Source organism: Lissotriton helveticus, chromosome 6 (genome assembly GCF_964261635.1).
Source record: "Lissotriton helveticus chromosome 6, aLisHel1.1, whole genome shotgun sequence".
Lineage (NCBI taxonomy): Eukaryota > Metazoa > Chordata > Amphibia > Caudata > Salamandridae > Lissotriton > Lissotriton helveticus.
In genome coordinates, this window is record NC_136067.1 from 71,548,851 (window position 1) to 71,620,939 (window position 72,089).

Genomic DNA, 72,089 nt, shown 5'->3' on the forward strand with positions numbered 1-72,089 from the left:
CTGGCACTCTCGGGGCAGACAGGAGGCATAGTTGACCCTGGGTGGGCGAAATGCGGTATTGAGGACAGAGACCCTTTCGATGGGTAGCTCGCTCAAGGGTCTCGAGGTGCCTTAAAACTTTGAAGCAGACGCCCGGTCTTCTCTGTCAGCTTGGTTTGAAAGAATCTCAGGCTTTGAGCCTTCACATCCGAATCTCACGGGCCAAATCGGAGGAAGTGGGCAGGAATACTGGAATTTGGGGTGAAATGCGGGGGACAAGTTACAGGAATGAGACCGTGGACTCCTGAGCGCCCCTCGAGGTCGCTGTGCTTTTTCACGCGCACACCCTCACCCCATCACTGCGCCCAGCAGAGCCTCACCGGGCCCGTGTACCTATTAATGAAGAGGCAGGTCAGGCAGGACCCCGGCCGGGGCTCCCTCGTGCGCACCGCACAGCAGTAACTAGCGCACCATTTAATTATAATGAGAGCAAGGCTCAGGCCCAGGCGTTCGTGCCGTGTGCAGTGCCAGTGTGCAGTGCACCATTTAATTTATTAAGAGGCGGGCGTGTTTTAGTTCTTCTTCTTGATGAAGTGAGGGGGCCCGAGGGGCCCCCGGAGCACGAGGCACCCTCCGCAACGCGGGGGCTGCGGGGGCCTGTGTTACGCCCCTGTGCACATTACATTGTCTTATGCTGCTGTGCTTCACTGTCATTTTTCAATTTTCCTTCCTTATTTAGATACATCATCACAAATTCCTTATTCCTCACTTGTCATTATTAATTACTCAATTTTTCTCTGCCATATGCATCTGATAGAGCGCGCGAGGTCACCCAGCCAATGATTTCGCCGTTTCCGGCTTCAGGGCCCATATACTTTCAATTCCCACTATTCATTGACCAGGCGACTTTCACGGGCTGCTACCAATTGTGTGTGTTCCCTACTGTTATTACTTAGTGTACCCGACTTACCCTCCACCGACACGGGTACCTATGACTTCAATGGATCAGGGGCCTAGCTGTAAAAGGAAAGGCAGCAAATGCAATTTCAAAATGACATTCAATACTGTTGTGAATGACCACGGACAACTGGAAGTTTTAAAATGTTTATCTAAAGTTCGTTTCTGAAAGCATGAGATTTACAAGAATAAGGCAATCGATAATCAAGATAATGAAAAGTACATAACTATAGAGAAATAAAGTCAGGGTAATCATTAAAATGCAATTATGAGATGCAAAGGAAATATACTATGCATTCAAGGCAGGAATTCTTTAGAAAATCTAAGTAAGGTCGTTCTAGACCATATCAGAAAATGACAAACTGCAATGCAAATTATGATTTCTAAAAGATAGGGTAACATGAGAACATATCAAGAAAAATTATGCAAATGACTTTACGTTTCAATAGTTTGCGGCAAAAGCATGGAAAAATCAATGTATGCAAGATGTCTTTTATTAAAGCAAAAAGACTGAAATATAGAAAGGTACAAGTTTTAAGGAACTTAGAACAGTATTTACCTAGACTGGTGTGGAAACCAAACCCTGGCCACGGGTCAGTTAAGGACAGGAAACCCTCAAGGAAGGATACCCCTCAAAGGACAGCAGGTGCAGAATGGACACCCCGGACAGGACAGGATACCCTCAGATTAGGAATCAGGACAGGACCTCAGGATAGGACAGCAAACCCTCAGGACAGGACCGCTCAGGACAGGACCACACCCGCAGTTTGGAAGCAACGCCTGCGTTCCACCCTCTCTGCAGCTATCGATCAAGACCCCGATTGGGTCAGCGAACTCCCAGCAAAGTGCTTCGCCAGCACTTTAAGGTTCAGTAAAACCTTAGTCTATGGTCAATTTTGGACAGAGTGCTCCGCAGCTCTCTGTATCTTCAGTCACCTATTGATTGCGTTGGGTCAGTGACAGGTCAGCTAAACCAGACAAGTCGGACAATTCCCTAGGTGAACCCAGGGTAGATATACTCTTTTGGGTCAGTGTACCACCCCCCAAATGTTGCAAAGTGTCAGAATCCCCAATTTCGATTGGTCCTAAGGTAGGCTTTGGGTAACACACCAATCATAACAGTCTATTTAGATGCTACATTTACATATTTGGGTACCGCCTAGCGAGATTGGGGTTCCCATGAGAAATTGTGCAGAAATATGAGTGACAATTTACATTGTTGCCGAGCTAGGACAATTGTCTCTGTTTTCCTGGGTTTTTCAGGTCAGTTCTCAGGAGCATCTTGCCCATCACTGCCAGCTGGCTAAGTTCCATCAGCCAAAGTCGTCAGGTCCCTGGAAAAGTCATCATGCGCAGAAGGGACCTCCAAGATGGCTCATCGGTACAAACAGACCCCCATTCCCCGCGGTACATGAAAAGTAAGCGAAAACAAATTAATACATAGAAATAACGTTATGAAAACACATCATTTGGGTTTGAACTTTCAATTTATCACTACAAAATATACTTATGCAGTCTAAATGTTAGCTACATATAACATACACAAGAGCAGTGGCACGAGCAGTACCACGTTGTAGGCAAAGCTATGAATTACGCATGCGCATAAATTTCCCTCCAACTCTGCAGATACGTCAGGACACGTGAGTGTGGCTAACGCATGCGCAGTAACTAAATACCAGCGGCGGCCATATTTTACGGACACGGATTAAAATGATTAGGAATACACATAGGCAAGCTTCTTAATCCTTATTCAAACTAAATATAAACGTTAGTAAGACGTACACTTATTACCTTGTTACACATAAACGAGGTTCATGACTTCGGCAAGGTCGCAAAATATGCGAAGCTTTGCTTCATCAATCCCCTCTTTGATGATATTTACTATCATCACAAAATAAATGGAACCAGATGCCAACTTTTCTTTCACACTTTATACAGTTCTATTTCTTCTAGCAATCGCTCCAGCTTTTCTTGTTCAGTTTTGGTAGGGTGAGAATTCTTCACCTTTTTATAGATTTGATTATTCATCTCTTCTAATTCGAGCTCATCCACACTCCGTTTCACTCCTCTTGTATTTACCTCTCTCGCATTCACCTCATACTTCTTTGTGTGCTTGCGGCATTTGCAACAGACAAATTTGAAAAATAGGATGAGACCTATAATTCCAATTGGCATCAGTACTTTGAGCAATAAGCCTTTACCTATACTAGCGAACCAATGACCTACATTTGAGAGACCATCTACCAGTCTCTTCCAGGCACTATCAACCTCGAGTGGTCTGAGTTCCTTTGCCAAATTAGTAATGTTTCTTACATATCTTTTGAGCTGCACACTTTTGTCCGGAATATAAGTGCAACAATGTTGCGCCTTCAACATCCGGCAGACTCCGCCCTCTTTTGCTAATAAGGTGTCAAGAGCAAGTCTGTTCTGCAAAACCATTGATCTGATCGCAACCATTTCGGTATTGACCAGCAGAAATCCATGAGCTGTCTCAGTCGACAACACATCCACTATAGTGGACAATTTGCAAATTCGGTGAGTGTTCAGAACCACTCCCACTCCAGGTATCAGTGCACTGAAAATACTACCCATAATTTCACCTATACTTTCTCTTTTACTACGCACTAAGCCATTAGTATTTTCACTGCTTCCAGCAACTCCATTCACATGGTATATTTTCGGGAAGACAATGCCAAAATAGCAGCTTCCATACCAGTGATCCGGCAATTTGAAATAAGCCTTGTCCCCACAAATATAATAAATTCCAGGAAACACAGGCTCTGACCCATTTTTGAAACCCCAACCTCCAATTACCTTGTAATTATGTTCGCATTCACTGGAACCAATGAAAATGTTATTATAATAGCTAGTCTTCTCGCGGTGAAGACATAGCTTGCCTTTCTTTTCAAAATCCAGCAACAGAGCAGGACCCGCCCCACCAGTTGAGGTGCCTTCCATGTTCTCTGCCCACTTTGGCTTTTTCTGACTTTCGTCATTAGCCTTCTTTTGTATTTTAATTCTCCTTTACTCTGCCATGTTTAGGAACATCTTTTCCTGCTCATGCAAAGAACAAGTCAAGTTATCTCTGTGTGCGTCAGCTATGTCGATATTACCTATTGTTAGGAAGTAATCTCCCATGTATCGTATTGCGTCACTTTTGGTATGTACAGGATTCAAGTTCCCACGTATAGGAAGCTCAGAAAAGATCACGTCATTATTAGAGTAATAGTACTGTAACGGTCCTCTTTTGTAAAATAAACTAGCTAAAATGCTACAGGAAATTCCGTATGTCAGTGGCAAGTGATGGTATGTCACGCCTTCAGCTACAGAAGTAGGTAGCTTCATGCAGACATAGCAATCTTCAATTTCCATAGTCTCTACATAGTGTATTAACAAGTTTGCGAAAACATTTAAGCGTGTCCTGTTTTTGATTCTATGATAGTGTAGTTCTTCCTCATCTGATGCTTCTAAGTTCTGTTTTGTTTGTCTCAGTGCTCTCTCATGTCTAGCTACACTCTGTGTTGTCAGCTCTTCACTGTCAGTATTTACAATTTCAGTAGGGACAATATTAGTATCTTTGCTTACAGCAAAGGGAATGAAAATTGTTAGTCCTATCCACAGTAATATCAGGACAACTATACTACAGACACATACCTCGCAGCATGTTTTGCAACAGCTGCGACTGGGTCTACCATTCACGTTTGAATCAGACATTTTGGCTTCAGAAGAAGTTTCTCAACCCCTCTTTGTGTCTCTACACAAGTATCTTACTTTGTGCAAATTCACGGTGGCTCTTCTTCTTCTTCGTCAGAGTACTCAGGGACGGGCTCTCCGTCGCTCACGTCAGTGATATCGAGATCTTCAAGTTCTTCTAACACAAGTGTCCATTCAGGTGACTTGTACTTTTTGTTTTGTCTCTTTATCCGATCACTCCTTCTTTTGGAAGAGTCTTCTGGTTGTTCTGCTATACGAGCACTTCTCCTTTCTTCTGCACGTTTTTCTTCTACTGTTTTTATTCTCAATCTCAATTTCTTTATGTATTTAGGCTCAAGATGCTTTCTTTTCTTAAGTCTTTTGGTTGGTACTTGGACTTCGTTTTCTTCTCTTGCCCTCTTATTTTCATTAGCTTGTGGCAATTCTGCTTCAGTTTCTTCTTCTTCTATCTGACAAATTCCAGGGCTAGCATCTGTTTCTTCTGCCTGGGTACTAATCTGGCCTTGTTCAGGTATACTGTGTGTTTGCTCTTCAAGTGTCTCTGATTCTGTTTCCTGAACACGTTCTTCTAATTCTATCTGATCCTGTTCAAGCACTTCGATCTCTGGACTTTCTTCTGCTCGAACTATTACACTATGTCTAGTCTGTCCCTTCCCGATATCAGGTGTCAGTGGAGGAGTATCAATCACTTGTTCTGTATTCCTCTCTTGTTCAGGATCCTTCACTTGTTCAGTATCGGGCACTTGTTCAGTCTTATTCACTTGTTCTGTATCAATCACGTGCTCTGTCCCTGTCTGACCTTCTCCTTCCTCAGTTTTAATGTGAATCTCAACAGTCTGAGGTTCTTCGCCTGTGCCTTGCTTTTCCTCTCTAGTCCACTCTCTACCTTCCCAAAGTCGTTCACTTGTTCGGATGGGGTCTTCGGTGAGATCAATCAAGGGAATCCACTCTTCTGGCCATATGCTAGGCAGCTCGTCTTCAGCTACTTCTGGCTCAGCTTCTTGGACCCCTTCAGCAGGCTGGACTCTTGGTAGTTCGTCATCAACTTTCCTTGGGCCAACGTTTGCTGATTCTGCAGCTTGACTGGTACTGGGCTGTACGTTGTCAGCTACTTCTGGTCTGGCTCCTGCAGAGTCCTCTGTTGGACGCCCTTCTGCTTCAGGCACTTCGTCTGGTGGTACCTTCTGGGTGTGGCTGGCGTGTATCCAACGCGGAACCCCTGCACACTTGACTGCTGTGGTAGTAACCAGAATCACCTGATGTTTTTCTCCCCACCTTGGCTCCAGGCAGCTCTTCCGAGTATGCTTCTTTATTTTCACCCAGTCCCCCGGGACCAGTTTGTGGAGAGGAGTCGTTGGATTGAGGATGGCGTCTTCTCCGATCTGGCGAGAGATAGAACGCACTTGGTCACCCAATCTCTTGCAGTATTCAAGCACCAAATCATCAGTAATACTCAACAGTTTGCTTCCAGGCACCCATGCTTGTCTCATCACTCTTCCCATAATGATTTCATGGGGACTTAGGCCTGTTTTGCGATCAGGGATACTTCTGAGTCCCATCAGGACCAAGGGCAGGGCCTTCACCCAGGTCAATTTAGTTGCATCACACAGTTTGGCTAGTCTGTTTTTGATAGTTCCATTTATTTGTTCCACTACTCCAGAAGCCTCTGGACGGTAGGCACAGTGAAGCTTTTGGGAAATTCCAAAGGCCTTACAGAGTTCGTCGATCACTGCATTCTGAAAATGTGAGCCTTGATCTGATTCAATAGTGACTGGAACCCCGAACCTAGGTATCAGTTCTTTTAATAAACACTTAGCTACTGTTTTTGCGTCATTTTGGGGAGTAGGGAAAGCTTCCACCCATTTTGAAAATAAACAGACCATAACAAGGACATATCTTTTCCCTTCACAACGGGGCATGGTGATGAAATCAACCTGTATTCTTACAAAGGGACCCCCAGACCTCCCAATTTTCCCCAGTTCCACCACAGTCCTCTTCCCTGGGTTCATCCTTTGACATGACAGGCACCTCTGGCAGAGGGACTCTGCTACTTTCCTGAACTTTTTACTGTACCAAGTCTGTTGGAACACTAGAATCATGGCGTCCCTACCAATGTGTGATCCTTCATGTATCAACCTCGCCATTGTGCTAAGTAGGTGTCTAGGTAACACAGGCATACCAGTTGGACCTAAAATGACACCATCCACACGTCTTGGTCTACACCCATCGTCCTTCCACTTCTCTCTTTCTTGCCAAGGTGCCGCCTGCTGCCACTCTTTCACTTCATCCCATGTGGGCACTTCTTCAAACACCTGAAGTTGGCAGCTGGTTCCTGGCCCCCCTCGTTTTGGATTTACGATATACCGATCCCTTGCGCACCATTGGGCCACTCGATCAGCATAATCGTTTCCCAGTGATACCTTGTCCATGCTCTTCTTATGAGCAGCACATTTTACCACTGCCAGTTCCTTTGGTAACTGGATTGCCTCTAAAAGGTCTTGGACAACCTTTCCATTTCGAATAGGGGTACCTGATGAAGTCAGGAACTCCCTCTGTAGCCACAACTGGCCAAAGTCATGCACAACCCCATAACAGTACTGACTGTCAGTATACACCGTTATGCGTATGTTCTTCCCAATTTGGCAAGCTTTTATCATAGCAATCAATTCGGCTACTTGTGCAGACTTGATGTGATATAGATAACCTGCTTCCTCAATTTTCTCTAGGGACACTACTGCATAGGCAGCACTCAGGCCTCCTTGTTCATGCCTTAGACATGAACCATCTACAAATAGTTCTTTATCATGCACAGGCAATGGCGTTTCCTTTATGTCTGGGCGTGGCTTGGTATTGAATTCAGTTAGATCAATACAATCATGTTCATCATCCACCCCCCCTTCCATATCCTTTGGGTCGGGGAGTAAGGTGGCTGGGTTCAGAATACTGCACCTAACAATGTTTACATTTGCAGCACCCGCAAGAATCCTCTCATATTTAGTCAGCCGACTAGGGGTGAGATACTGAGTTTTGGTTCTGGTCAACAAAATTACCACTCCATGCGGAACATACACAGTTACCGGATGTCCCATGACAATTGACTCACTCTGCTCTAAACTGGCACAGGTAGCAGCTACTGCTTTCAGACAACCTGGTAATCCAGCAGCCACTGGATCTAAGGTGGCAGAGAAGTATGCCACAGGCCTTCTCGTTGTGCCATGTTCTTGAGTTAGGACTGACAATGCGCAATTATCGCGAGTGTCACAGAATAGGGCAAACTCTTTGGAATAGTCTGGCATCCCCAATGCAGGAGCAGTACACAGACAATCTCATAGTTTGGTGAAAGCTGTTAAGCTTTCATCATCCCACTCTACAATTTCGGGTGTTCCTCTCTTAGTCATTTTTATCAAGGGCCTGGCTAGGACTGCAAATCCCAGAATCCACTGCCTGCAGTATCCTATCACACCCAGGAACATTCTTATTTCTTTCTGAGTACGGGGCAACTGCATCTTTTGAATTATTCTCACTCTTTCCGATGTCACTTTTCTGACACCTTTTTCTATCTGGTGCCCCAGATATTTCACCGATTTTGCACAAAACTGTAACTTGTCAGGGGACACTTTATGTCCATTTTCACACAGGTGATTCAGTAGGGCAATGGTGTCAATCACACAATCCTTATGACTTTTAGACGCCACCAAGAGGTCGTCTATGTATTGCACTAAGACAGAGTTCCCAGGTAGGACTAAAGTTTCCAAACATTTTTTCAAGATCTGATTAAAGATAGAGGGGCTCTCTGTATACCCTTGAGGGACCCGGTTCCAGCAATACACGTGACCCTCGAAGGCAAATGAGAAAAGAAATTTGCTATCTTGATGCAAGGGAATGGAAAAGAATGCATGACACAAGTCTATCACGGTGAACCACTCAGCATTCCAGGGAATCTGATACAGAATCACTGCTGGATTCAGGACAATAGGGCAACAGGGAACTACTATTTTGTTGACTTTTCGTAGATCCTGTACTACTCTGTACTTGCCACTAGGCTTCTTAATGCCCATAATCGGAGAGTTACATGGGCTACTCATCACCTCCTGTATGATGTTTCCTTCTAACAATTTCTGTATTTCCACAGCAACACCAGCTTTCACTTCTGCATTCATCCTGTAGGGTTTAGTATTGGGGTATACTGCATTGTCCTTTATTGCTATGTGTATGGGGTCCACATTTTTCATTAACCCTACATCTTTCCCAGTAAAGTCCCATACCTCTGGCTTCACTGCTTCTTGGAGTTCTTTGGGCAAATCCTGCATAGTCATTCGTTTAATTTCCGAGTCAGGTCTGACTAACATTAATTTATAAATGCCGTCTTCATCTGGGGTCTGAATTTCCACACCCTTTGGTGTGCAAAAGATGGTACAGTTCATTTTGCACAGCAAATCACGTCCCAGCAAGTTCACTGGACTGGTGTCGCAAACGACAAATCTATGCATTTCCCTAAAATTTCCAATTGAGATCTCCATGGGCTTGGTAACAGGAGTACTAATCAATTGATTAGTTACACCCACTACTTGGATGGCTTCTCCCGAGAGGGGTAGGTTTGGAACGTCCACTGTTCTCACAGTAGAACGGGTAGCGCCAGTGTCCAACAGAAAGGTGACATCGTTTCCGTCAACCTTTCCTTCAATGTATGGTCCGGACTGGTCTACCGGCAAGGAGGCGCCAAGTACGCACTCCTCGTCCTCCCCTCTCAGGCCCCGTCAGTACTGGTCATCACAAAGGAAGGTATCATTTAGAAGATACTGCGAAGTTGCTGCATTTCTGTTCTCATTGCTTTCCCAGACTTCTATCTCATCTCCCTCTGCCTGTTTTCCCCTTTATACTTGCTTTGGTGCTCGGGGCACCTGAACTGTTTTTACCTGTGGTTGAGTCTTTCTTGGTCTCTCTTTCTGCGTCTGTGGAGTTAAATCAGGAGTTTTGGGGTTATCTTCGGGTAAGTAAGGACACTCGTTGCGCCAATGTCCAATTTCGCCGCACTGATGGCAGGGAAATTTCTTCATAGCCTCCTCCCTGCTCATTTTGGGCCGGGGCTTGCCTCCTCCCCCTCCCCCAGGGCCTTCGTTCTTTGTATTTTTGACTATGTTACTCAACTGCTTTTCCTGTTGCTCTGCGAGCTTCACCTGAGCCCACATCACTTTTTCCTTGAGAGCCTTTTTCTTTTCTGCCATCTCGTCCTCGCAGTACTTTGCGTACCGCAGGACCTCGTCTACCTTTTTGGAGTGCCAACAGATTTTGTTATCTTTTATCCACTGACAAATTTCTGGTCTTAAACCGTTTACAAACCTGTAAATGAAGTGCGTCATGTCCTTCATCTCGATGTTATCTATACCACTGTATGTTTTAAACACCTGCAACAGCCTTTCATAATAGGAGTGCACTGTCTCCTCTCTTTCCTGCGTTGTTCTATCTATCCTGGTCCAATCAGTTTCCTTAGTTGGCACCTTTAGTTTCAAGTGCTGAATTACTTGTTCATACTTTCTCATGACTTCCTTCGAAGGTTCCCCTGTTTCTTTATCTCTTGTATACTCCTCACTAGGCCAGGCTATGGCTATTTTACACTCGGTCCATAGATCGACTGGGACCACAATGTCGAAAAACCCATCCAGGTCTTTCCACAGGCATTTCTGCACCTTTATGAACCTTTCCACTTGCCGGTACCATTCAACCGGCTTCTCGCGCAGTTTCGGGAAATCGTTAGTAAAGGACACAATATCCTGTCTGGACCATGGAACGTGCACATACCTCCCACCTGGTACTTCCCGCATGGGGCATAATGTTTCGGGTTTGTCTACTTCTCTCAGAGGGAACTCAGGGGTAGCTTGTCTTGATCGGGCTTCATCTTTCTTACGTGCCCACCTCGTTTTCCACCTTTCCACGTCTCCCCATTTTTGCAAAACTGCAAGCAACTCTTTAATCTGCAACTTCCTCCCTGACACATTTAAGTTCTCTAAATCCTTATCTGAGAACTCAGCTCGGTATGGTTTCTGCAAGGGCTTTGATCTCGATATATCTATCCCCATACTAGCTGCAGTGTCGGTCAGTTTTTCGTGGAGCACCCTGGTACTTCGGGTAAGGCTTTTACACATGAACAGCAATTCTTCTTCAGAATAGGTGTTTAATCTGTCTAACCCCACATTTCCTGCCATCAATTCCTCTATTTCTACCCTCAGCTTGTAGAGGTCTAAAGGTTTCGTTTGCGGAGCCTGTTTTTCTAAATCACGACTCCAATTTTCAATCTCTTCTGGCGTTACCAAGGAAACACTCCTAGTCCCTGTTGCTGATTCTAATTTAATTTATTTCGCATCAAAAGGATTATGCCTCTTCTGCACTCCCTTTCCGGTCTGTTTGTTTGGTAGATCCAAGAACACCACTTCAGACTCACACTCACTGGACTGATCGTCTATCAGTAGGGGCTCTTGCCTCGGCGTGGCCATTATCGGGTTCATAAACGGAGGGTTCAGACCTCCTTGATTATTCCCGTACAACGGAACCACTGGTCCGATTGTTACCGGAATAGTCAAAGCTTCAGGACTGGTATTTAACTGGGAGATCTTCTGAATTATTTCTGTCCTCTGTCTAGCTAGGGCCTCTTGCTCCCTTTCATCTAGTACTCTTCCTAATGTCCGCTCAGGTATTATCTGTGGGGTCAGGTGAGGGGTAAGACTCGGGGCAGTAGGATGCGTCTCACTTGGACCCCCACCATAATTTGGTTTCGGGAACAAAGTTCCTGTGCCAAATGACCTACGCTCTTCCCCATATGGAGGCTGCAAAAAGGGTACTCCTGAACTTACTGGCTTTTCTTCGTTTTCATACAGAGGTCTGGGAAAAAATGTTCTTTCACGGGAATATTTTTCCTCTGAGCTCTCGGGCATTCTAGGATATATATTGCGTACCTCTGCGGGTCCGGGGTTCTCAAAATAGGGCAACACCTGGCCACCTCCCCCCCTACATAGGGATCTGTCTTCCTCCTTAATAGATGGACGCTGGGGATTCTCTCCTGCACTGGAAGGTCGGGCTCCCTCATTATAAGGGGGCGGACTTCTCGTAAAGATGTCATCTAACAATTCATCGTCTGACTCTCCAAGGGCTCCCCAATGCTTACATTTTTCTGTCTTTTTCCCTTCCCCCGAAGGGGTACATGCTGGCATCATGGGGAACAGACCCTCAACAATCATGCTCTGCCTCCACTGTTTCATCCTCTTATCCCTGGTCTCTTGTTTCAGCCTTTAATACCACTTGGTCAGACCTTTGTCCATTCGGGGTTTCTCTCTTTCAAAAGCCTCAATCTCCCATTCCTCTAATGCCTCATACTGCGTTAGTCTCGGTCTGGGATGTAATTCATTCATGCGGGTTCTCAAATTGAATAAAATCCTACCATTGAAGGTACCGTCTAACGGAAAAGCCAATACTCCGTCATCTTTTGTGTACCTTACCCAATTCTCCAACCACACACAGGTATTGTACCCTCGGTCAAACATCATGAATGAGGCAGGAGTATTCGGTGGCGGGATAGTAACGCCCTCTCTAGATTTAATCGGTTTGTCCGTTTTGAAGAAATTCTTTACCCTGCTTACAAGGGACATCTTTCTCTTAGCTCCGTACATAATATCGTATCTATTAGCTTTCCACTGATCCCTTTCAAACCCTTGGTTTCTTGGATCGGGTCTAGTCTCTGGACAATACGAGTGCCACATACGATTTCTACGCTTAATTCTGTTTACAAAATCACCTCCAATCAGAACGCGTCTTGTAATTCCGTGCAACCAATGAGGTGCGCGCGTTCAAATAATTTCGGCCAATGGGTGCGCGGCCCCTTCGTGAGACTGTTCTCACGCTCCGGCGCTTCCCCCCTCCTTTACAATTCCAGCCCCGCTACCCGCCCGCTGCTTCTACCAATCCCAGCGCGGCACGGAGTGACGTCAGAGGCGCTTCGCGACTGACTCCCTCCCTTCACAAGGTAACGGAAACTTTCTTTCCTTCTAAAGTGCTCAGTGCTTGGTTAATTTACAACAAATACACATTCGCCACAGTGCTCAAGTGTCTAGACAGAAAAGATTTCTTTTACTGCAAGTAAACTACTTCCATTTACTTTTCACGCGCTGCGGGCAGATCTCTTCCGCCTACCCTTCACTCTAGCATCGGTGAACCTGTTATTCCCCTAAACTCATCCACTTCTTTCCGGGATATATCCGAGTCTAAGGTTTCCCAGCGGACCCCTTTGCTTTCACCCAAGCTCCGATGAACCTGCTACTCTTCCGATGTGACCCTTACTAGGTTACGCCACTATGGGAATTTTGCCAATGAACCTCGTTACTGACATTTATTTACACATATATTCAGAAAAACCCTAGTTAGTGCTTCCCGGTTATCCTAACCTGCACCTAACTTTCCTTAAGCCTGTGACCTCAGGACAATGGATTCTATTCACCACTTGCCCTTTCAATTCCCCGGGGAGTTCGGACAACAAGAAACAATACGGTTTACAAATACATGGATTAATACATATAACAATATAAGAACAAGAATAATAATGAAAAAACAGTTCATTGATTTCAGCAGCGTATTCACAAGAGAGTGATCAGTCCCCTCGGAACAGCCGCTCTTATAGCAGCATTAATGTACTAGCAGCTTCCGACTCAACTAGTCTAACTAGTTCTACCTAACCTTTAGCTAGTCCCTAACCATCCTCTGATCTACCAGATAACTGATAGAGCGCGCGAGGTCACCCAGCCAATGATTTCGCCGTTTCCGGCTTCAGGGCCCATATACTTTCAATTCCCACTATTCATTGACCAGGCGACTTTCACGGGCTGCTACCAATTGTGTGTGTTCCCTACTGTTATTACTTAGTGTACCCGACTTACCCTCCATCGACACGGGTACCTATGACTTCAATGGATCAGGGGCCTAGCTGTAAAAGGAAAGGCAGCAAATGCAATTTCAAAATGACATTCAATACTGTTGTGAATGACCACGGACAACTGGAAGTTTTAAAATGTTTATCTAAAGTTCGTTTCTGAAAGCATGAGATTTACAAGAATAAGGCAATCGATAATCAAGATAATGAAAAGTACATAACTATAGAGAAATAAAGTCAGGGTAATCATTAAAATGCAATTATGAGATGCAAAGGAAATATACTATGCATTCAAGGCAGGAATTCTTTAGAAAATCTAAGTAAGGTCGTTCTAGACCATATCAGAAAATGACAAACTGCAATGCAAATTATGATTTCTAAAAGATAGGGTAACATGAGAACATATCAAGAAAAATTATGCAAATGACTTTACGTTTCAATAGTTTGCGGCAAAAGCATGGAAAAATCAATGTATGCAAGATGTCTTTTATTAAAGCAAAAAGACTGAAATATAGAAAGGTGCAAGTTTTAAGGAACTTAGAACAGTATTTACCTAGACTGGTGTGGAAACCAAACCCTGGCCACGGGTCAGTTAAGGACAGGAAACCCTCAAGGAAGGATACCCCTCAAAGGACAGCAGGTGCAGAATGGACACCCCGGACAGGACAGGATACCCTCAGATTAGGAATCAGGACAGGACCTCAGGATAGAACAGCAAACCCTCAGGACAGGACCGCTCAGGACAGGACCGGAACCCACAGTTCGGAAGCAACCCCTGCGCTCCACCCTCTCTGCAGCTATCGATCAAGACCCCGATTGGGTCGGCGAACTCCCAGCAAAGTGCTTCGCCAGCACCTTAAGGTTCAGTAAAACCTTAGTCTATGGTCAAATTCGGACAGAGTGCTCCGCAGCTCTCTGTATCTTCAGTCACCTATTGAGTGCGTTGGGTCAGTGACAGGTCAGCTAAAACCAGACAAGTCGGACAATTTCCCTAGGTGAACCCAGGGTAGATATACTCTTTTGGGACGGTGTACCACCCCCCAATGTTGCAAAGTGTCAGAATCCCTCAATTTGGATTGGTCCTAAGGTAGGATTTGGGTAACACACCAATCATAACATGCTATTTAGATGCTTCATTATCATATTTGGGTACCGCCTAGCAAGATTGGGGTTCCCATGAGAAATTGTGCAGAAATATGAGTGACAATTTACATTGTTGCCGAGCTAGGACAATTGTCTCTGTTTTCCTGGGTTTTTCAGGTCAGTTCTCAGGAGCATCTTGCCCATCACTGCCAGCTGGCTAAGTTTCATCAGCCAAAGTTGTCAGGTCCCTGGAAAAGTGATCATGCGCAGAAGGGACCTCCAAGATGGCTCATCGGTACAAACAGACCCCCATTCCCCGCGGTACATGAAAAGTAAGCGAAAACAAATTAATACATAGAAATAACGTTATGAAAACACATCATTTGGGTTTGAACTTTCAATTTATCACTACAAAATATACTTATGCAGTCTAAATGTTAGCTACATATAACATACACAAGAGCAGTGGCACGAGCAGTACCACGTTGTAGGCAAAGCTATGAATTACGCATGCGCATAAATTTCCGTCCAACTCTGCAGATACGTCAGGACACGTGAGTGTGGCTAACGCATGCGCAGTAACTAAATACCAGCGGCGGCCATATTTTACGGACACGGATTAAAATGATTAGGAATACACATAGGCAAGCTTCTTAATCCTTATTCAAACTAAATATAAACGTTAGTAAGACGTACACTTATTACCTTGTTACACATAAACGAGGTTCATGACTTCGGCAAGGTCGCAAAATATGCGAAGCTTTGCTTCATCACATCTAACCACACTTTTTTAATCTCTTTCAACACCGCTTACTTTTTATCTCTCGTTTTCATTCCTCACTCTTTCTACACTGCACATACTCACTCCTTGTGCCTCCTGACTCATTTCTCATTTCTTATCCCAAGTCCTCACTTCTCATGCCCAGTCCCTCTCCTTCTCCCTCATTCCTCACTTCTCATTAGTGAACTACAACGTGCAGGTCGCTGTCCCCCACTGAGGGGAGAGACAGATTCGATGATGGTTTAGCCCAGGCCTAGCCCTTTATCGTTATTCACACAGCATCTGTGAGAAAAGGGAACCATAGTTAAGCAGACATTGATGTTATGAGAATACGGGACATAAAATCAGCATAACAGCTCTAAGATTGCACAAGCAATACAACGATTGCCCCATTTTCCATTACATCACAACACTACAGAATGCACAGTGCCAGAAGGGCCCTATTCCTTATCCATCACCCATGCCCTCAACGGAGGGCATCCTGGAGTTCTTTAGCAAGCATACCTGAGTGGCAAATTCCCTTCTGTCTCACAGAGGGGTGGGCAATAACCGCAGTTCCATACCAACAGGCAGGGCAGAAAGGTCCAGGACCACCAACAGGTCAGCACCCCTCCTGCCTGCCCAGTGCCCACACAAATCAACAAACCCTCCATGGGACACTCAGCAAATCAGTCAAAATGTTTAGGTAGCCCCCTCTTTCTGCTGCCAGCAATTCCATCTTTCAGATTTGGGTCGATAGGTGTTTGCTCAGGTATGCTGGATGCTGGTGCAGGGTGGAGAGAATAAGAGGCCGAACCCACGCTTCTCATTGCTTCAAAGGCTCTCGTCCCTAGTGTCTCTCGATGACATCACAACCCTCCTTTTGTATTGAAAACCAATAAAGGGCTCCCCACCTTGGCTCCTGTCCCTAGAGCTACTAATGGCGCACCTCCGCTATTTGCTGGGGGGTGCCAGGCCACTCATCACTCATTTAACGCTCCCCATTCATCTTTTGAACTCCTAATCCTCACATCTTTTAAACTTCTTTTCCTGCCTTTCCTGTCACCTCTCTTCTAATTCCCTGGTTCACGCTCTTCACACATCACTCCTAATTCTCACTTCTCTATCGCATACACCTCCCAGCACTCTTCATTCTTCACTCCTTGGACCTCACTCTTCTCTCAGGCCTTATTTCCTCACTCTCATTCCACCCTCTTGGTCCCTCGTACTTCATTCCTCGTCACTTGATCTTCATTTCTCTTCCCCATTCTTCTTTTTCAGTCCCTATTCTTCCCAGCTCCTACATGTTTTCTCTTAATTCTCTTTCCCCAGAAAAGTGATGCACGGGTGGCACAAGCCCCTCAGTGGGCATCAAGGTTACAGGGGGTTGGGTCTGTGCTCCTGTCTCCATGGACTGTCTGGTGGCATCCATGCTTTCAATTCTGCAGCAGAAGCAGGGACTGCCAGCAGAGGTTTAGTGGGACCTTCAGGCTGAGAAGTGGGCGGCCTGCATCTCTACCCTCTGGAAAAATTGTCAACAACAAGGTCCAGCCAGATCTACGTTTAAAGGATTGAAGGCATCTCCGGTTCATATCCCAAATGTCATGTAGTTAGTGTCAGACCCTGTTTAGGGGACCACGGGCCAAGCAGGGGCCTGAACTGAGGAGGTTAAGGCCGTTTGCCTGTGGTGTCCTTGAGTCCATACTACTATGGGATGCAAACTGGGCCATGCACAACACCTTGGACACTTGACTCTCAGTGGTAGCGATGGCGAGCAGTCACAGACTTCTCAGGTAATGTGGGGGTGTTTGCGGTCCACACTCATCATACATTGGTATAATAAAGAATTGTTCATAGCAGTACTTGACTTTCAAAGAGAAAAGTAGGTGTATTACTAACCCAGGGCGTATCGGGCATAGGGGGGCTACCCAGAGGTCCACGGAGTTGCAAACAAACTCCACTCAGCTCCGCCGCCCGCCTCTAACCCTCTATTATAACAAGTAATTAAACATGACTAAAAAATAAATTTAAAACCTCTTACCTGTACTGCGACATCCCCGGCTGCCCTCCTCCTCTTCTTCCCCGTCTCGCTACCCCATGTGAAAACTGCGCTAGCGCGTGCATGTGCATTTCTTGCGAGACGCCGCAGTACAGGTATGTGGTTTTAAATTTATTTTTTAGTAATGTTTAATTACTTGTTATAATGGGGGTGGAGGCGAGGCTGGCCAACTCCACTCCACTGTGGAGTGTGCAGAGATTTGCCTTCTCTACGTTCTCCGCGGAACGCGAAGAAGGCAAATCTCTGCACACTCCGCATGCGGAGCGGAGGACTCCGCCTGGGGTTATTCATTACATCCGAGAACCAAATACCTAATTCAGACAAATTCAGGATTCGAGTTAGTGTTGTAGCACTAGAGTCTGTTGGCGCTTCTCCCTGCTGTGGCCCCAGTTTACCTCCTGTGACCAGGTGGATCGCCACTTTGGGCACGATATAACAAGAATTAGCTGAGAGGCAGATTTACCACCAACACTCTTATTTGGGGATATTGCAGCAGTATTTGTACAATTCCTCACCCAAAAAACAGATGTAAGGCTGCTGATCACTGAGACATGGCGGCTGCCCTCTATTCTGCTGGCTTCACTACTTCCCCGCTTCTGGGGCTGAGTTTGAGCCAGTTGATCCAGTCATGCTTTTCACATGGGCGCGTCTGCAGCTGCTCTGTGGTCAAAGGATTCTCAGGGGGGTGCTGGATCTACGCAGTCCCGGTTGTACCCAATGAAGCCTTTGCCCAGCTTTACAGGCTTGAAAGGTTGCAGCCAAGGCTAGGATGGATCCTTGGCAGCAGGTGTTGTGTTTGGTGTGCCTTGCTGGGTGGGTGGGTTGTCCAAGGTTCAACACAAAATCTCAGTTCATGCCATACTTGATCACTTGTGGAACCAAAGAAGGCTTTGGTCTTATTACTACCTGGCCTAGACCACTCTAACTTATTGAACAACAAAATGGCCAGATAGGTTCATTTAACAATCTTGCACCACACCTAGCCAAATAATCATAAGCGGGCAAAATTTTCATTTGATCGTTTTTACTTATTTACATATATTCTTTTCAAAACATTTCAATATATCCAAAACAGAACACTATTATCAAAAATTTACACCATCAATACAGAAGACATAAAACAGACAAAAAAATGAAAAACATTAATGTGGACACCAAATACAAAGGGGGGATGCCTCCAATTACTTCATATATGGGGCACCAGTCCTAATATCATATATACAAACAAGCGACTAATGGACCATTTACACAGGCCTGCTTGTTTACTGTGCTGAAAACTACTTTTGCCAGGGTCAAGTTGCAGGGGGGGATTTTTATCCTATACTTCATTCCCTGTAACACCCATTATGATTCTTGTTCCAGCACAGGGTCAACGCGTTTCGAACCCTGAAATTATTTGAGGGTTCTCCTCAGGACGTGGACTGGTGATGAACTTTTAGAACTAGTTTATGGTGGTTGTGCTTTCAAGTGTGCTCTCCAAGCTGCTCTCCAGACACTGCCTTTGTGAGTGATGCTCCTCACGGCAGGGAATGCTCCAGCCTGAAGCAGTGCACTTGGCCATACTGAAAGAGGGATCAGAGAAATACAACAGGCCAGACCTCACCCAATGCTTAATTTGAGCTGGTGGTTGCAAGTGGGGCACACCAGGACTCAATTTTGGGGACCAGCTTTTAGCTTTCCTCAACAGACTTTGACCCAGAGCAAGAGAGAGAAAAACTCATAAGGGGTAAAGAAAGAGGAAGAGAAAGAGAGAAAACAGTGAGAAAGGAAAAAGCAGAAATGAGAAAGAACCTGCAAAAGTGAGATAACGGTGCAGGGAGTGTCTGATGGTGGAGTAGAGAGGCATGAGTTGTAAGGAAGATTATGCAACCTTAGTATTTAGCACCTCAACAGCCAATAGTGCTGGACACGGTCACCTGCACCAATCTTTGGGCCCCAGCACTTATTCTTTTCCAAATTTAGCACTGGCCTCACCTTAGGGGCCTCTTTGACACTGAACAACAGAGACCGCAGTCTCACCCTCCACCCACACCATCTTCTAAATGGCAATGATTCAGGAAGACGAATCAACAGTAAATCTGAAGGATTTTGTCTCCTCTCTCCCCACGTCAGTGTCTAGGTTTTCCCCATCCAGCATCAGGAATGTCATTCTGGCACGTCTAATACGACTCCACGAGGGAAACTATGCTAAAGTACGATGGGGAGATCAAATGCAACAGACTCAATAAAGGTTGTAAGAGGGGTGAGGCAGGGCTGCGTTCTAGCTCCCACCTTATTTTCGCTATTTATAACTGGGGTGGTGAAACACCTAACGGAAGTCCACACAGATGCTCCCTTGTTGGGAAGTGTCAAAAATACTACTTTACTATTTGCGGATGATACGCTATTAGTCTTTAAAACCACGAGTGGCGTTCAACTGCCGTTAGATCGCTTCATGTCTTTCTGTGAGATGAGAGAATCGGAAGTCCACACCTCAAAAACAAAACTCCTGCTAATGAATCCCCACAAATCTTTCAAAGGGAAATTTACATTGGGGGGGAATTAATTGGAAAGGGTGGATTTCATTGTATATCTTGGTGTAACTCTCACAGAGAAAATTGCATGGAAACAACATATTTCGAAGCGAATCCTACAGCAGAGGAAGACTTCTGGGGCCTAAATTTTAGAACATAGGACATCACAAACTAGACCGATTGCAGCCCGCTTCAGATATATGACCAGAAGGTGGGTGGCTCGGCCCTGTATGGGGCTGAAATCTGGGAATTTGATAATCTGGAGGGCCTACTTCTTACTGAAAACAAATTCTTAAGATCACTCTGCTCCCTCCCCCACCTTTAAGGTTATATTTGGGTAGAACTACAATAGTGGATTAGGCGAGGCTTTGCCCGCTTCTCTTTTGGCTCTGCATTAAAAAACACTGAGCTTCTCCACTACCGATTGCTATTGAAGAGGTTCAAAAGCTGGATCGTTTCAGAAAGATTGGCTGGTTTTATAACATCAAAACCTTGCTTTTGGAATTAGGTCTGGGAAACCTTTGGGAAGTAACAGATTCTAGCTTATTGCCTAGCAGAGAGTGGATTAAGTCTTATTACTGGAAATTGGTGGCACAGAGAATTGTCACATATGCAATAGGAGGTCGCCTCACAATAACATTTATGGAGTTTAAGGTGCTTAGTGTGTATGAAGCTTATATGGATTTATTACTGTTCCGCAAGAGAGAAAGTTATTTATCCAATTTAGATTTGGATGTCTCCCCTTGAACTCTTTTACTGCGTCATGGAACAGGGGCTCTTCAGACACACTTTGCCACTGTCCATGTTGCTTTGAGATAGAGGAGACGATCCAGCATTTTCTCTTCGCATGCCCTCTGTATAAAAACCCAAGATCTTAAATTGTTAGCCCCTGCCTGTAGACAACTAGGAACCCGTAGCCATTTAGAGGCACTACGTATCCTCAGAACAGATACAAGGCCACTATTAGTATGTGCAGCTGCCAAATTCCTGGGGAGAATGTGGTTTATCAGGAGGTAGATGCTAAAAATGAATTAAGCACACTTTCAAATATTAATCTTAATTTAGTATCTAGTCTACATCCGATATTTTGTGTACATATTAATATATAATTCATGCCAAAATTACTGAGAATTTGTGCAATATTGTATTCTTGCACGTTATACATTAGCACTTTATGTACATTTACGGCTCCATATTTTTTCCTTTTAAGTGTTTTTAGCTTGTCATGGTTTTACTTTGTCGCAGCTGTTTTTATCAACCTGTTTCTCGTTTTTCGCTAACAGGTTGGGTACGCTCGCTTTGCATATCATTAGCGATAAATATCGCTGACATGCAAAGCGGGCCCCAAACCGCTCGCTATCACCTAAAAGCTGTCGCTAACTGATGTTAGCGACAGCTTGCTAATAGGGCGATGAAATTATCACTGCATTGTGGCCGAAAACGGTCGCAAAAGCAGCGATAATTACATATCACCTGCCTTGCTAATATGCCCCCTATGTGTATTTGAGCTGTCACTCATCACCTATCTTGTAAACTTCATTCTTGCACTGAGTTAAATGTCTGTGATTAGCTATTGATAATTTGTTCATAATAATCTTAAAAGTTACGCCAGTGATGACAAAGCTGAATGTGGTGGCTTAGTGGATGAATGCGTCCACTGTGGGGGCCCGTGTGTCACCTCATGGTCAGCGGTTCAAATCCTGGATGTTCCACTCAGGCCTTTCATCCTTTTAAAGTTTATAAAATGAGCATCCTTGAGTTGGGTAACAATAACCACTTGTTATTCAAGGCCAGGATACCCTTGGGTGAATGTGTGCTTTATAAATACGCATGTTATGTTATGCCTGCGTGTAACAGTTACAAACAATATTGTCCTGCTGAAAAAATAACACAAAGGCCATGTCTGTCCTAGGCCACAGCACTTCTTTTGCTGTTGGGAGCCCAATGCACAACCCCATAGAGTGCTCATGGTGCTCCCTCAATCAAGCCAATAAGCTGGTGCCTTATTAAAGGCGCGGCCCTTTGATACAGCAGAGTGAATAGACCAAAGGGCGGTCTTCCACTCAGGATGTAACCAAACAGATCACCCTGAGGAGCACCACCCAGTAGTTTGGAAGGATCCTCAAGATATGAGGCCCACAAACGTTGCCAAAAACAAAAAGAACTTCACAAAGGAAGGAAATAAATGGCAGGGATGGCAGAGCTTTGGGTCATTACACCTATCTGACATTTAGAGATTGCACTGACGATTGATATAAATCAATATGTCTTTTATTATTATAATTAATGTTCAATAATAACATTTCATTCTGATGCGGTTCACAATATATCTCACTTGTTCCTTTATTATCATTTGATAACTTCCAGATGTTAGTTCTCTTGCCTATGTATTTTGAGGACCAACCTTTTTTCAGAAGAATATTCCAATACATTCTATTACATTTTCTGAAAGAAAATAAACAGAATCTTTTAATAAATACGTATAACCAGCTGTACATCTGCTTCACTTTAACCCTTTCGCTGCTAGGACCTCCCGCCCGTGCTAAGCCTTTTTAGGCTAATTGGGGTGGTTTGCGCTTATGCCCCTGTAATGTTTTGTCCTCATAAGGTATCCATGCCAAATTTGCGACTTTTCTTCCAATATCCAGGGTTTGTGAATTACCCTGGAGGGGACCCAGAAATTAGCCAAAATACAGCAACATTTTAAAAATGGGGAAAAAGTGCTGCAGAAGAAAGCGTCCGTTTTTTCCCCTGCAAATGGAATCAACAAATAGTTGGTGGTGCTGAAATCATCATCTTCCCACCTTTCAGGGACAGGTAGACATTTGTCAGAAAACCAACATTTTCTACACAGTTTTAGCATTTTACTGTGACATAGCCTATTTTACTATTTTTTTGTGCTTTCAACCTCCTTCCAGTTAGTGGCAGAAATGGGTGTAAAAAGAATAATGGATCCCAGAAAGCTACGCATTTCTGAAAAGAAGTAAACATTCTGAATTTAGCAATGGGTCATTTGTGTAGATTCTTCAAGGTTTTCCTATAAAAAACTAACAGTTGAAAGAAAACAATATTGAAATTGAGTTGAAAAAAACAGCCATCTGTGATAATATTTTCACCTGTAACTTATTTTACCAATGGCAGATATTTGAATGCAATATACTGTTACATCCACTGGACCCTTCTGGTTGTGGTGATATATAGGACTTGTTTGTTCACAAAGAACAGGAGGTACCCAGAGGCAATAACTGAGCCACGCCTTGCAATGCGTTTTCAAAACTGCTGCACTGCTACAAAAATGCCCCCCCAGTAACAAAGCTGCCTCCCAGTGAAATGGACGAAGCCCGGTACAGCCAGTCCGGCCTTGCTAAGTAGACCCTGATCTGTCAATCACTGTGTGATGCAGGCCCTCTCCAACCCCTGGCCACCCTGAGATGATTGATTCAGCTGAGCACTGCTGGATTCTGTAACATCAACTCAGTATAGGGCTACCATGTGACTCAGTGTTTTTACAAACTTGTCAGCAGCATAACAGAACCTATTGTGTTATGATACACTCTTAAGTGGCACCTCACCTCAAGATACAAAAAAAAACATGGGTGGCACATCCTTCTCTGTTCAAGCAGCCAAACTATGGAATTCTTTACCCCCCAACATTAGATCCAAGGACAACCACCTTATTTTCAGAAAACTACTCAAGAATTCGCTCTTCCCCACATAAGCACCATATGCAAACAGAAATAAACAGCATATCACTCTGTATATAAACATTTATTTGTATTATAGATATGTACCTATATATTTGTATTGCTTTGTATAAACATGTAGAATAATTGTTTAAATAAATAAATACATTTTTTAAGTACAACGACACGTGCAAACCAGAGTTTATCTAATGCATCTTTAATCTACATATACTATATACCTTACATGTACTCCGGGTCTATATATTGATTACTTTACTCCTAAAAAGCATACAATGCACTACCCTATTTCTCACCCTATAACTCTCTCAATATATCCTCTACATCAACTCTCTGACTCATCTCAAACCTCTATCTACGATTCTTTCCAATGCCCTACCCTATTTCTCATCCTACACCTCTATCAATATCTTTAATCTACATATACTTACTTCCTTTATGCATCTACATACTTTCCATGTACTTTTGGATCTATATATTTATTATTTGTTTTTAACTCAGCATATCCTATGCACTACCCCATTCTCACACTGTACCTCTCTCAGTATGTCTTCAAACTCAACTGTCTCATCTCAAACCTTTTTGTACTACTCTTTCCAATGCAGTACTGGAGTTCTGGACTTTTTGGTTCCGTCCAGAGGTGTCAGGGATAACACCCGAAGACCCCGGAGTTCAACCTGCCTCGGTGCACAAACAAACAGAAACACGGGCTTCTCGATGGTGGCGTCAAAGACCAAAGGTTTATTACTGCAGGGACACAGAAGTCACAGAAACTACACATGGGCAGTATCTAGGAGTCTGTTCAATTTGTACAAAGAGGGTTGCTCCTTATATACTGAATATTGGGCTTCAGGCAAATTTCTTTACATGTTAGCACATTCCAAAACCTTTGTATCTTAAACAATAAATATTTGGCGTTGCACAGGAATCGTCAACAATATCTGATGTCAAAACATTACGAACGAGGGGTTCCCACTATTCCATCATAATCCCATGTCAACTTTCCATTCAAGACCCGGACCGCCTCATCGTAAATTTCGTTACCTCCCCCTAATAAAGGCCCAGAAGGAAAGGAGCAGAGCCAGGTGCAGAAGATAGAAAAGTAGGATAAGAGATGTTTGTGGGTCGTAAATGGGCACGGTTACCAGCTTCGGCCGCCTAATCATGATCAGACCAACGAACACGAGAACCAGTATAGCAGGACTGGCCTCAGGCTGGGGAGGCAGCTCTTGCCGAGTCATGCTGCCACAGCGTTGCTGGCCTAAGGTGCACGTGTCACTAGCAAGGTGAATTGCCGGCTAACGCCTACGTGTCCTTAAATGAAAAAGAGGTCATTGCATGTCCATTGACTATGTGAGGGCAAGGAATACAAAATGGCTTCCTTGTTCTAAGATGGATGCCACGGGTAGAACAGAAATGTGTTTGTAACAGGAGTGCTCTTGCTCGTAGCATAGCGAAAACACCAGGATATACTAAATGGATCATTTGCGGTTCACTGATACCAAAATTATGCATTTGCGACAATGTTACAAACACGGGTAAAATCGTCACGGAACCTCAGGCCCTCCTTTTGCCCTTACATAGGCAATTACTCAGTCTATGTCTGAATCTAACTCTATGCTCATTAGGTCAGTGACATGTTGTTGCATCATCATTCTGTCTCGTGTCTTTTCTCCTAATGCAGGTGGTTTTCTGAAACAGGTTGCAGCACAGAGGCTACACAAAGCGGGACCACATTGGATAATAAGGCAGCATGAGAACAGAAATACTAGGATGACACCAATGACCATCAGAACCTTCCATCCCCACGCTGATACCAGAGTCCAAAACCACTCCATGAAGGACCAGTTTCCCTTGTCTACGTGTATAGAGTCGGAAATCTTGTGTAGCTTAGAGATCGCTTCATAGACGGTTGGAGCATTATTGGGAATAAAAACACAGCAGCTCGATTGGATCATTCTGCATACCCCACCTCGATCTGCAAGTATTACGTCTAGAACCATACGGTTCTGCAACGTCATGAGACGATCCGCCTGAAGCTCAGCTGTTAAGTTACTAAGGGCACCAGCAGTTTCTGTAATAGTAGATTCAACTACCCGTGTTAGTTGACGTAGATTTCTACTATTGGCCATAGGCCCCCAAAACGGAAGGAAACCTTTGAAGAAGTCTCCAGCTTCCTGACCAGCGGTATCTTCCTTGCTGAAGACACCTCTTGCTACTCTGGTCTTGTGATAATCTGAAGAAGCAGTGTATGTCGGAGGTAACAATCGAGCAATATAACATGAACCTGAGAAGTCAGCAGGCAGCCATGTATACGCTCTGTCTTGACAGATGAAGTAAGTACCCCTAGCAGTAAGGAAGGCAGGGGAGGAGTTAGACGGAAATACGTAAGTCTCAACGCACTCACTCCTCCCTAGCTGAGCTCTCAGATTTCTCCCATTTCCTTGCAAACAGACCTGACCTCGGTGAGGCACGACCCAGACTGAAGTGGAGCTTTTACGCTTGCTTTCTCCCAAACTAAGGCGATACTCGGTAGAGTTCCAACTCAAATACACCCGTAATTCATCTCTAGGGTAAGATGGAGTATTATTGACGTCTTTAATCATGTCAATTATTCCCTGGACTAAAGCTTTGTTGGCTGAGTTGTATTTAGTGGACCGTGGTGGACGCGGAGGATAGGTCTCAAGGGCATAGGAAAAAATGGTCTGAAAGGCCTGAAATGATCCATTATAGCTAAAAGGCAAGACTAGATAGGGAATGCCTTTATCCATAGTGTGAGGTATCAAGCCACACACCCAGCAGTCTGTAGTATTAACTACCAGTTGGTGTTGATGCAAGAGCTGTACAAATGTATTGTTAATAAATTCAGAGCGTCGAGCTTGTTCGTGTTCAGGAAACGAGTGAAAAGAATGCATAGAAGAAACCGTAGAAGTAGTAGGATCAAGGGGAGGTACTGTAGTTACCGGCATAAAAATCAAATGCACACCAAAGATGATTCCACCCACCAACGTTATCAAAACAATTAAAAATGTAACTGCACATTGCATTAGAAAGCATTTGCTGTGAAGTATTCGGTACAGTCTATTTCTGCGAACATAAATTACATTCTTTCGTTGCAGCTCAGGAAGCTCCATCTTCTACGATCCGCTCGTGACCACTGATGATGTGTACGTAGATGAAAATGCCTCTATCAGCCCTGGGAGTTCCCAGAACTAACAGAAAGATCGACCTTATGTCTGACCCCCGCAGATTCAACTAGGCACACAGCCACGACCCTACGGCTACCCAGACGGCAAGGCAAAATTTAAAACAACAAAATAATAGCAAACTTCCTGGCTGGAGGCAATGTATAGAAAATTCAAATCTGAAAATAGGCAGTTTCCTGCTTTATTTGTCCATATTGCGAGGTCGCAAGTTGTATCTCAGTTTTGCAGGAGCTGTCTGATCTGGAAACAATATATTTTCAGCCGACGCTGCAATGTTCGCGTTTGCAGATGACAAATGTTCTTTTGGTGCAGATGGCAAATGTTCAGGGTTCAAAAGAGCAGTTTCAGGAGGTGAGTCAGAGTTTGATGTATCAGTGATCAGTTCTGCATCACTGAAAGGGATGAACCTGGGTATTTGTTCTGCTTCAGAGGCACTGATTCCTTTCTTTACCCAGTCGTTGTAAGGAAGTGGCAGAGGCACACGTTTGACATGTGTCGTGTGGATCCAATTCTTCCTTCCGGCCACTCGAATAGCAGTTCTCGTCGCCAATAGGACTTGGAAAGGGCCAACGAATCTGGGCTGAAGATTTTTCGTTCTTGCAAAATTTCTAATGACTACTTGATCCCCAGGTTTCAGCTGATGACCTGGACTCTCCGGTGGCTTTGGCAATGCATCGAAAACCTGTTGGTGAATAAGGCTAAATTTAGCAGTCAAGTCGAAAAGATAATCAATTAACATTGGGTATTCCAGCTGCTTAAATTCTTTCGGTCTAGGTACCCCCCAAACATTTGCAGGACGACCAAAAAGTATTTCATATGGACTAAGCCCTACTCTAGAATGTACAGTTGCTCTTGTTGATAACAAAGCCAAAGGCAGTGCATCTGGCCAGGGCAAACCCGTGGATGCTTGTATCTTAGCAAGTTTCAGTTTAAGGGTGCCATTGTAACCCTCAACTAAACCCGCGGACTGGGGATGATTCGCACTGTGAAACTTTTGTCTAATCCCTAGGCCGGCACACACACTCTGCATAACTTTCCCTACGAACTCACTTCCGTTATCTGACCATACAATCCGTGGCATTCCGAATCTGGGGAAGTATTCTTTAAGAAGGATCTTGGCAGTGGACAAAGCAGTATTGTCCTTCAGTGGGTATGCTTCGATCCATCTGGAGAACGCACAAACTACCACTAGGACGTACTTTAGATTATTACAACGATCCATGTGAATGAAGTCTAGCTGGATCACTTCAAAGGGGCAGGAAGGAGGAGCGAAGTGACCTGCAGGTGTGGGGATTCCCTTGCCAGGATTATGCATCAAGCATACCATACAATTTCTCACCACTCTCTCTGCACACTTACTAATCCCATCATTCTTCCAAACTGGAGCCAACATCTTACAAATCCCTTTAGAACTGATGTGCGCTGCTCCATGTGCCATCGTTACTACTGCAAGCACATACGCATCAGGCAACATCCAACGCTGTTGTTCCGACAAGTCAATCCAACACCCACTCGAGTCCAATTTACCCGTGCTCTCTTTCCATGCACGCTTTTCCTCCTCAGTCGCCTCTTTCTGAATTTCTTTCACGCTTTCCACTGTGTCCTCACACATTCCAGACTCAGAAATCCATCTTGCAGACGTTGCAACATACATTCTACTCATCATATTTCTAGCTGTCTGTTTTGCAGTCTCATCAGCAAAAGCATTCCCACGACCAACATCATCCGTGATTGCTTTATGAGCACTGCATTTCACAATCGCAACTTCAGTCGGCAAGGTTAGAGATTCCAACAAGTCATTAACTAGCTGGCCATGTTGAATCTTAGTCCCATGGGACGTAATGAAACCTCTCTCTTTCCACAAACGGCCAAAACTATGGGCCACGCCGAACGCGTACTGACTATCTGTGAACACATTCACTCTCTTTCCCTTAGCTAAAACGCACGCTCTTGTCAGCGCGATCAATTCTGCAGCCTGGGCAGAATTCTGACTCACTCTCGCAGTCTCCACAATCGTACTCAAAGTCGTTACTGCATAGGCAGCAGTCACATCACCATTCTCCAATTTGAAGCAAGACCCGTCAACATACAACGTGCCATCTGGATCTGATAATGGAGTATCTTTTAAATCAATTCGTCCTTTTGTTTCTTCCTCAGTTCTGAAACAACAGTCGTGTGGTTCGGAATCACTCGACTCTTGGCTAATCGGCAACAATGTTGCTGGATTCAATACATTGCATCTTTTGATCTGAATATGACTTGCTAGCAATGTCAGTTCGTAACCTGATAATCTAGCACTGGTAAGGTGCTGCGTCTTGGTTCGGTTCATGAGTGTATCCACAGCATGAGGAACCATAACTACTAGCATGTTGTTCATTACCAAACCAGCAGATTGTCGAATGGAGGCTGCAGCTGCGGCTGTAGCTCTCAAGCAACTAGGCAACGCTCTAGCTACTGGATCTAATGTTGATGAAAAATACGCACAAGGGCGTTGTTTATCACCAAATTTCTGTGTCAAAACACTCAACGCACAACCTTCTCTCTCATGGACATAGAGCGTGAATGGTTTACTGTAATCGGGTGTACCCAATACAGGAGCTGAACACAGTGCGTTTCGTAACTCAGAAAAACTCTCCTGACATTCGGCAGACCATGGCACTGGACTCGGAACATTTTTCCCAGTCAAAGCTACCAACGGTTTTGCCAAAAGAGAAAAATTTGGGATCCATTGCCTACAATATGAGGTAATACCTAAAAAGGCACGTACTTCTCTCTGCGTGCTAGGAACATTCATCTGTGTAATTGCTTTTATTCTCTCTGGGGTCAATTTCCTTCCCTCCTTTGACAAGAGATGACCTAGGTAGGTCACTTCTTGGCAACAGTATTGCATTTTTGAAGGTGACACCTTGTGATTCAAATTTGACAAATGATGCAATAAAGAAATTGTAGCTGTTTTGCAAGTTTCCTTGTCATCGGCAGCCACTAGAAGATCATCGACATATTGTATTAAAGCAGAACCAGGAGGAAGTACAAATGAGTCTAACTGGCTTTTTAATGCTTGACTGTAAATGGATGGGCTTTCACAATAACCTTGTGGAGCGCGTTTAAACCTGAAGCTTCGTCCTCCCAGAGAGAAACCGAAGATATCTCTGCTTTCTTCGGCTATCGGAATGCTGAAAAAGGCATTTTTCAAGTCGATAACTGAAAACCATGCTGCTGTAGCAGGAATTAACGTTAACAATGCAGTAATGTCTGGAACCACAGGAAACTGTGGGATCACAATTTTATTAACCTCTCTAAGATCAATTACAAATCTATATACTGGAGGTTTTGTTGGGTCAGTTCGTTTCAGAATGGGCAGTACAGGACTATTACAGACATTACCTCTAGTTTCTTCTATAACGCCTTTCTTGATCAGATCTTGTACTATCAGTAGGAGCGCACGCTCACCTTCAGTAGAAATTCTGTATTGTGGAATTCGTGGAAATTTTACATTCGCTTTCAAAGTTACTACATATGGTGCAATTTCTAAAAGACCTACATCATTAGGACCAGTCGCCCAAAGAGTATCAGGGAGTGAACGCAGCTCTGGTGGGAGTGCATCCATCGACAAGTACATTGGAGAGATGATTCTTTTACCCAACGTAAGCTGTACTCCTTCTGGAGAACAGTACAATGTCGCATATAGGCGTTTTAATAAGTCTAAACCAAGCAGATTTTCATTACAACCTGTCGTCAAAATCAGGGGTGCTTTCAATTGTCGGGGTCCAACAGAAATAGACAAAGGACCAGAAACAGGGTTGTGAACAGGGGCGCCTGAAAAACCTACTGAAACGTTTGTTGAGCCAGACAAAGGTGCGCCAGGGAGTTTCGCATGCATGATAGAACTTTTTGCTGCACCAGTATCCAACAGAAACGGTTCGACTATACCTGATGTTGCTACTGCGACATAAGGCCCACTCTGATCTACTGGAACTGATACTACTCCCTCTCTTTGTCCATGGCTGTCCTAGTACTCCCTTGGCTGAACTTCCTCACTAGCTTCATAGTAATCTTCAACATGATATTGTTGAGACCTATTCTGTTGGGCAGATTGTCCATTTCGTTGGTCGAAATAATTAGAAGGGCGATCACTTGTCTGTGGAGGCATAGCACCTCTTCCTCGACCTCTAGAATTCTGCATATAACCACCACGACCTCTCTGAGCTGCCGTAGTATTATTTTGTGCCCGTACCGGACACTCAGTCTTATAATGGCCTTCCATTTTGCAATAAGCACACTGATTCCATTGGTACTGTGGCCTCTGAGAATTATACTCCGTTCTTTGATATGACCCTTGCTGTGTATTGGTCTGATTGGTGCGAGGCGGATATGCTTGCTGTAAAAGAACTTTAGTTTTTAACTCTTTCGTCTTTTTATCTGATTTTTCTTTCTCCTCTTTGTCCCTATTTTCATAGTACTGGGCAGTAGCAAGTATTTGCGCAGTCGTAGAGACAGCCCACGCACTTTCAGAATTTTTTAATTTACCACTAAATTCTGGCAACAGATTGTGCACAAATTTATCAACAAATAATCTCTGGCCTCCTTCTGTGCTCATATCCTGACCACTATGATCCACAAAAGTCTCCTCGAATCTTGTGAAAAAGTCGGAGACGCTTTCGTCTTTCTTCTGTTTGCACGCGGACAATTTGTCCCAGTTAACGCGTAATGCTGGCATTAGGGTTTTCATTAAATCGATTATTCTACCAGGCAGATTAGCAATTAAGGGTTCAGGTTTGGAACCACCTATTTGTTGACCATCCGTTGCAATTATAGCTGCCCAATCACCACCTAGGGCAACTGGATGATTCTCTTTACGAATTTTAGCCCAAATTGGTTGCGGTACTACATTACCAAATAGCAGATCTATGTCAGCTAGATTTAATACACAAGCGTCAACTGTCTGAGCCAACTCTTTGTAGTACCCTGCAGGATTTTTACGCGGATCTGGCAAGGCCTGTTTCACTGCTAATACTTCAGCTCGCTTCCATGGAATATGTATCCATACTCTCTGGAATTGGGCCGGAGCGGCTGCAATACCAAGGTTTACATTAGCTTGCACAGCTTCACGCCAAATTGGTGGAACCTCTCTCATTGGATATTGACGATTTTGTTTCGTACTACGTTTCTCTGACTCCCTCGGAGAACGAAGGGATGGGTCATTCCTATAACTTAAAACCAGTTCCATCGCTTCTTTTATATTTTGTCCAACTATCATACCTGCAGCAAACTCTTTCTGAACATTAATTTATTCTTCTAGATTTGATTCAGGGTCATCCTCTTCCAATTCCTCACGTAGAAGGAAGCACATTTCATCAAACACATATCGTTGTGTCGGTTCGTTCCATTGCATAAATGTATCTAATACATCTTGTACATTATATCTTCCAACTTTCGAAATCCATCTAAGAGCAGTGGAATCTAATATCCCTCTTTCTTCAGTACTGGGAAGCTGACTACGTCTCTGCACAGAGTCAGAGGTAGGAGTCTTAATCAGAGTTTTATAGAAGGGAGATAGAATGTTAGAGACAGAATCAGTGATTCTTCGACGAACAGAAAGTGGAGTCATAATATTAGCAGAAGCAGTAAATAGAGTAGCAGTTGGAACAGATAGATTAGGAACAGTAGAAGTAGCGGGCAAAACAGCTTGTGAACTAGCAGGTGTGAGCGATACAGGTATAGGTAAAGAAGCCGGCAACCCTGAAAGAGGGGGTGCCGAAGGAACATTAATAGTGACCACAGGAGGTACAGGAACTTGATTCAGAGGAGCGGGAACACCAGGTTGTCCAGCAACCGGTAATTGAACATTCGGTATAGGTGGAGCCGTAGCACCCTGTGCATACGGTGGGGGTGATCGTAACAAGTAAGACAACAGGGGATCCTTTTCAGGGTCCTCTACTATCTTAGCTGTACTTGATGGCAAAGCAGGATAGCACTTGTCTATTGCTAAATTATGCTCTCTATTGGCCACCTCCATCGCTTTCTCAGACTCGTTGAGTTGTAGCTGCTTAGCAGACTGTTCTAAAGTCAACTCTTGCTCTTTCTGTTCTTTCTTCAACTTTTTAATTTCTCTCTGTTTAGATTCTTTTCGCCAATAACGGAAAGAATCAAACATTGCCGGCCGGGCTTTCTTCTTGAATAATTTCGTTTCTAAATTATCAAGAACTTGAGGTTCGAAACTACCATGCAGTGGCCAACTAAGGACACCATCTTTCTCTGTGTAGTGGATCCATACCTCGTTATAAGAGATAGGGCCCACACCAAATTTGCAATATAGATCATAAAGGGGAGTTCCAATCGGAGGAACCGAACACGAGTCCTCCAACTGGGAATCCCTGTTGCAACTAAAACAAGACAACATACAATTTTTCCGACTTACCATTTTATAACCCGGAACACAAAACAGACGAAACACAAATTAAAAGAAAGGTGCGCACTTGAACCAAGAACTTAGGCCTACCAGAACAGACAAACGTATCGATACCCGAACTGAACTGAATGATTATCGTAACCAGAATAACCAGCGATAATCTTATGAAACCGAACCAAACCAAAAACTAAAAGGATTATCCAAACAGGAGCAACCCTTACGAAGTAACCAACTATCAACCACTTAATACTTAACTGAGGCACTGAAGACGTCACCAAGGAGAAACCCGTCACGTCTCGCCGTACTAAGGACTGCACCTCGGGTCCAAGACAGGGCGACGGTCAAGGCAACGAACCACTGCAGCCGTCTGAACGGGAACCCTCGTGGAAGAGAACGTCGGGCCACTTTTGCGATATGCCGGGATCGATGAAGTGGGGCGCCTCCCTCTGAAATCTTCACACGAAGCTTCTCGAACTCTTCAGGCTTTTGGACCGGTACCGAATGACGTCGCCCCACGTTGGGCGCCAATTGGAGTTCTGGACTTTTTGGTTCCGTCCAGAGGTGTCAGGGATAACACCCGAAGACCCCGGAGTTCAACCTGCCTCGGTGCACAAACAAACAGAAACACGGGCTTCTCGATGGTGGCGTCAAAGACCAAAGGTTTATTACTGCAGGGACACAGAAGTCACAGAAACTACACATGGGCAGTATCTAGGAGTCTGTTCAATTTGTACAAAGAGGGTTGCTCCTTATATACTGAATATTGGGCTTCAGGCAAATTTCTTTACATGTTAGCACATTCCAAAACCTTTGTATCTTAAACAATAAATATTTGGCGTTGCACAGGAATCGTCAACAATATCTGATGTCAAAACATTACGAACGAGGGGTTCCCACTATTCCATCATAATCCCATGTCAACTTTCCATTCAAGACCCGGACCGCCTCATCGTAAATTTCGTTACCTCCCCCTAATAAAGGCCCAGAAGGAAAGGAGCAGAGCCAGGTGCAGAAGATAGAAAAGTAGGATAAGAGATGTTTGTGGGTCGTAAATGGGCACGGTTACCAGCTTCGGCCGCCTAATCATGATCAGACCAACGAACACGAGAACCAGTATAGCAGGACTGGCCTCAGGCTGGGGAGGCAGCTCTTGCCGAGTCATGCTGCCACAGCGTTGCTGGCCTAAGGTGCACGTGTCACTAGCAAGGTGAATTGCCGGCTAAAGCCTACGTGTCCTTAAATGAAAAAGAGGTCATTGCGTGTCCATTGACTATGTGAGGGCAAGGAATACAAAATGGCTTCCTTGTTCTAAGATGGATGCCACGGGTAGAACAGAAATGTGTTTGTAACAGGAGTGCTCTTGCTCGTAGCATAGCGAAAACACCAGGATATACTAAATGGATCATTTGCGGTTCACTGATACCAAAATTATGCATTTGCGACAATGTTACAAACACGGGTAAAATCGTCACGGAACCTCAGAACCCTAGTTCTCACCATATAACTCTATCAATATATCCTCCTCATCAACTCTCTCATTCATCCCAAACCCCATACATATACTATAATCCCTAAATTAACCCTTTTTAGACTTTCCCCTACTCTCCCCCTCCTTGCATCATCTGACACCTCTTTACTATACTAATACCCCAAAACAAGCCTTTCTAAACTCTTCCCCTTCACATCCCTTTTTACTCATCCCAAGCCACCTCCTACTGCTATAACCTCCAAAACAAAACAAATTCTAAATAGCTTCACTCTTTTATCCTTCAGCTATCCTTTCAATCAAAATAACAGACTTACATGTCCACTTCTCAAATTTCATATTTCACTATACTAATGCACCACTTATCCTCTATGGGCCCCAGAGTAGCGTGCTACTTACTGAAAAAGCACTTCAACACCTCATCAGGGGTAGCAAGCACTATATAAATACAAACCTTTTTACCTCTTTTATCCATCCGCTATCCTTCTCAATCCAAATAACTGACTAATATCCACCACTAAAATCACTTCCATATTTCACTTTACTAATTCACCACTAATCCCTTAAGGGTTCCGGAGTAGCGTGCTGCTCACCAAAAAAGTGCCTCAACACCCCATCAGGGATAACAAGCGCTATATAAATGCAAACCTTTTCCCCTCTTCTATTCCTCCGCTACCCTTCTCAATCAAAATAACTGACTAACATATTCACCACTTAAATTACTTTCATATTTCACTATACTAATTCAACACTAATCCTCTATGAATTTCGGAGTAGTGTGCTACTCGCTAAAAAAGTGCTTCAACACCCCATCAGTGGTAGTAAGCGCTATATAAATACAATTACAATACAATACAATTAAAATACAATACAATTGTGTGCCTGCTATAAAGCAATTCATTTGGTAAAATATAAACATGGATAATAGGTATCAAGGACACCTATGTATTTCTGAAATGGGAACAAAATATAGAGTTTACAAGCAGTAGTTATTTGCACATTTCTGAATTTGTGTGTACTTATACTAGCATGTGAATTAGAGGACATTTTTCAAAGTGACTTCTTTTTTAAACATTGTCTTAGTCAATAGGTGATAACAGTTGTTCTACAAATCTGTGTTCCCCTAAGTCTCCAGATAAAAATGGTACCTCACTTGCGTGGGTAGACCCAGTGCCCGCGACAGGAAATGGCTCAAAATGCAACGTAGATACATCACATTTTTACACTGAAAACTGACCCTTTTTTTAATGTGCCTAGCAGTAGATTTTAAACCCTCGCTCAGCCGGCACCTAGGGAAGCCTAGCAAACCTTTCCATTTTTGAAAACTAGACACCCAGGTAAATCCAGGAAGTAATTACTTGTGTGACTCTCACCAGGTTCTGTTACCCAGAATCCCTTGCAAACCTCAAACTATGTAAAAGAAAAAAGAAATTCCTCACATTTCTGTGGTGGAAAGTTCTGGAATCTGCATGGATCCGCAAACTTCAATGCACCCCGCATTTCCCAAAGTCTCTCAATAAAAATGGTACCTCACTTGTGTGGGTAGGTCTAGTGCCCGCGACAGTAAATGTCCCAAAACACAACAAGAACACATCACATGTTTCCAGTGAATATTGACCCTTTTTTCTCAATGAGCCTAGCTGTGGATTTTGAATCCTAGTTCAGCTGGTACCTAGGGAAACCCAGCAAACCCATACATTTTTGAAAACTAGACACCCAGGGGAATCCAGGATGGGGTGACTTATATGGGTCTTGTCAGGTTCTCTTACCCAGAATCCCTTGCAAAAATCAAACCTTGTAAAAAACAAAATCCTCTGATTTCTGTGCTGGAAAGTTCTGGAATCTGTGTGGATCCACAAACTTCCACCCACTCAAAATTCCCCAAAGACTTCCAATAAAAATGGTACCTCTCTTGTGTGGGTAGGGCTAGTGCCTGCGACAGGAAACGGCCCAAAACGCAACTTGGACACATAACATTTTTCCAGTGAAAACGGACTCTTTTTTTGGCAATGTGCCTCGCTGTGGATTTTAAACCCTAGCTCAGCCTGCACCTAGTGAAACCAAGCAAACATACATTTTGGAAAACTAGACACCAAGGGGAATCCAGAATGGGATGACTTGTGTGGCTCTCACCAGGTTCTGTTACCCAGAATCCCTTGCAAACCTCAAAATATGTAAAAGATAAAATATATTTTCCTCACATTTCTGTAATGGAAAGTTCTGGAATCTACATAGATCAGCAAACTTCAATGCACCCCGCATTCCCCAAAGTCTCTCAATAAAAATGGTACCTCACTTGTGTAGGTAGGCCTAGTGCCCGTGACAGGAAATGTCCCACAATGCAACAAGAACACATCACATTTTTCCACTGAATACTGACCCTTTTTTTGCAATGTGCCTAGCTGTGGATTTTGAACCCTAGTTCAGCTGGTACCTAGGGAAACCCACCAAACCTATTCATTTTTTAAAACTAGACACCCAGAGGAATCCAGGATTGGGTGACTTATGTGGGTCTTATCAGGTTCTCTTACCCAGAATCCCTTACAAACATCAAACCTTGTAAAAAACAGATTTTCCTCTGATTTCCGTGCTGTAAAGTTCTGGAATCTGTGTGGAGCCGCAAACTTCCACCCACTCAGAATTCCCCAAAGACTTCCAATAAAAATGGTACCTCTCTTGTGTGGGTAGGGCTAGTGCCTGTGACAGGAAACGGCCCAAAACGCAACTTGAACACATGACATTTGTCCAGTAAAAACTGACTCTTTTTTTGGCAATGTGCCTAGCTGTGGATTTTGTACCCTAGCTCAGCCGGCACCTAGTGAAACCTAGCAAACATATATATTTTGGAAAACTAGACAACAAGGGGAATCCAGAATGGGATGACTTGTGTGGCTTGCACCAGGTTCTGTTACCCAGAATCCCTTGCAAACCTCAAACTATGTAAAAGATCAAATATATTTTCCTCACATTTCTGTGATGGAAAGTTCTGGAATCTGCATAGATCAGCAAACTTCAATGCACCCCGCATTCCCCAAAGTCTCTCAATAAAAATGGTACCTCACTTGTGTGGGTAGGCCTAGTGCCCGTGACAGGAAATGTCCCAAACGCAACAAGAACACATCACATTTTTCCACTGAATACTGACGCTTTTTTTGCAATGTGCCTAGCTGTGGATTTTGAACCCTAGCTTAGCTAGCAGCTAGGGAAATCTAGCTAACCTATATATTTATGAAAACTAGACACCAAGGAAAATCTAGGATGGGGTGACCTGTGTGGCTCTCATCAGGTTCTGTTACCCAGAATCCCTTGCAAACCCAAACCTTGTTAAAAAAAAAATTCCTCACATTTCTGTGATGGAAAATTCTGGAATCTCCATGGATCCACAAACTTCCACCCACTCAACGTTCCCGAAAGTCTCCCAATAAAAATGGTACTTCTTTTGTGTAGGTGTCCTAAGCAGACCCACTTCAAAGTGTATTTTACTAAAAATATAGCGCTGAGAGTGTGCTGTGCTATCCCCTCAATCCCTATGCTTTTGGCCCTTCCCAGTCGCAGGCCCTTGGCCCGCCCACACAAGTGAGATATCATCTTACTCCGGAGTCTGAGGGAAACGCTGTGTGGTAGGACATTTGTGGTGGCACGTTGATCCCAGAACAAAATGTGAGGAAAATATGATTTATTTCAGCTACATTTCAGGATTGCAGGGGATTCTTGGTAGGAAAACGTTGGGGGATCCACGCATGCCACACACCCCTTAGACTCCCCCTGGGTGTCTAGTTTTTAGAAATGTCTGGGTTTGTAGGTTTCCCTAGATGGCCTTCAAGCCCGGGACCAACATTCAGGGGCCCCCCCTTGCAAAATCAGGTCGTTTTGTGATAGGTAACTTTGATGTGTCCACAATACGGTTTGAACCCTCGCCTGTCGTGGGTACTTGGCCCACCCATACAAGTGAGGTACCATGTTTATTGGGAGAACTGGGGGATCGCTGGGTCGAAGGAAATTTGTGTCAGCCCGGGGATCCGACAACTTTCCCAGACAAACGTGGGAAAATTGAGATTTTTTTTGCTAAATTTGAGGTTTGCATGGAATTCTGGGTCTGAAAATGTCAGGGGATCTATGCTAGCCACACCTCCCTGGACTCCCTGGAGTATCTAGTTTTCAGAAATGTCAGGGTTTGTTAGGTTTCCCTATGCGACCGCCTAGCCCGGGCCAAAAACCTAGGTGTCCCTCTTTGCAAAACCAGGGCATTTTGTTATAAGTAATTTTGATGTCTCCACAATACGTTTTGGGCCCTTCCCTGCCACTGGCATTTAGCCCACCCACACAAGTGAGGTACCATTTTTATCAGGAGACTTTGGAGAATGTTGGGTGGGTGGAAGTTTGTAGATGCACGCAGATCCCTGAACTTTACATCACAGACATGTGAGGAAAATGTGATTTTTTTCAGCTAAAATTGAGGTTTGCAGGGGATTCTGGATAGGAAAGTATTGGGGGATCCACGCAAGCCATACCTCCCTGGACTCCCCCAGGTGTCTGGTCTTCAGAAATGTCTAGGCAACACCAGTACATCACCTGACAGCTGCATCGATCCCCAGTACACCCCATACCACTGCATCATCCCCAGTACACCATCAGACCCCTGCATCGCCCCCAGTACATCACATGACCGCTGCATTGTCCCCCAGTACATTACCATTGTGATGTATCCAAGTATATCACTAGAGGACTGCATCGTCCCCCAGTACATTACCAGGCCGCTGCATCGTCCCCAGTACATTACCAGGCTTCTGCATTGTCCCCAGTACATCACCAAACCGCTGCATCGTCCCCCAGTACATCACCAAACCGCTGTATCGTCCCCCAGAACATCACCAGACCTCTAAATCGTCCCCCACTGCATTGTGAGGTATTACATCACTTCAGGTGAGTTAGTTAAGGGTAAAGAATATTTCATTATAAAGGCAGGGTACACTCTCTGCCTACTTTACTTAGCTTTAAGCACTTCTGTAGGTCTCTAGACATGTTCTTGTTACTGTCAATGAAAAGGTTTAAAGATAAAAAATCGAGTAAAGAAAGCATTGTTTACTAAATAACCTAAAAAATAAGTGGAAGTAAAGGGATGTCTCCCACCAAAAGTTGAAATGCCCCAAGATGTAGTGGAGGCTAGTAGTGGCAGGTGATAATAGTGCCTACAATCCCCTGAGGGGTTCATGCTGTGTACAAACACAGCAGCATTACCACAACAGCCTGGATACAAGACCTGCTTTTGCGAAATAAAATAAGGCAGGGAGGCGCAGAATTGTAAAAGTCGTTATTAAGAGATTTTAAGACTGCAAAAAGAAAGGAAAAAAAAATGGTCGCCTAGAGACGTGTCCTGGCCCCGCCTCCTCGGTAACTTTTGTAAGCTCTTCCAAGGTTTTACTTAAATAGTGTGGTTAACAGTGGAGTTAAAGGGGGTTAGCGATAAGGAGGAAGGATCATGAGAAAATAACCATATTACCCCTCTGAGATCAGAGACACTGAAAGACATCAGTTTCGCTCAAGATTTAGTAAAACCACAAAGCCAAGAATCCATCATCGCCGCCGCCATCAACCGCACTGATGAGGAATTTTCTCTCGATTGGGCATTGGTTAGTCAAGGAGTAAATACAATAACAACAAAGGTACAAATGCAGCACAGCTATTAAAACGCCCATTGGTCATTCATAAATGATGCCCTGATATGAACGGGAAACCCGGGAGTGGTGAATGGTTTACAGCAACCACAATCACTACAATCAAGCCAACCTTTGGGCAACCCTAACCAAACAAGTAACACTGAACATGCATGACTGACTCCACACTCCATCAAATACATCTGTAGAAAATCTACAGTGCTGCCATTTTTCATAGCTCTGACAATTCCCTGTAGGTCACCTAATAGAACCAAACATTGGCACGTGTTGTCTTCCCGTATCACAAAAATGGCTAAAATGCTTGAATAAACAGAGAAAAGAGATACACAGCTCTATGCCACATGGAAAGAACACTACCATGAAACATGCTAATAAAGGAGGAATAGTAGTCAGTACTAACACTGCTTAGCAGCTTATTACACAATCTGCTGACTCACAACTTGAAAAGGCTGCATAAAACTGCCTACTGACAACTACTGAAGGAAGTCGTCGTAAAACGTTTATCTAAAGAGCATCATGGGTACCCTTCCAATCATGGCAAGCAGCAGACTCTCAGACCTTCACCCATCAAGCTACTGAAACAATTCATGATACGACCAATCAACTTCCGCACCGTCCCAAATGGAAGTGATTCAGACAGTGGCAGCTGGCATGGCTCGCGGGTGGTGGGTGGTCGCAGGGGGTTTTGGGAGTGGGGTTGCAGGGAGGGGGTGGTTACGCGAGAGGCGGGAGGGTGCACATAATAAAAAATAAATTAAAAAAATATATACTTACCTTGCCGCTGGGTCCCACGTTTCTGCTCCTGCTCTCCTCGTGGAACAGGAAGCAAAGCCAGGCCCCACTGACCATTCACAACACTGCGATGCAGCATTGTGATTGGTAGGCACCCAGGCTTCCCTGACCAATCACAATTCTGCAATGAAGCATTGTGATTGGTTTGGAGCTTCCTAGTTTGAAGCTTAACCAGAAAATAGGGGCCTGGGCATGTTCTCCACGCAGGCTGTAATGCAACCTGCAGGGAGAACGAGGAAAGTGTGCATGACTGGTTTGGGCGGACCGAGAGGGCCGACCAATCAGCCATTGCGTACTTAGGAGTGGGCAAACCACTCCTAAGTAGTGCCCTGAGCAGCCCCACCCACCTGCCCGCCTGCAAAGCAGCACAAACTTAAAATTATAATAACTTAAACGTTAAGTTAAAAGTTATTATCATTTTATGTTTCTACTTCGCACTGCTTTAAAGCATAGCGAAAGTGGAGGAGCCGCCACTGATTCATAATATGGCCGGTGGATTATGCTTTGCACATGTTATTTCACAGATATATTTTGCTTTGTGCCGCAATGTACTTTCATTCTGAACACGCTGTTGTTTTTGCGCTCTGTTCTTTCCTGGGATTTAGTCTGAATGTATTGACAAGGTCGAACATCAATGACCCTTATTATTTTGTTCTGGTCAGGCCCCAGCACCTAGACAAAACACGCAAATGCCGCTGTTGTTTGGTCATATAGTTTTGCACAGACAGGTAACACACACATGGAGAGGGGCCTTTCCAGGGAAAAAATCATGACAGCATCTGAGATGTAGAGCTTTTATCTGTGTATACAAAAGTAAGGGGTCTGCTGCCAACACCTAGAGATCTTCTGATATATAATCACTTCTGTAGAAGGGGAGGGAGGTTAGAGTCCACTGTTGTATATACTGACAGCTCCATTTATGATTTACAGACTACTTGCTATACTAACCATATTTGTGTTCGGCATTTTCCTACTTGTCGTGGCACATATACTGTATATTAGAGCACGATAGTTAAAAGAAACATTTTAAACTTTCCTCGTGTCTGTCAGAACTATTTGGGACTAGAACGAGTGTGAGAGCAAAAGGGTGTGTCCTGCAATCGAGATTCCTGAGAGGTTCAGGACTGTTGTGTTCTAGGGTGTCTAAACAGTTGTTCCTCTATGAGTGAGTAAAAGGGTAAGTGAGACAAAGTAGCTAGTCGGTCCCAGGCTCATGGGTACTCAGGTGGTAGGATCACTTAGGGCCCGATTCACAGAACTAACTTAAGACAAAATCCTAAACTTACTACCATTTTGGTATTTACAGAAGGCACTTACTCATTTTGGTATTCACAGACGTTAGGAGTCCTAACTTTAGGACTCCAAAACTGGGAAAAATCCTAACTTTAAGACTTTCTGTATTCACAGAAGGCATTTAGGAGTCCTAAAGTTAGGACTCCTAACTTTACTACTCCTAAACTGAGAAAAATACTAACTTTAAGACTTTTGGTATTCACAGAAGGCATTTAGGAATCCTAAAGTTAGGAGTCCTAACTTTACTACTCCTAAACTGAGAAAAATCCTAACTTTAAGACTTTCGGTATTCACAGAAGGCATTTAGGAGTCCTAACTTTACCTAAACTGTGAAAAATCCTAACTTTAAGACTTTCGGTATTCACAGAAGGCCTTTAGGCGTCCTAAAGTTAGGAGTCCTAACTTCTGTGAATACCGAAATGAGTAAGTGCCTTTTGTGAATACCAAAATGAGTAAGTGCCTTCTGTGAATACCTAAATGGTAGTAAGTTTATGATTTTGTCTTAAGTTAGTTCTTTGAATCAGGCCCTCAGTCCCTGCCTACTAAGGTCCCATAAACACAAGCATAATTCTGTGACTCCACAGAATCCCTGCAACAGTACCTACATATGCAAGGGAGTTCCCCGTGCAATATTATTGTAGAGGAATTTCATTTTTTTTTTTTAAACATAATTTTTATTGCAAATTCACCGTATCACATTCGTTACATAGGATCACTTCTCTTAATTCTCACTTTCGTCCATATGCATCCCCATTCTTACACAGCCTTGAGGCCCACAACCCGGAGGTCGGGCGGCGACAAACATGAAAACTTTCCAATTCCTGGTAATATGTAGTCGGTGTAACCCTCTCTCTCCATCATGTACTCTTCTGCTTTTCTGTAGTTCCACCCTATAAACTCCCCAAACCCCTGCAAAATGTCCTCAACTCCCCCCCCCTCCCTTCCCAGACATCCACCACCCACTCAGGAGTATTCTCCTCTTTGTCGTCTATGGGTTCAATCAGGAGCACCATCGAGTTTCAACCTAGTTTTGTGATGTCCCCGGTACTGTGCTAGGGCCTTCCCCAATGTCCTCTAATTCCGCCTCTTCCTCTTGTAGTGCGCTGTCCCTCAGGGCTAAGACCAGTATCTCCCAAGCCGCCGCAGTGTCCAACGCCCTATCAGTCGGTTTACGGCGCGCCATCTGGTATCTGTGTGTACTATCACAAGTGGCCCATTTCAAGAACTCATTGGCCCATCTCCTATGTGTGGGACCTACTCTCGCCTTCCAGTGTCGTGTGATTTCCATTTTGGCTACCAACAAGCCCATGTCTATAAATTTGCTCGTAGTCTTGTTTTTAGGCGTGTGGGGAAACCAGTGCAACAAACAGACTGCTATATCATATTGAAATGTCCTTTCCGTCACCTCCTGTAAAGTGTCGCCCACCTCTTGCCAGTATGCTTGGAGACCAGGGCAGGACCATAACATGTGCACCAGCTCCGCTCCCTCGAGAGCACATCTCGGGCACCCCGCAGTATCCGTTCCGAAGTATTTCTTAATTTTCCCCGGTGTTAGATATGCCCTGTGCAGCACATAAAAATTAATCTGCTGAAAACGCGCGTTTCTCGTGCTGTTTCTGGCCCGTCTCACTAAACCGGCCCAAGTCGTTTCTGGGATCTCTCTATCTAGGTCAGCCTCCCATTTGGCTTTCAGCGGCGACAACGGTGGCAAATTTTCCCGCAACATTCTCGAGTACAGACAAGTCACTGCCTTATAGGTTCCGGCTGCCATCATAGTATATTGGCAGGCCATAGTTGTCGTTGGCTCTACAAGCCCTTCCCTCCAATGCGCCTGAATGGCCCTAGTCACTGCGGCGTGCACCAAGTATCCTCCCCTAGGCAGTTCATATTTTTCTTGCAAGTCCTGATACGGGATCAGCGCCCCCTCCTCGTAGAGGTCGCCCACCACTTGTACCCCTGCTTCTTCCCAGCTCTGCAGTTGGGACCAGTCCCCACCGTGGGGGAGTGCTGTTAGCATACCCAAGGGTATCTCCGGGGCATATGGGTGTTGCTCTCCCGCCCGACGCCGAGATCGATCCCAACAGAGTTTGAACGTTCGTTCCTCGGGTGTCAGATCTCCCCGTGCTATTCTCTGCTGTAAAGCTATGTAAGCTAAAACGTGACGCGGAGTGCCCTTATCCCTTTCGCTTTCCGGACCTCGGTATACTCTCGCCACCTCCTGTGTAAAGATCTGCAGTTGTGCAGCCAAGTAGTAAAGTTCAAAATCAGGCGCCGCTAGACCACCCTCATCTTTCGGGCGGGTGGGTGTCGCCAGTGCAATCCTACGTCTGCCCATCCCCCATATGAAGGAGGTCATCTGGGATTTCAGCTGAGAAAAGATGGAGCGAGGAATCCAAACAGGGAGGGTACGAAAGAAATAAAGGAGGCGCGGCAGGGCGACCATTTTCAATAAGGAAATGCGCCCCGTGACTGTCAGCGGCAACGTGGCCCAAAAGGCCATACAGCCCTTCAGCGCTCGTATGCATCTGCCTATGTTGCCCTCCAGCACGTCCTTCGCCACGTGGTAGATATGGACCCCTAAATATTTCAAGCAAACAGGCGCCCACTTAAGCTCTAGCCGGTGGTCTGGCCATGCTGTGTTCCGCCTCAGGGGGAACAAGCAGGTTTTCGACCAGTTGACCTTCAGTCCTGATAGTTCTCCGAATCGCTCCAGTAAGCGTTCCGCACCCTTCAACGCTTCCGTCCTGTTTTCCAGGAATAACAACAGGTCATCCGCATATAAGGAGATGTACTGTTGCCCTCCTCTGCTATCTATTCCCCGAAAATGCTTTCCCGTGCGGGCTACAGCCGCCAGGGGTTCGATCGCCAGGGCGAACAAAATGGGGGACAGAGAGCAGCCCTGCCGGGTACCCCTCTCCACCGGATACTGGTGCGAAACGAGAGGCCCCATCCGCACTCTAGCTACCGCTGCCATATACAATACTTGCGTCCATTTGATATATCCTTCCCCCAGTCCAAAATGCCCCATGACCCTATACAGATAAATCCACTCCAGGCTATCAAACGCCTTCTCAATATCTACCGACAAGACCAGGGGCGTTTGGGCTTTCATGTGTGGGCTTTCAACCAAGCGTGAGAGTCTCCTTATGTTTATTGTCGTGCTCCGAGCAGGTATAAACCCCGACTGGTCCTCGTGGACTAATTCGGGCATGTGCCGTAGGAGCCTCTCTGCCAGTATGGAACTTAATATTTTATAGTCCGTGGTCAACATGGATAGCGGCCTATAAGAGGCCGGATGTTCGCTCTCCCTCCCTGGTTTTAGTAGTGGAATCACCAAGGCCTCCCGCATGGACTGGGGCAATTGACCGGTCTTCCTAGCCTCATTGTATACCGTCTGTAGCCTAGGCGCCAATAGGTCTATATATGTACTATAAAATTCAATGGGTAGCCCATCCAGGCCCGGCGTTTTTTTACGAGCCATCCGTTTAATTGCCCCTCTGATCTCACCTAGTTCTATATCCCTTCCTAGTGCGGTCGCCTGTTCCTCCTCCAAGTGTGGTAACTGAAGATCCCCAAGAAAGGCGTGTATGTCGTCCTCCCGCCCCACTAGCGCACTGCTATAAAGGGTTGTGTAATAACTCTGAAAACAGTCCAGTATCCCCATCTGGGAGTAATGCAATTGACCCTCTGCCCCTTCAATCGCTAGTATCAGAGAGCTACGCCTGGCAGGATTAGCTAGCCACGCAAGTAATGCTCCAGCCTTGTCCCCCTCAACATGGGCCCGAAGCAAATATGCCTTATGATCGAAGCGGCGGAGGCGTTCCACCTCTACCGCCACTGCCTCCTTAGCCGAATTGACCCATTCCTGTAAGTCAGGGCGCCCCGGTCTAGCCCGCTCAGCGTCCCTCAGTGTAGAGTCCGCCTTTCGCAGGTCCTCCAACAGTGCCCGTCTCGCGCCCGCGTGTTTCCCTATGCACTGGCCCCTAACCACCACCTTAAAAGCGTTCCACTCCGTCGCCCTGGAAGTCGTGGACCCCTCGTTTTCCCCGAAGTAGTGGGTGATTCCCTCCTCTAGGTCCGCTCTAAAAGGCGGATCTTCCAATGTCTCGGGGCGCAGTCTCCAGGTCGGGACCCGCGATATCTCCAAGACCCAGCCCAGTCCCAGCAGCAACGGATTGTGGTCCGAAATTGTCCTGGTCAGGTATTCGGTTCTGACCACCGTCTGCCCGACCTCCCTGGAGCCCAACATCGTGTCAATTCGAACATGTAGGTCGTGGAGGCTCGAAAAGAACGAGTAATCTCGCTCCGCAGGGTGTTGCATGCGCCACGCGTCCACCAAACCCCACCGCTCCTGCCAATCGTGTCTACCTTTCGTGAGGCGTTGAACTGGGGAATCCGCCAGAGGCGGGTGGCATCTATCCAGTGTCGTGTCCACTACTGAGTTGAAGTCCCCCCCAATTAGGATCGAGCCTTTAGGAAGTGTGCCAGTGCCCCCGATAGCCTAGTGAAAAAGATCACCTGATCAGTGTTTGGCGCGTAAATGCTACATAGTGTAATGTCCCTGCCCCTCAACCTGCCCTCCACTGCCACATAGCGTCCCTCAGGTTCTATAATGTGCCTGGTCACCTGAAACGGGACCCCCGCCCTGATCCATATCAATACCCCCCTAGCAAACGCTGAGTAAGCAGTGTTAAATATCTGGCCCCTCCATCTCTTTTGTAGTGCTATCCCTTCCTGCTTTGTGATATGCGTCTCCTGCAGCATAGCAATGTGTATCCCTCGACGGACCAGAAAGGCGTGTACTTTATGTCTTCGTGCCATTGAGTGCAGCCCCCCCACATTCCAGGTTATACATCTCACTTCATTGGCGCTAGCCATTGTCCCACAGTTCGTAGTTCAGTTTCTGTCGCTGATCAGTGTCATCGTGAGTGGTGGAGTCTCCCCAACTAATCTTCCAAACGTCTGGCATATTATTTCCCGCCCGCTTCTGCGTTAACCGTTGCCACAAAATCAGAACAACCCCAACAATACCCTCTACCACCCCCCAGAACAGGCCCCAATGTCAAACTATCAGTACCCATCCAAACTAGAGCAATCCCCTCAACTGCCAGACTAAGTCACTGTCGTAACCATGAGCGCCTTAAGGGCAATCGGGTTGTGGCTAGGTCCGAAGGTAGAAACAACCGCCTTCCCCCCCACTGAGTAGCAGCGGTCTGATCACCCAGCCTGAGCCCCCCCACAGCAATACCTCACAATTCACGCCTTCTTTCCTCTGTAGGAGTGTCCTTCTAGTGTCCGCTGCACATCAAATGTTCATGATCTCCTCCGAGGTCTGTGGAGTCACCAGCGGGCCCTTGGTGCTGCATGTCTCTGAGGCCTCCGACTCCGACCCTGTGTCCTTTGTCTCCGAGTGCGAACCCTGCTGCGATTGGGAGGCGCCTGCATTCGACATCGATTCAACTGCCAGCAATGCAGCCTGTTTCTCCGCCTCTGTTTGAGACACCGATGGTTTTCCCGAGCCTTGTCGTTGCCATCGCAGCCTCTGTGATTTCCACGTCTGTGCCCTTGCCCGCTCCCTCTCCTCTCGGGCCCTGGCGCCGTCCGTGCCTGCTTTATACGTTTCCCACCAGTCCCAGGCATCTGCCGACGTAGGGAAGAAGTGCGTCGTATCGTCCAGAACAACTCTCAATTTGGCCGGGAAGAGCAGGGAGTACCGAATTCCCTCATTCCGCAGTTCCCGTTTTATGGACAGAAAAGAGGCCCGCAGCTTCTGCGTCTCAAATGTATAGTCCGGAAACAAAGTCACCTTACTGTTTGCTACTTGGAACGGCCCCATTTCTCGGGCCCGCTGGAGCAAGAGGTCCCTGTCCCTGTAGTGTAGCAGTTTGGCCACTACTTGTCTCGGAGGCAAACGCGGCTTGGGGGGTCTAGCGGGAACTCGATGAGCACGTTCCAGGATGAAGAATGGCGATAGTCCCTCCGGTGCTACCTGAGTCTTAAACCAATCGTCCAGGTACCCTATCATATCCTCCCCTTCTGTTTTTTCCGGCAGACCCACTATCCGGACGTTACTGCGGCGGCTTCTATTTTCGGCATCCTCGGCCCTCCTCTCCAACGTTTGTATCCTCCCCAAAGCGTCCGATAGCCTTGCTTCCATGGATTTGTGGGCCGGGGCTAGGATCTCTAAAGTGTCTTCCGTTTCTTTAACTCTATCCTTGAGTTTGTCGTGATCTGCCCGCAGAAGCCCCAATCCCGTCACCACCTGCGCAATGTCCTGCTGCAAGGCCTCTCTGGTTGCTGCAATAGCCTCAAGGATGCGGTCCTGAAGTTGCTGTAGGTCCGCTGGTCCCGCAGTGCCCCCCTCCGAGGATTTATTGGTCGCGGTCCCCTCGGTTTTGCCTTTGGTTTTCCCCATAGCGTGAAGGCTGTAGGCGCTCTGGTGTCCGTAAGCTGCGTTAATTTCCTCCCGTCTGCAACTACTTGCTTCTCTTCCTCCTCAGCTCGCCAGCGCCGCGGCCGGCACGTCACCAGGGGGGGGTTGTCCACTCCCGCAAGCTCAGCTAGGGCTTCGTGGCTGCTGCGACCTCTTCTACCCCTTATCGCCGTCTCTGTAGCGGTGGCAGCCACTGTACGCTCGTATCAATTGCTCCCCTCAGTGAGTCTCCCCACCGGAGTGCAGTGTTCCTCCTCTACCCAAGCACGGGTCCGCCCGCACACCCTTCCAATGCTGCGATAGGATCATAGGGCCCAAGTCTCATTCCTGTCGCGTCAGGGGCATGCCTTCCAATGGTGTCTCCGCAGTAGGGCGGCTCATCGTGCATCCACCACCAGCTCTCTTCCAGGGCCGCGCAATAGGGCAGAGGCGGCCCCGCAGCTGACCCCAACTCAGGTCAAACAGTCAAGCTCCCTTCGTCGGAACCACACTGCGCCCCCAGGAGAGCAGCCAAGCCCTGGACAGCGCCGGCCGAGCCCGTTGAGCTTCCACTTATCTCAGGCACGGGTCAGGGATCACGAGCCACCGCCGGGGGCCAAGGCCGCGAGTTCCTCCCACTGCCGTAGGGTTTCACCGGAGGTATCCGGGTTATAGGATCAAGTCTCCGCATAGATCTGTATGGCCCGGGCGTAGGTCTCACGGGGCCAGTTCACTCAGCCTCTCCACTCGGTCCTCCGCAAACCACCAGGGACCACTGTGCCGCCTCAGATCCTTCGGTAGCCCACAGGGCCGGCGCTTAAGGGCAGAGCCTCTCTCGTGTTCCACTCGGCTCCTTCTCCCCCAATGTGGGCAGCGGTCTCCGCACCAAACGCGGTGCCTCCTGCTACAGCATACCGGCCCCTTGCTCCCACGCCTTGCAGAAAAAGTCACCAGGCGCCTCTCCCAGCCAGGGCCGGCGTATCTGTACATCGCTCCGCACTCTATGCGAGCCGGGAGCCCTACCGATCCCCAGGGATTTCTCGATCTTCTTTCGTTCACGTGGGGGGCAGTCGCCACCTCGATTAAGCCTCAGCCGGCCAGGGACCGGATAGGACAGCCGTCGCCTCCGACTCTCGGCACCTCGCAACACCCTCTATCGCCTTCGTGGCACCGGAGTCTCAGCCCGATTCAGGCCGAGGCTCGGCAATCCCCCCAGTCTGCACTGGGCTTGCCTCAACTTCGCCCAGCCTCTCGCGCTGCGGGCAGGGCGCTTCCCCCGGCTGCTCAGCCGACGACGAGGCACCTCTTTCGCAGCGGCGCTGCACCATCTCCAACAAAGACGAGGACCCTTGCATTATGAGACCTACCTTGAAGTTCATAATCCATCAGGCTGTTAACTAATTGGCAGGCATGATGTGTGCTACTTGTACTGCTACTGGAAATGAATGTCTGTAAGTTATTTATGCAAAGCATGCTTAGCTGCAGAGCAAGAAAGCTCTCATGACAATGGAAGTTGGTAGGATAGAGAAAGGGATGCAAATTGAGGGGGCATCATTGGCTCGGGTTATTAGTGGGGAGGGAAGGGTGCTGGTGTGAGGATTTCAGGTAGCGTCAAAGCTGCGAGGGGTGGCGCATAGCTGCAAATGCGAGACGGGGTGGGTTTGGAATGGGTTGGATTAAAAACTCTTCGTGCTGTTGTCTAGCATCCAAGTACTTACTAACCCTGGGAGTAGTTAGCATACTAGGGCTACGCTTAGATACGCAAAGTGCACTTCGCACTACGCAAGCTATGCAAACTGCGTAGTGCGGGGATGTATGACGTTACTCCGCATACCGTTACAACTACCTACCATTACAACGCGACCATTACAACGCATACCATTACAACGCATAGCGCTTTGGGGTGCTGGATAGTGGTAAGTATAATTTACTATTCTAACTCCAGTCCCCGTGGACCCTAGGGAAGGTGTTGGATAGTAAATTATACCATTCCCTATCCTATAGCGCCCCCCAGCGCAATGCGTTGTAATGGTATGCGTTATAAAAGTCGCGTTGTAATGGTAGTGCGGAGTAACGAATGCGTTGTAACAGGTGCATACCGTAGTGCGGTAGGGAAAATGCTGTTCGCACTGATTGCACAGTGCCGGATGCTTGTCCGCACTGTGCAATCATTGCAAGCGGCATCTTGCACAGTGCAAGTGGTCGTTTTCTGCCGCTCGAGTAGATTTGTACTCGAGCGGCAGCTTTCTCAACGCGGACTGGTAGTTTCTCATCTCAAGCGGTTGCGAGCATACGTGACTACTCGCAATGAGAAACCTGACCTCCCCGTGTTGAGAATCTCGCCGGGATTTTTTTTTTGTGGAGAAGTGTGGCTCACTGGTTAGAGGAGGCAGACCCTGAAGCAGAGGTCAGACCCGGGACCAGGGTTCAATTCCCGACGCGGCAGGGTCTTGAGCCCAAATATCCACGGACTCGATAATTCTCGTTTCGGTGCCTACTCGAATCACGGGTTCACACTCTGCAGCTCTGGGCATCAGCTTGCTTAATCTCCACTACGGCCCCCCCGTGGCGGGATGCCTGGCTTTCACCTTGGGTATGCCCAGTACGGGTATCTCACAGGAAAAAAAAAAGCCAGGACGGGTTCCCAAGCCAAGCGCCGAGATGCCTACGGGTAATCGAGCGCTATATAAGAACGCATATTAATAATAATAATAATTTTCCACGCTTGTGATCGGCAACTTGATGTTGCTGATCGTGAACGAGGAAAAAGTCTCGCCGGGATGTTGGTTTTGCACGCTCGTGGTCACCAACTTGTGAGCTCTTTATGGAACTATAGAACTGATGGAGCCTGACTGAGCTGCATTGGGATGTTGTTCCTAGCAGCACAGCAAGAAATAACTTAGGTCATTTTACCGAAGCTGTCACAGGGCAAAACAGGCATTTGCAGGTGTTTTTGCACCCCAGGGTATTATGATATTACAGAAGGGGCCACAGGCAGATTGCTTTCAGGTCTTTAGAGAGTTAGACGACACCAAAGAGTTTTGGTGACACCAGATGATACTTAAAAAAGGGGAAGGGAATAGAGTACTTAAGAGAGCCTCTAAAATATGTGGGATTAGACCATTTGTTTATTTATATATAAGGAAGGGCGGACTGTGAGCAGTGTGTATCTGTTAGAAGGGATATGATACATTTGATCGATCTAAAGGATTAGCATGTGGCTTCTTAAGGAGTACAACAGCTAATGCAATTTTAAACAATGCTGATCAAATTCCAGAGTGAGTAGAAGAATTGAACGTAAAGGAATTAGCCATGACAGGTAGGCTGAAGAGTAATATAAGTCAAGATTAAATTTGAAGAGCTGCAGCATTTGCTATTTTTGTCAGGTATAGGACAAAGGGAATGATTTAGAGTTTGGCAGAAAAACATGTTGGAGTGTTTTGTCTGCAAAGTGCTTTCCTTGCCCACTTTGCTGAGTCTGGCAGATTGTTAAACACTAAAAAGCTGATTGGAGGATGCTTTGAATTCGTCTAACCACTGGCAATCACTTGTGGTAGCATTCCAACCCATCGTTCTTTAGCCCATCTTGGCAAGTCACTTTGGACCGAGCCATATGCAAATCAGCCTTGATTCTGCTCCTCTTGGGAGCAGCCCAGCCTGAACTACCAGGCCAGGTCCTCTCTGAACTGCAACCAAAGCAACCTACGACTGGTTTCACGCTGATAAGAGCTCGTCAACCAGGTATATCTCGGTTTCAGGAGCTGACTAGGCATGGGAGCCATGTCTGGGCATACCCTTACCATTTAGGGAGGTACATCATACACACAAAGGTGATGGTAAGTATGCTTGCAATGTGTCTAACCACTGGCAATCGCTCGGGATAGCATCCGATCTGCTGGATCGTTAGACGGCTTCAGCTAGAGAATTCTGCTTGTTATGCCGCTGCGGGCATGGGCAGGGAATCTGCGTTTGTTTGTCAGACTTTCTACTACTTACCTCTAAATCACACCCACAATTGGAAACCATGAGCCTGCAGTCACTCTAGTTTTGTAATGATCAATAAGTCAAGATTTTCTGCTCGAGTGGCTGGTAAAATTATGTTCAAGGTTTGATCGTGCATTGAGTAAGGCTAGGTTAGGAATTTGTAGATGAGCCTTTGTAAAACTGTATGTTTAATGAATAATTGTGTACATTTTTGTGTAGGGCTGTGTGGGTCTTGCCAGAGTTAGGACCTGATACAGTTGTAACAACTTTTAAAACATTTTTTTTACTGATTTCCTGGCATTCTGAATGCTCTCCAGTCTGGGGTTTGTTCAATCTCAGTAACACTGGCACAGCAATGCTGATGAAGAGCAGACAAATTATACAAAACTATGTATAGCTTCTCAGCTAAAGCTGTGGCAGTGCAGTGAAATAGGCAAAGCTGCCATGGTTGTACCATTGGCAAGGCCTCATGGCACTGCCAGTTTGTCACTTATAGTAGCAGGGTAATTTACTCTGCCAGGTGATTATCTGCTTTTAAATTTAAGGGACAACTTTAACTGTATTGTTTCACTGCTCATTACCTGAATCTTTCAACTAATATGATTTAATGTATAGGTGCAACTACATAATGCATTTACAACATATACATATTGTCCTAGAGTCTGAGCATTGTATGCAATTCATGCATCACCCAAGTTTAAAGCTTTGGAAGATGTTGAACTATTTCTATTGCATTTTTTTCTTTGCTTCTTGAATTTGAAATAGTTTCAGTCACACATAGCACCCCTTCCTGCATACACATTCTAGATTCGTGCAGCATCTCTGGCTGACACTCCTTCCAACCTCTACCACCACTAACTTGACCAACAATTCCCCAATGCCTCAAAGACAACTCATACAACAACAGCTTCATACCTCATAAATTCGCTTCTTCGTTCTACCCCTACCTGGACATCATCAATTCCTCCCTCCCTGCCATCCCTAACTACACAACCACCCCTGGACCATGGCCACCAAATAAGCTCCTGGCCCACCACTCGCCTCCTGGGTGAGGTCCAGGAAACATGCCATACTCCAGGAACCATTTAATAACTCGAGTTCACAAATGTTCACTTGTTTGTATGAATAGTTGTGTTATACTGTAAGTGGAATCCCTTACTAATTATGACTGTGACTGCGACCGTGTTTATGGCTCCACCCCCAGGGTGTCCAACGGTTGTCCAGGAAGTCTAGATCTGAGCAGATTTGTAGGATCTTCCCTTAAGATAAATCCCATATATTTAATATAAATGGCATTCATTTAAATATCCAGTCATCTGACATGGTTTCTGTGCTGGACACACGTATAGATCTTGCTATCACCCAGATTGACAAGCAGCTCTTAACAACACTTCATGGACTTCCCTGGAGACATGTTAAAATTCATGATTGTCTACATACGACTTTATGTAAGCCCCTCAATCTTCCTATCACAAAGTGTTTTCACATTAACTTCTCTGATTTACGAGCTGAGATCTGCTGTTTCAATTTGATGGCTGATTTGAAACAGGCGTTGAACAAAAACACACCCCATGCTGCCACACTGCCAATGGCTAAAGAAGAAAACCCTAGGAGAAACCAGGATGCTCCTGCAAAAGTCATGGTTTAAAGGACCTCGAGGGATCCTGTCCATCTTGAGGGTTCCGTGGTGTTTCCTGCCCAGTAAAATATTCTGCCCTCGAGTGAGGCAATCTTCATTAATTAATACGGGCACAGAAAGTCATAATAGACCAGAAACCCTAAATCACAGATAATTAGGATGGGGCTCCAGAGTCTGTGGCAGACATCCAGGAACTCTCTGGATTCAGCAGCAGGGCTCACAAGAAGCTTATACAAAGGGTGCATCCAGCTTTACTTGTTGAATTTGAGTGTAAAACTATTAGAGAGTACAAATGTAATTCTAATTCCCGTTGGGGATATTTTTAAATAGTAAAATAATTACAAATATAATTGTAATTTTTTTTACCAGGTGCTCACCAACACTGAACACTGTCTGATTTAACACGAACCCAAAGAATTACCAGGACTGGGCAGATTATTTTGATTATTGGTGGTTTTGGTGACTGGTGTGTTACATGCGTGGATCAGCACACACACCTATATGTTTTGACGCAAAGCTCCAGCTACTAAGACAACCAAGGCCTACTTGAAGCAAGCACAAACAGAGGTAAAAATGTAATTTCTCAAACAAATGGCATAGTGCATGCAAGCTGCAGTGCCCAACACATATCCAGTGTGTGGGGTACTTCTGTGTTAGTCTAGTCCTCTGAATGTTTTACGGGAATTTATTATTTTTTTATTTATTTTGAAGCTTGTAAAGTGCACGGCTACCCCCGACGGGGGTGTCCCGGCGCTGCAAACGGCAGGCTAAGATATAAGGTGGTGGCCACCAGGGGCTAATGAACAGACAGGGAAAGGTATGCTTCCAGTACCGGGGTGGCTCTAGGCTCATGGCGGCCCTGGGAAGGGAGCGTAGGTAGGGGGCCCCGGAAGAGGGGGTCCGGGTGGGGCGGAGCGCGGAGGCCAGTTAAGAGGGGGGGTCAGGGTGTTTAGAAGTGGAACAGAGCCGGAGGCCGCCAAATCCCTGCAGGGGAATCCCTGCCGCCACGCAAATATGTATCCATCCTCAGAGGATGATTATATTAAGGATATCAATTGTTATGTTGGCCCCTGGGGTTTGGTGGCCCTGTGCAGGTGCACAGCTTGCACATGCCTAAGGCCGCCCCTGCCAGTATAAATCCTATGCTAGACCGCACACACTCGCCTCTACACCATGGTCAAAGCGGTGCATCACGCAAGTGCCCGCGCTGGGTGTGCCAGCAATACAATTGTTGTACCAATCATGCTGTTCTGTGTTTTTCCACTAGAGCGACATAGGACAGCAATAATGAATGCCACACTGTGTTGAATCAAAAATGCGTAAATCTGGGCTTATATGTCTGTTGCAATGAATAGCAGGAAAGTAAATTTAAATCCGTGAGCGAGGATGCTTGCCAGAAATACTGGCTCAGACTACTCTGTTACACTTGTAATGACCCTGCTATTACCTCACAGTCCCATGACTCTGTAATGACAATAGTTAAACCCCATTTATCAAAGCCAATCAAGGAAAGGAAAGAGCTTCCACTTATGTGAAGAACTTCGTTTCATAAATGAGTCTTTTAGAAGCAATTAAAATTCACGCTACTGACAATAAGGAAAGAGTACAAGGAGGTGATGTCACAGAAGTAAAATGAAAAAAAAGGAAATCATGAAGCTGTAAAATCCGCATGTTCTCCAAAAATATCAAATACATTAGAAACATTATTACCCAGGGTTAAAACAAAACAGGTCCTCTGCCAGAAGTTAACATTTAAGCAGCTCGCTGGTTAACACAATTTTTGAATTCTTATATGTGATGAAGAATTTGGGCAAAAATGCGGAGTCTGGACTCTCCATCAAGAGTCAACTTCATTGACTTTTGATGGAGTCAATGAGGTTCTCTGAGCTTGGGTTATCCTGGCATGCTTTATTTGCAATCCCTTGTGCTGTAGTTTGAAGGACTCTCCGCTAGTGTCGGTGGGGATCTGGGATGCCGCTGAGCAGCGCGTGTTGCCTCCATCGAGACACGAGAAGCCCAACCTTAGGACTGCTGTTCTGAAGACTGTTCTGAGAGAAGTTACTTGTGTCTGCAGAGAACGGATGGCAAGACAGCCGATCTTGCTCAGTCTGTGCCTTCTTTGTCATGTGTGGTCTGAAGCTCTGGTTGGCATAAATGTGGAATATGAGGGACTTGATGCCATTGACTAGTTGAGGTTCAAGCCGTTGAGGTTCATTGCACAGAGCCAGCCCTTCACCTGCATTTGCTTGCTAATGCAATCAAGCAGAGCATACTCTATTTGTAAGGATTGAGGTTTAGATAGGGCATTGACTCAAGGCTTGGTGAGTGTGGAAATGGTTGTGTCACTACCCAATAACTGCTTGGGTGGTTCAAGTGTTCATGCACATTTACACTTCACTGGCACAAGAGGATGCATGTAGCAGAAATCGGACTATACTGTGCTGCATTGTAGGAGAGAGCAGACTGTGCTGCATCACAGGAGAGAGCAGACTGCGCTTAGCTGCATCGCAAGAGAGAGCAGACTATGCTGTGCTGCATCGCAGGAGAGAGCGGACTGTGCTGCATCACAGGAGAGAGCCGACTGCGCTTAGCTGCATCGCAAGAGAGAGCAGACTGCGCTTAGCTGCATCGCAAGAGAGAGCAGACTATGCTGTGCTGCATCACAGGAGAGAGCGGACTGTGCTGCATCACAGGAGAGAGCCGACTGCGCTTAGCTGCATCGCAAGAGAGAGCAGACTATGCTGTGCTGCATCGCAGGAGAGAGCGGACTGTGCTGCATCACAGGAGAGAGCCGACTGCGCTTAGCTGCATCGCAAGAGAGAGCAGACTGTGCTGTGCTTCATTGCAGGAGAGAGCAGACTGTGCTGTGCTGTGCTGTGCTGCATCGCAGGAGAGAGCGGACTGTGCTGCATCACAGGAGAGAGCCGACTGCGCTTAGCTGCATCGCAAGAGAGAGCAGACTGTGCTGTGCTTCATTGCAGGAGAGGGCAGACTGGCCTGTGCTGTGCTGCATCGCAGGAGAGAGCTGACTGTGCTGTGCTGTGCTGCATCGCAGGAGAGAGCAGACTGGCTATGCTGCATTGCAGGAGAGAGCAGACTGTGCTGTGCTGCATAACAGGAGAGAGCAGACTGTGCTGTGCTGCATTGCTGGAGAGAGCAGACTGAGCTTAGCTGCATTGCAAGAGAGAGCAGACTGTGCTGTACTTCATTATAGGAGAGAGCGGACTGTGCTGTGCTGCATCGCAGGAGAGAGCAGACTGTGCTGTGCTGTGCTGCATCGCAGGAGAGAGCTGACTGTGCTTAGCTGCATTGCAGGAGGGAGCAGACTGTGCTATGCTGCATTGTAGGAGAGAGCATACTGTGCTGTCCTGCATTAAAGGAGAGAGAAGACTGCTGTGCTGCATTGCAGGAGAGAGCAGATTGTGTTGTGCTGCATCACAGGAGAGAGCGGACTGTGCTGTGCTGCATCGCAGGAGAGAGCAGACTGTGCTATGCTGCATTGCAGGAGAGAGCAGACTGTGCTGTGCTGCATAACAGGAGAGAGCTGACTTTGCTGTGCTGCATTGCTGGAGAGAGTAGACTGGGCTTAGCTGCATTGCAAGAGAGAGCGGACTGTGCTGTACTTCATCATCGGAGAGAGCGGACTGTCCTGTGCTGCATCGCAGGAGAGAGCTGACTGTGCTTAGCTGCATTGCAGGAGTGAGCAGACTGTGTTGTACTGCATTACAGGAGAGAGCGGACTGTGCTGTACTACATCACAGGAGAGAGCAGACTGTGCTGTGCTGCATCACAGAAGAGAGCTGACTGTGCTGCATTGCAGGAGATGTGCTGTGCTGCATTGCAGGAGAGAGAAGACTGTGCTTGGCTGCATCGCAGGAGAGAGTGGACTGTGCTGTACTGCATCGCAGGATCGAGCAGACTGTGCTGTGCTGCATCACAGAAGAGAGCTGACTGTGCTGCATTGCAGGAGATGTGCTGTGCTGCATTGCAGGAGAGAGAAGACTGTGCTGTGCTACATTGCAGGAGAGAGCAGACTGTGTTGTTCTGTATTGCAGGAGAGAGCGGCCCGGGCTGTGCTGCATCACAGGAGAGAGCAGACTGTGCTGTGCTGCATTGCAGGAGAGAGCGGCCTGTGCTTTGCTGCATCACAAGAGAGAGCAGCCTGTGCTGCATCGCAGGAGAGAGCAGAGTGTGCTGTGCTGCATCGCAGGAGAGAGCAGACTGTGCTCTGCTGCATCACAGGAGAGAGCAGACTGTGCTCTGCTGCATTGCAGGAGATAGCGTACTATGCTGCATCACAGGAGAGAGCGGACTGCTGCATCGCAGGAGATAGCAGACTGTGCTCTGCTACATCGCAGGAGAAAGTGGACTGTGCTGCATCACAGGAGAGAATGTGCTGTGCTGCATCGCAGGAGAGACCAGACTGTGCTGTGCTGCATCGCAGGAGAGAGATGGCTGTGCTCTGCTGCATCGCAGGAGAGAGCAGACTGTGCTCTGCTGCATCGCAGGAGAGAGCGTACTGTGCTGCATCACAGGAGAGAGTGGACTGTGCTGTGCTGCATTGTAGGAGAGAGCAGACTGTGCTGTGCTGCATCGCAGGAGAGAGCAGACTGTGCTCTGCTGCATCACAGGAGAGAGCAGACTGTGCTCTGCTGCATCGCAGGATAGAGCGTACTGTGCTGCATCACAGGAGAGAGCGGACTGTGCTGTGCTGCATCGTAAGAGAGAGCAGACTGTGCTGTGCTGCATCGCAGAAGAGAGAAGACTGTGCTGTGCTGCATTGTAGGAGAGAGTGGACTGTGCTCTGCTGCATCGCAGGAGAGAGCAGATTCTGCTGTAAGGCATCGCAGGAGAGAGCAGACTGTGCTGTGCCGAAACCGGTCCTTGGATGCTTGAGTTTGAGTTTTGAGTTTGAGTTTAAAAGTATTTTTATAGCGCGCGTACACCAAACGGTTTCATGGCGCTTTGTAGTACTACAAACCCTGGGGACAAGAAAACCTAGGAGCCAAGGACGGAGTTAAGAGGGGAATGCCTGGGCAAAAAGAAAAGTTTTAAGGGCTTTGCGGAAAAGAGAGTACTGGGAACAAGCTCTCAGGTGAGGCGGGAGAGAGTTCCAAAATGAAGGAGCCACAGTAGAAAACTTGGATCCTCCCCATTTTTTTCGTTTGAAGCGGGGGACAATAAGGAATTGTTGGGAAGCTGAGTGCAATTCTCTAGTCGGGGTGTAGTTGTGGATTGCAGAGGTGATAAAGGCAGGGGCAGAGCCAGACCGAGCATTAAAAAGAATGCAGCCCAGTTTAAATAGGGCACGTTGCTGAACGGGGAGCCAGTGTAAAGATTTAAGAAGGGGGGTGACGTGATGTGATCTGGGTAGGTTAAATACCAGGCGAGCTGCCTGGTTCTGGACCAACTGTAGACGCCTCACGAGGTACGCCGGCATGCCACAATAAAGGGCATTGCCGTAGTCCAAGCGGGACGTCACCATTGCCAGAAGTATAAGTTTGAGGGCAGATGGGGTGAAAAACCGGGAGACTTTGCGGATTGTCCGAAGGGAGAGAAAGGCTGAAGATACAGCCGCACTAACTTGGGAGTGAAGGGAAAGTTGATCATTAAATTTAAAGCCAAGGGTTTTTACAGAGGAAACAGGAGTAGGTGGGGGACCTAAAGAAGGGGGCCAGAAAAGAGAAGACCAAATGCTTGTTTCCAGTCCAGGGAGGACATGGCTTGGCAGTTCGGGCTGGACTGTTCCCATGGGGAACAGGGTCAAGCCTGATTTGCATATAGCTGGGTTCAAACTGGAAAGGCATGGTGAGCAAAAAAACGATGGATTTAGGCCCAGATCTCTGTACTGGTGTGAATGTATGACATTGTTCTGCATTCTGTCCATCACCTGTTGTTTTTGCTTTTGTATCGCAGGAGAGAGCGGACCGTGCTGTGCTGCATTGCAGGAGAGAGCAGACTGTGCTGGTCTGTGTCGCAGGAGATAGCAGACTGCTGTGCTGCGTTCCAAGAGAGAGCAGACTGTGCTGTGCTGCACTGTAGGAACTCTTTGTAAATCTGGTCCCAAAGATCCAGTCATATGAAGTGAAAAAGTAGTACTCCACCGGGTGGAGTCAAAGTTGTATAATTGAAATACAATACAATAGAATGACACTTATAAAGCGCCTGGTTACACCAGCTGGTGTGTCCCCACACTGAGGCTGGTAACAGACAAAACGGTGTAAACGGTGCAGAAAGCGGGTCAAGCGGAACCAGGAATAGTGGTGAAGACATAGCAGAGCTTCTAGTTGTAAAAGCCACATTTTTTTGTTTTTTCCAGAAAAGGTTCTCTGACTGTTCCGCACACAGAGCCAAAGGAAGTGTATTCCAATTTTTAGCTGCTAGAAAGCTAAAGGATTGTGCGCCCATCCGGGCTTTTTTAATCTCGGGAACTCTAACCAGGTGTGTCCCAGTGGATCTGAGATGTTGGCCTGGGCTATAAGGAGTGAGGAGGTCATGCAGGTAGAGCGGGAATTTCTTCTGTAGGGTGTGGTAGCATACACATAGGCGATCAACTACAAACTTAGGGGTCTAGTTAGGGATCCAAAAGTAATCCTCTACTCATAGTAACCTTATCAATAGTACAAGGGTACGATGACAATAACACTAACAAACCAGATCACAAGATGTGAAGAACCAGTAACGTAAGTCACCCCTGATTTAGGATTCCCATCAACGGTCTTGTAATGATCAATATTATCATTTGGTAATCCTTATCGGGTATTGTGTCTCTAGATCATTGAGACCGGCATACCCAGATAACCAGATTAGGGGTAGCGACCCACAATCACTCGGTACTACCACATGATGTTGATATGATGGGAAGTGCAGTGTAAAATAAAAATAAGTGGTGGTCTAAAAAAGGATAGGGAGCTCAACCAAGGATACTTTTAATAATTGTTGGCCCCTTCCCTAATAAAAACAAGAACAGTGTAGTATCGTCATCGCAGTCCACACAAATAGCTGCGAGGAGACCAACATGTTTTAGCCACTAAAGGTTAACTCCTCAGGCTTTCGTCAGGGTCTCTGTTCTATAAATATACTACTGCATTAAATGTGAATAAAGTGTGAAAAAATATGCAAAAAAACACACACAAGTGAAAACCAGTAAAGGATATAATGTTCCTTCAACTGTATCAACTCCTCTCTTCGGCACCTGGTTGGATATATACTGTGTAGAGAGGACAAACGTACAGGAAAATCACAATCAGCTACACTGGTCTGTAGTAAACATAATCAATTGTTTCACAAAAATAAATCAGCTTGCTTACTCACCCAGAGTGTCCGGGGAGTGGACCTCACCTCTTCCTGGACCTGGCTCAGGATATGTGAGACCCCGCTCTACAATAACAGAAACCGACTGCGTAAATTACAAAGACCGAGAGGTCAGACATTAATCTACTCTGGCGATGTACATGTACATGCTACGTAATCTAAGGTCTTCTGTATATGGAGCTTATTAACAGCCATCAAGAGATTCACTAATCCACCCTCTCTCCACTTCACTGTAAACTAAAGGCTAAACAAACAGTAGTGTTCTAACCTACTTCAATCCAGCCTATGGCTGGCAGAATGAAGAAATGCCTGGTGTAAGGCTAGTAAAGAAGGTAGAACTATATTCCTACCTGTCCGTCGTTGTCTCAAACCTGTAATATCTATTCCCTGTTATGCTCTCAGGGCAGGGTGATTTGGAGACACTCTTAGCGCCTCCTGGCTCGTATTAATCTGAGCCTGGTCACCCTGGGAGATGGGCATTGCTAATAAAACTTGTTACATTATTCGGGTCCTTTAAATGACCAACATATTTCATCTAGTCCCGGTATGAATCGACCTCAGCCCAGGGTCTTCATTTTAATTTGGGTACTGGATGATAAAACCCCTTTTTGGTGGAGGTGGGTTATATCTCGGCATAACAACCGATTGACGCAGGCTTGCGTCATCTGTTAGGCATTGTTCTTTGCCAGGGAACTCGGCAAAGATCGAAAGGCGGAAGTTACAACTAGAAACTACACAAACGGGTGACGTGATGTCATGTTGTAGTTTCATACCGGCGAGTCTCGCGAGATTACGAGCGCGAGGCCGGTAATGAGTTATGGACTGATCAGTTGCAAAGACGGAGCAAGATACAAGTCCTGACAATAGCGGTGGGCACTACTGATAACGAAAGCTCTAGAGGAGTCACCCTGGCAGATCTGGACAGCTATTCCTGTGTAGGCGGCGACCGGGTCAGCCCCTCCCCCACAGACCCCGATTGGGTGTCTGTCATTTACCAGATCAGTGAAGTAGTCAGAGTATAGGAGTGATTGTGCCTCCCCCTGACTCAGTCACGGCTTGAGACAACGACGGACAGGTAGGAATATAGTTCTACCTTCTTTACTAGCCTTACACCAGGCATTTCTTCATTCTGCCAGCCATAGGCTGGATTGAAGTAGGTTAGAACACTACTGTTTGTTTAGCCTTTAGTTTACAGTGAAGTGGAGAGAGGGTGGATTAGTGAATCTCTTGATGGTTGTTAATAAGCTCCATATACAGAAGACCTTAGATTACGTAGCATGTACATCGCCAGAGTAGATTAATGTCTGACCTCTCGGTCTTTGTAATTTACGCAGTCGGTTTCTGTTATTGTAGAGCGGGGTCTCACATATCCTGAGCCAGGTCCAGGAAGAGGTGAGGTCCACTCCCCGGACACTCTGGGTGAGTAAGCAAGCTGATTTATTTTTGTGAAACAATTGATTATGTTTACTACAGACCAGTGTAGCTGATTGTGATTTTCCTGTACGTTTGTCCTCTCTACACAGTATATATCCAACCAGGTGCCGAAGAGAGGAGTTGATACAGTTGAAGGAACATTATATCCTTTACTGGTTTTCACTTGTGTGTGTTTTTTTGCATATTTTTTCACACTTTCTTCACATTTAATGCAGTAGTATATTTATAGAACAGAGACCCTGACGAAAGCCTGAGGAGTTAACCTTTAGTGGCTGAAACATGTTGGTCTCCTCGCAGCTATTTGTGTGGACTGCGATGACGATACTACACTGTTCTTGTTTTTATTAGGGAAGGGGCCAACAATTATTAAAAGTATCCTTGGTTGAGCTCCCTATCCTTTTTTAGACCACCACTTATTTTTATTTTACACTGCACTTCCCATCATATCAACATCATGTGGTAGTACCGAGTGATTGTGGGTCGCTACCCCTAATCTGGTTATCTGGGTATGCCGGTCTCAATGATCTAGAGACACAATACCCGATAAGGATTACCAAATGATAATATTGATCATTACAAGACCGTTGATGGGAATCCTAAATCAGGGGTGACTTACGTTACTGGTTCTTCACATCTTGTGATCTGGTTTGTTAGTGTTATTGTCATCGTACCCTTGTACTATTGATAAGGTTACTATGAGTAGAGGATTACTTTTGGATCCCTAACTAGACCCCTAAGTTTGTAGTTGATCGTTGATTCTCATGGGGGATAATACTTAGGCTTGGTCAATAAACATCCCTCCAGCCCTGCAATAGAGTGTGTTTTTCCAGCATACACATAGGACCTTAAAGAGAATCCTCTTAGCTATGTGTAGCCAGTGTAAGGACTCAAGTGCTTTCTTAGAGGAAGCTCTCCTGGGTAGATTCAGAACTAGGCATTCTGTATGCACTGCAGAGTATGTAGACATTTAATTGCTGCGCCTATGTATAGCACATTCCCATAATCCAGTTGAGATGTCACAAGGGCATGGAACAGGGTTTTCCCTAGCGGAATGAGGCAAAATGTCCAAAGTTTTCCTCAGCATTTTCCGGGTTCCAAAACATTTGCCTGCAACTTTCCTGGTCTGAGCCCAGCCAGATTCCTAAGTTTTTCACCTCTGTTTTGGGGCTGGGGACGGGACCAGTCTGAAGACCAGATCGATGGGGATTTCCCTATTACCAGGATCTCGGTTTTGTTGCCATTCATTTTCAGGCAATTGCTTATCATCCAGGATGCCAGGTCCTTTAGGCAGTATGCAAAATTTTTAGCTGCCTTCGCTGAATAAGGAGAGAGTGTGACCACTAGCTGTGTATCGTCTGCATACAATACGATGGTGACCCCATGGTTCTCCACAATCTCCGCTAATGGGTAGACGTAAAGATTGAAGAGGGCGGGGATCAAAATTGATCCCTGAGGCACCCCTTGAGTAAAAGCAATGTTTTTGGAGGTGTGTGGAGGTTGAGTAACCCGAATACTGTGGCCCTGTAGGTAGGAGGTCATCCACTTCAAGCCAGCACCGCCCAAACCTCCTAGTCTGATATGGTGTAGGAGGATTGTGTGGGACACCATGTCAAACGCTGCACTAAGGTCTAATAGGACCAGTGCAGTCATCAGGCCTTCATCCAACCTCATACGTACTATCTCTGTGGCAATGAGTAAGGCAGACTCCGTTGAGTGGGAGGCTCTAAAACCTGATTGTGACGGGTAGAAAATGTTGTTTTGGTTGATGTGAGCCACTAGTTGTGTGTTAGCCACCTTTTCTGCCATTTTTGAAAAATAAGGGAGCTGTGAGACAGGTCTCAGGCTCTCCCATAGGTTCATGTCTGCTGAGGGTTTTTTTTCAGAGGGAGAACAATAGCTTGCTTCCACGTGTCGGGTACACTCCCAGTTTGAAAGGAGGTTATTAACCCCTCCCATGCTGATGACGGAACCGCTCCGTCATCAGCCGCGGTCGCGCTGTGCTGATGACGGAGCGGTTCCGTCATGGCCCGCCCAGCTCGATAGAACGCTCATGCGTGGCGCGAATTCCGCGCCTGCGCTGAGCGTTCTATTGAGCGGGGCGGGCCGTGACGGAACCGCTCCGTCACGAGCACAGCTCAACCGACGCTGGTGACGGAGCGGTTCCGTCACCAGCATGCGGCCGCCGCGCGGCCGCTCCGCCCCCTTAGCACTGCGGCGGAATAGCCGCCGCAGTGAAGGGGTTAAAAGCTGCTGCTCACAGGGAATTATGCTCTCTAGCCCTACGCTGATGACTTTAGGCGTGGTTGGGTCTGACGGGGAGCCTGATTTAATGCTTAAAGCTATCTTTCCCAGATCTTCTCGGGAGGGAAGGGAAAATTCTGGCAGACAGTTCTCCCCCCACTCCTGGCTCAGTGTGCGAGGCAATCAGTGCCATTGCGAGCCTCAGCTGGGAAAGCATCATTGCTTTTTGATACCTTCGCGGCAAAAAAGTCTGCAATTTCATTATTCATATTTCATTAAATATTGAATAACAATCCATCTTGCAGACACCTGCTCTATTAAAGCAGACCTAAAAACGAAGTGTTAAAAATGAAGTAAAGACTAAAATAAATAAAACATTGAAAGTAAAAAATGTGAAGTTACAAGGTACATCCAGGCTTCAGTCTCCATATCTCTGAAGCGAAATCCCTTTTACATGTTTCGTATTTATTGAAAAAAAATACACCTGTTGCTTAGACATGGTTTGTTTACCATGCTAGAAAAATGCAAGCCCTAATCAAGAGATCTAAATCACCCATATATCTGTGGCATTATGGATGGACTGAAAGGGGAACGTCAGAAGAGCCTATCTTTATGATTCTGCTTTATTATTCTCTACTGATAGCAGAGGACTGCCATAGTGACTACTGACAGATAGAGTCAGCCAAAGGAATAAAGCCAGAAGGCTTTACTCAAGTCTGCCCAACCTCTCCCAGGAGTCCTTATCACCCTGATGGAAAGAAAGGTACCTGCTCCGCAACGCGCCAACCCAGGATGGCATACCAGAGTAGATGCTACGTTGGAGCGGTGTCAAGGAGCATAAAAGAGTGAGGACACATCTGCAAGCTGGCATTTCTCCAATAATGAGCGAACTTGAAATACTTTTATCAGAAGCCACAACTTGTGGTGTGTGTACGTGGGCGACGTGACTGCGTGTGGGTCCAATTTTGTGCAATGGTGTTTACAGATTGTGCGTAGATACTGAGAGAAGGTGAAAGCGTGTAAGAACAATGGTTCCGATTCACAGAACTATTCTGAGATAATATCCTAAACTTACTACATTTGGTATTCACAGAAGGCATTCAGTAGTAGTAAAGTTAGGAGTCCTAACTTTACTACTTCTACATGCCTTCTGTGAATACCAAAAGTAGTAAGTTTCGGATTTTATCTCAGATTAGTTCTGTGAATCGGCCCCAATATGTGTAGCCATCAGTCAGAGTCTGCAAGGAGAGGAACGTGTTGTGCCAGAAAAAGAAGATACTTTTCTGATGCAACACATTTATTGAATTTCAAGAGTTTTAATAACTAAGGGTGGGCGCAAAATCCGTTCCGCTCGCGGTTTTCGTGGATTTTCGGCAATTTCGCGATCCGCGAATCTCGCGAAATTGCCCAAAAATCCGCAAATCCGCTCGCGGGCGGATTTTTTTTTTTGCAGTAGATACTATCAACACGGTGGCATCTTCGTGGATCAATATGCAGGCAGGATTCATTCTGGCACGATGCTCCTGTCACAACAATTAAACCTCAACAGGAAGCATTTACAGATATAAATAAAGCAGGTGCCAGAGTTGAAGCTCAAATTCAGTCAAGCATTATAAACAGCCCAAACAACCAGTGAGCACGGTCTAGGCTAGGCAGGTGTGCTTCCTCCCCATATCAACCGTCTACAATTAGATGTAATCCTTGATGGAGGTCTTTGCATCCACAAGTTTCTCTAGCGTGTTCTTGCTGTGAACAGGAGGCTGCTTTCTCCTCATCTGGTGCTCTGATCGGTCTCTGACCCTTTATAAACAAGAGGCATGTGAACTCGCATAGAAGCCCCCTGTTTGGCCCCGCCCCACACACACTAGGGTATGCAACTTCTTCCCGGCCTTTCCTCACTATCATGGACAGCTCACTTGAGAGACCTCGGCGCCTGTCGGCGCAGTGGCAAAGTTACAGACACACGTGGTCACTGGAGACAACTTTTCTGGGCCTTTACGCAGCTGTAGTGTAGCAAAAGCACTATACATTTACCCAACGAGATAGCACTTACTGATTAGCCAGTGGAAAGTACTCCAGTTGAGTAGAGGTATGGCACAACCGGTGGCATCATCGTGGATGGATAAATATGCAGTCAGGATTCATCCTGGCACGATGCTCCTGTCACAAAAATTAAACCTCAACAGGAAGCACTTACAGATATAAATAAAGCAGATGCCCAAGTTGAAGCTCAAATTCAATCAGGCATTATAATCAGCCCAAACAACCAGTGAGCACGGTCGAGGCTAGGCAGGTGTGCTTCCTCCCCATATCTACTGTCTACAATAAGATGTAATCCTTGATGGAGGTCTTTGCATCCACGAGTTTCTGTAGCGTAATCCCCTTATACTTCCTGTGAACAGGAGGCTGCTTTCTCCTCATCTGGTGCTCTGATCGGTCTCTGACCCTTTATAAACAAGAGGCATGTGAACTCGCATAGAAGCCCCGCCCGTTTGGCCCCGCCCCACACACACTAGGGTATGCAACTTCTTCCCGCCCTTTCCTCACTGTGAAGGACAGCTCACTCGAGGGACCTCGGTGCCAGTCGGCAAAGTTACAGACACACGTGGTCATGCCGTCATAGTCACATTATGCAAATATGCGAGTTCACGGATTTTCGCGCAAACTCGCGGATTTTTTTGCGATTTCGCATGAATTTGCGGACCGTAAATCCACAAAATTCGCCATGGTTATTCATAACATACAAATCTCTCTACAGCAACAAAATATCATTTTACAGGGCTCGAAAACAATAAAAAGAGAGAAGAGAACATGAGCCATAGGCCACTGCCGCACTCTTTTGACCAATTTTGTAAATTATTTTTTCGCTTTCTTCAGCACCTCCACATTTCGAGGACCTTGAGAGCCGATGTCCAACGATAAGAGAACCTCTTCTTCCCTGGGCGAAGATTTTCAGTGGCATTGTCACTCCTGCCATGGTTATCGAGAAGCGCAGCGTTTGACCTAAACCAACTTACGAAGAGGACTCTTGCCCAGGTACACAAATACTGACCGTCTTCGCTGTCATGTGCCTTACACCTCTCCTGCTTCTTTGAGACAGACCTCAGATTAGATTTGCCAGTTTAAGGCTCTTAGTCTTGACCCATAGTGCTTTCAGATTACCTTCTTTGAAGTGTCTGGAGAGGTCTGGAAAGCTTGTCGTGTCACAACAACAACCAATCACTCAATTGTTATAGAGATGGCCGAGTGTGGCATTAGCCAGGCCATTATCGTGGTGAGAGGCGCTTTCAGGTTAGTTTCTCTACCCTGATTCCAGTGGTAAACTAAGTTACGTTTATTGTGTTGCACTGCCTCTTACCTTGTACCAATGTCCTGTAAACAGTTCTTCCCTGAGTCGCCGCTTGCTTCAGCAGTTTTAATTTCCTTTCAGATACAGTGTTACACTGAATGGGCTCCACTGGAAGGAAAGACTCCACTATGTGGTTCCACTCATGTGTGAGTTCCCTGTTAATATATGTAAACACAGCCCAGCAACCCACTCATAATTTCCCTAGACCTTCATGAGACTCTTAGGCATCAGTACACAAATCTAAAATGCCCAGGTTTGTACTTTAGCCTCCCACAATACTAACATATGGACGTTTAAGACCAGAAACCTAGAAACCTATAATGGATTCTTCATGAACATGAATCTGTCTCCTCATTGCCTCAAAACCCCAATACATCGCACACCCTTCTCATGTGGTGATTGAGCGAAGGAATCCGGATTTATGCTCCAAGTTGAGCTATCCTGACACAACTCTTTTGAATCTTATAAGAGAAAGGAATGGACAGAGAAATGTAATTCCATGTTTTCTTTTATATAGCTGAGAGTTTGTACAAGAGGGTAGCAAGGCGCCTTTCATAGATCATTGATCTATGTACCTGGTGGTGTGTGGTTACGAAATGTATGCCTGGACATATACAAAGCTCAGGAGAACTATATATATATATATATATATATATATATTCACTGAAAAAACCATAGGTTATAGACCATATATAGTTATGAATTAGCATTCAAAAAACCTTATTTTACTCACACAAAACCATTGAAATTCCATATATAGTTAGTTGCACTAACTATATATCGCGCACCCGCAATCCACTGCTGATCATGTCACATATTACATCATTCATGACATGGTCAGTGACATCACTGATGACATCACTGATGACATCTCAAATGACATCACTGATGACATCACTGATGACAACATCCAGTGACTGTATGTTTCTGTAAAGTTAAAATATGTCTTACATATTGAAGAATGAGTGGATGTATAAGTGTCTGGATGAAGGATTTAGTAGGTGCGTGACTGACTGTATGAGTGAGTGATTAAATGTGTCTCACTGAATGCATGGGTTAGTGACTAAACTGTCTTAATTTGTGCATCATAATGTCTGTTGTGATGTAAACTGCTGCATGTGTTGATCATTAGCTATACGAGAGGCTATATGTGTTATTGATTGGTTGCCCAAATATTTGTATGGGAGATTGAGTTTGTGTAGGGGTGGCTGGGAGGTGTGTGACTGTGCATAGATGTGTGAGCAGTTGATTCACTAGGTGTATGAGTTCAAGAGTGCATGTGGAAACAGCTACATGGGCAGTTGACTGTGTGCATGAGTGTATTGATGAGTGAATGGATATCTCAATGCTACATGTCATAGTAAGTACATATGTAAAACACAGTACATGTGAGAGTTGGCATATATAAATAACTGTGCATGAGAGCCACTGAATGTGTGAGTGGTTGTATGGATCATTGTGAACTTGTATCAGGGATTGTATAAGAGAGTAAATATGTGTTAGTATATGTTTGAATAAGTAAGGTGTGTATAACTGTATAGTTGAAGAAATGGAGGTGAGATTGTTTATTTGCATGACTGACTAGGTGTGTGAGTAACTCCATGGATGAGTGACAGTGTGTGAGTGTCTGTATACACTGAGTGTATCTAAGGTTATATTAGAGTCTGAAGAGGTTTATCGTATTAGCACAAGAATGATGTCAAATGAGATGTCATCATTGATGTCATCAGTGATGTCATTTGAGATGTCATCAGTGATGTCATCAGTGATGTCACTGACCATGTCATGAATGATGTAATATGTGACATGATCAGCAGTGGATTGCGGGTGCGCGATATATAGTTAGTGCAACTAACTATATATGGAATTTCAATGGTTTTGTGTGAGTAAAATAAGGTTTTTTAAATGCTAATTCCTAACTATATATGGTCTATAACCTATGGTTTTTTCAGTGAATTTTCAAGGTTTTGTAAATGCTAATTCCTAACTATATATGGTCTATAACCTATGGTTTTTTCAGTGAATTTTCAAGGTTTTGTAAATGCTAATTCCTAACTATATATGGTCTATAACCTATGGTTTTTTCAGTGAATTTTCAAGGTTTTGTAAATGCGTGTGAATATCTTTATTCGGTAAAAAATTGCTCACCATAAAAGACAACAATATACATTTTTAAAATACATTTCATCAGTTAATAATAGCAAGAACAAGGGATAACCATGATTAAATATAACAGGGCACAGTCAACAATTGATAAAGACCACAGGCGATAATACTCAGGAAACTCTAAATAGAAGGTTTCAGTTAACTCCACTCCAGTTAGTTAGTGGCCTGGCATTCATTCCCAGAATTCTTGATCTAATAAGCCAGGCTCTACTCAAAAACTTTGCCACCCCGCATATCAATGAGGTAGATGATGAATCCGTTGAAATCACTCGTAGGGCCGAACGATGGCACCTCAGCCCCAGCCCTCTACAAACTGGTTTCAACCAGTTTTTCCGAGCCACTTTATACGCGGGGCAGGCAAAAAAGAGGTGGGCCACAGTCTCTTTGGGAGCCGCACAACTGGGACATGATCGTGAGGGGCCATCCTGGTTGGACCATCTTGAAGTAAATTCATGAACCGGGAGGGTCCCATACCTTAATTTTAAATAGAGGGCCCTGTCTAGCGGCTTGGTTATAAGGTCAAAGAGGGGTTCCAATTTCCTGGCCCACTTAAACTCAAGGAAACACTCAGTAAGTGAGCCCCCTGTTATACTGCGTGATGCTTCGGCCTGAACCCAATCCCAATATAGTTTCTTGATCACCATTTTGGGCGGGGGAGCTTGGGTCTCCCATACATCTCTCAAACCCAGTTGTGAGACTAATTGCCTCACATTTTTCAACCAGCCAATTTTGTTTCCGGTGTCAAGTAAAATTAGGTCGTCCAGACCTTCGGCGTATTTGGCCAACTCCTTAGTCCTTCTTAAATGGACCCAAAAGAGCAGTGGGCGCAGCCTCACTATATCCTTTAAGGCTCTTCTACCAAGGTCTAACCGCAGGGGGATCAGCGGGGTAGAGACAGGGAGGGCCACCACATCTCTCAGAAACTTATTTTCTGCTAAGGTTAACTCATTAACATTGTCGAACCCCCATAATTCGGAGCCGTATAATGCAGCCGGGAGTATCTGGCCCT